This window comes from Cenococcum geophilum (assembly GCF_001692895.1).
Source record: "Cenococcum geophilum 1.58 unplaced genomic scaffold K441scaffold_49, whole genome shotgun sequence".
NCBI classification, from domain to species: Eukaryota; Fungi; Ascomycota; class Dothideomycetes; order Gloniales; family Gloniaceae; genus Cenococcum; species Cenococcum geophilum.
In genome coordinates, this window is record NW_027137607.1 from 894,435 (window position 1) to 965,179 (window position 70,745).

The following is a 70,745-nucleotide window of genomic DNA, read 5'->3' on the forward strand; positions in this document are numbered from 1 at the left end:
AAGTATTTTTTATTAAACCTATTATTTTATCGCTTATTATATATTAAGATAGAGTATAACTTACTAGATTTACTACGTTAAGCTATATATATAAATTACGCTCTTATTTTTAGTTACCGCATTATTCGGGCCAGACTGCCGTAAAAATAAGTTATACTAGATATAGAGATAGTAAGTATAAGAGCTATAAGAATAGCTAGTGGGGTTAAGTAGGGTTATAGTATAGATTTATACCTATTAAGAGCGAATGGAAATGTATATATATAGCGTAAATAACATTCCATAGGCTAAATAATTAAAAGATAAAGCCATTCTAAGAATGCTATAGCTGTAGTATAAATAGACCTTATATATACTTCTAAGTTATAATAATAAATTAAGCAGCTCTAGGAAGCGATACTAAAATATAAAGTAGTAGAAGAGTTTATAAAGACGTAGGTTATATAATTATGTTTTTTAGGTATAGCTATAGTGAAAACTTATTTAGTAAATATAAAGCAAAAAATGTGTTATAATTACCTATATGCCATAAAAATAATTAAAAGCCCCTTTTATAGCCTATCCCAAATTAACCTAATTAGAAAGCTTAATAGGCGCTGCTCTATTATAGCTTAAGGCCGGTATATATTAAGGGTTTTACTACTCTTTATTATAGAAGGTTTTAAAGGCTATAAATTATACCGACTTAAAACCTAAATTAGTACTCTTTACTAACGTAATACCTTAATAATAATAAGGCGTAAGCCTAGGTATATAATTGCCATTACCTAAGTAATCTAGTTAGCTATTCCCTTAATTTTAGTTATAAAGTGCCTTTTATTATTCTTTAAAGATATTAGAGGACGTTAGTATTGTAAAGCAACACTATTCTTCTAACTTAAATTAATCGTTAGATAAACTAGCGTGGTCTAAATAGGCGTGTTTAAATAAGAGGATCCTTGCGTAAAACTATTATATAGTAGAGTATTATATAGCTAAGCGCCACTTATAGCTGGGCGTTCCCCTTTATTAATAGTTCTTTTAATCTACTAGCGGGTTTCTTAAGACTGCATAGTATATTAAAACTATTGCCCCGCGTTTAGGTAGTACGCCCTAGCCCAATTGGCCATAATCTAAATTGAGGCTTTAAGACGCTTTAAGAACGACGAGGAAAGGAAGGTTATAGCTATACTAAGTGGCCTAGATCGCAAGGAATTTTGGTAAGAAAATAATAGCACTTCTACTTAATTAAGGAGGGGGCGACGTCCTAATTACTAAATTCCGATTTAGCTAACTTAGCCCATTACGTAATATATACTCTATAATTAACTTTTATAAGCTTATTAGACTTCTAGCCCTAATACTAGTATAATAATATTCTTGCTTATCTATAATTATTCTCTTTAAATCTCTATTTTATAGAGGGGCCTAAGGGTAAGCACGAATATATAGTAGGGTAATTTACTACTCTATAAAGAGAAGCTTCTGGAAACTTCTAAATTTATAGCAAAATGTTTATTAACAGAACTACCTAAAAGTGAACAAAATACCTTAATTACGCTAGTAGGGATGGCGGCTAACCTATACTAGCTATACTATTATAGAGATAGCGGAATATATATATATATAGAGAGATATAGTAAGAGCGTAACTAAGATATTGGATAAATACGTTATTTTTACTATTAGATAGCGCCGAGTAATATAGCAAATTTAGCGTTTATGCACCCCGCTAAACATTACTTTAAAAGTTAAATAACTTTAGGGTAGGGAACTAGAACTTTACCCCTATCATAATACTATAATAAAGTAAACTAAATAACTACGTTATAGTATAAAGAGGGGAAGAAGGTGAAAAGGGGGTATTATATATAAATAGTAGGGCTGGCCACCAAGTTACTAGTAGTGGGCTAGCTAATAATAGAAAACAGTACGAGATAGTATAAAACAGTATGCGTTAGGTTAGTGCCGTAATAGTACTTCTCTCCCCTAGATAGTTTGGTCCCTAAACTAAATAAATAACTTAAAAATAGGCAGTATATAGGGTTGTCTATTTTTTACCGCAAAGATATTAGTTCTACTTACCGCTCTTAACTAAGCTAATAGCGATTTTCTATACCGGGCATAGAAAATCCTAATTAGTTAGTTTAGTAAGTAAGGTTAGTAGAACTCTACACTGCCACCTAAATTAATCCGCGTGGCGTTTTTTGGCAAGAATTTAGCTAATTAGATAACTTTAACCGCCGGTTAAAGTTCTATAATATCTTAACCACTATAAATTTTAATACAGTGGTCGGCCGTAACCTTAGCGTAATTTTTTCTTATCTTATACCCAGTCTAGGGGTTTTAGCTTCTTAGGGTGTTGCTTATAAAAGCGCTATACAGCTTATTTATAACCCTTTAGGTCTTCCTCTAACTGCTAGTATTACGGACGCTTTAAGTACAATATTACGACTACTTGGAGAAAGTCGAAAGAAGCTAGTTAGTTAATATAGGCACGGTCTAGGGTGGAGCCGATAGAGCTATATAACAAGGAATGGTAACTAAGGTTATATAATATAATCTATATAATCTATATAATCTATATAATCCGCGATAGAGTAGATAGAGTATACGTATATTATATATAAGAAGGATTTTATAGAAGTCTGGTTATATATTTAAGGACCCTTAGTCCCTACCTAGATAGTTCCTTCCTTATAGTAATTCTTAGAATACTATAACGGAACCTTATAGCAGGAACTACAATGGGCTCGTTATTAGGCTAGGTGTGTAGGAAATGCAAGTATAAAAGTTAACAACGTAATAACAACTAGTGGAGTAGTTGCCTAATAGATTAACTCCAATTATATTCTAAGAATTACTATAAGGAAGGAACTATCTAGGTAGGGACTAAGGGTCCTTAAATACTTAACCGTACTCCTATAAAATCCTTCTTATATATAATATACATATGCTCTATCTACTCTGTTATAGATTATATAAATCGTATAAATTATATAGATTATATTATATGACCTTAGTTACTATTCCTCGTTATATAGTTCTATTAGCTCTATCCTAAACCGTACCTAAATTAACTAACTAGCTTCTTTTAACTCTTCTCTAAGTAGTTATAATATTGTATTTAAAGCGTCCGTAACACTATCTCCCTCCTCTTTATTTTTATCCTTAAAGATTCCTAATATCTCTAAGTCGTTTACTAGAGGTATAATATCCGTCTAATTAATTTAGTTAATATTATTGCTTATTATACCTAAAGCAATTTCTTCTTCCTTAACTACTCGTCGTGCTCATACTATCGCTGCGATATTATCTCTTAGTGAGATTATACCATCTTTATATTCTCGTTATTTGAAAGAGGGGTTAGTTTATATTATATTAGCGAGTCCATCTTTATAACAACTATTCTCTTACTTAAAGTACACTAAAGCAAATATTCGTTCGTCCTGTAACGTTTACTCTATCTCTAATACTAAATATATATAATTTATTACTCTTAATAGTTATCTAGTTCCTTAATTAATTTATCTTAGGGTCTTATATTTAATCTACTACTGCGTAGCTAAATAATAAACTGTCTATTACCCTAGCGGAATTATACCGTTCTTATAACGCAGAACGGGAAGCTACTAATACTTAATAACAGGCCCTCAAGTTTCGTCTTACGGCGTCCACTCGGTTAATCCGTCTTAAGAAGGTTTATAAAAAGGTCCGTTCTAAGGAATAGAAACTTATAAAATAAGGTTTATAAAAACTTAGCAATAAAAGAACGGATTTTCTTTTAATAGAGAAGGAAATAGATCTAAGTAGCTCGGTAACTGCTCTTCTTAGGTCCCCCTTAGGTAACTTATTCTTTAGTAATCCTTCTTTATTAATACTACCTAACCTAATTTCTTCTAATACTCCTGTACCTTTCCTATAGCATTCTTTAAATTTTCTAGTGGTTCTTAGGTAGTCTTAGTATAGCCTATCTACTTAACCTTATACTACGTTTTATTATTAATGTCCTTATAACTAACAATCTTTAAAACTTACTATTTATCTTCTTCTTACCCTCTATATATATCTGCCTTATAAACTAATAGCTTAACATTCCCGTATACTAGTTCTAGCATTACGATATACTATATAGGGTAAATCTTTATCTTAGCTAGTAGGTTTAACTTAAATATAACCGGTAAAATCCTCTATATAATTTTAAAAGGTCCTAGTCTAACGTAGTCTAATTTCTTACTTAGTCGTCAACTTTTAAAATTTTTGTGTAGTAGCTATACTTTATCTCCCTCCTTAAGATCTGGTCCCTTAGATTTCTTAGCATTATAGTACTTTTTTATTCTCTTTTATACTCTCTTTACTAATTTTATAAGGTCTGCATAAAGATTCATTAATATCTTTATTCTTTCTTTAGCTGTGCTACTTATTTTCTTTACTTACCGTAGTAATAACGATATCCTTAGCTCGTATCTATAATTTGCCTTAAATAGTAATATGCCTATTCCCTCTTAAGGTATTATATTATATATAAACTATATAACTAATAATAGTAATACCTAATTATTCTATATATAATTAATATAATGCCTTAGATACTATTCTAGTGTCTAATTTAATCTTTTTGTTTAACTATCTGTCTGCGGATAATATACAGTAGAAGTTACTACTTAAACTCCTTACTCCGCTAAGAATACCTCCTAGAATGCTGCTATAAATCTTAGATCTCTATCTAATATAATCTTACTTAGTACTCTATGTCTTGCGAACACTTCTTTAACATAAATTCTAGTGATATCTTTTACTAAGATTTCTTCTATACACGCTATAAAGTATTCCTACTTTGTAAGCTTATCTACTATTACTAAGATTACGTTATAATCTTATCCGGTAATAGGATCTTTTAACTTTAGTAATTTAATAATAAAGTCCTATAATATAACCTCCCATAGTCTTTCTAGTATTTTAATAGGTTATAGCCCTCCATACGGCTTATGCCTTATTAATTTATTCCTTTAGCAATTTAGACACTCCTTTATAACTTTTCTTATAATATTCTAGATTCTATTAATAATATACTCCTCCTAGAGTCTTAACACTAAGCCCATGGCTCTATTATGTCCTTAAGTTATTCCCTTATAGAAATCTTCTATAAAATGCTCTGCTATACTTCTTAGGATATACTTTACTTTTTAATTTTTGAATATATCCGTTTATAGATCTTTTAGCTATACTTCTAGAATTCTTTATACCTAAAAGCTTTCCGGTATCTCATAGACTTTTTTTAGTTTATTATCTTTTTAAGTTGCTATAATTTTCGGATAATTGTATCTAATTAATCCGTCTATATCTTTTCGTAGTAAAGCCCCTAATAGCTTTTCGTTATTTAATAGTTTAGCCTTTTAACTTAGAGCGTCTGCTCGCGTATTATCTGTACCCTTAGTATACTAAATCTCAAAATAGTATTCTATAAGCATGTCTACCCATCTAACCTATCTTTAGTTAAGTTCTTTTATTATTAGGAATTCTATTAGGTTTTTATAATCCGTCTTAACTATAAATAGTTTCTCTATACCTTATAAGAATACTCTTTATTCCTTTAGTGCTGCAACTATACCTAATAACTCCTTATTATAGATGTTATAGTTTAGTTCTAGTAGTGTTATCTTCCAACTATAATATGCCACTAGGTGCTATTTATCTTAGTATCTCTATATAAAGTACGCCCCTAGTATATAGTCTAATATATCTATTTCTATAACCGTCTCTAGTCCTAGTTAGTAGATCTTAAGAACTAGCTCCTAGGTAAACAACTCTTTAACCTTTTTAAATAATTCTTACTATTTCTCTCCCTATACCTATAGTTCTTCTTTCTTTATTAATCACGTAAATAGTTTAATATCCTTTAACTATTATACTATAAACCTTCTACAGTAATTGCAAAACCCTAAAAATAATCTTAACTATATAACGTTCTCTAGTTCTTACTAATTTACTATAGCCTTAATCTTCTTTAGATCTATACTAAGTTGGCCTAGTTTAATAATAAATTTAATAAAATTGGTCTTTCTAGTAAAGAACTCGCATTTCTTAATTACTACTAGCATCTATTCTTCTTATAGTCTCTTTAAGACCCATTTAATATATTCTCCGTGTTCTTCCTTAGTTATTAAGTAGATAATAATATTATTAAGGTATACCATAACAAATTCATCTAAGTATTCTCCTAATATATTATTAATACGCTTCTAAAACGTTGCTAGTGTATTTATAAGCCCAAATTGCATAACTAATAGTTTATATAGTCCTTCCTTTAACCTAAAGGCTACCTTTTATTTGTTACCTTTCTTAATTCTAATCTAATAGTATGCCTATCTTAGATCTATCTTTGTAAAGATTTACGCATTACCTATCCTATCTTAAATTTCGCTAATTAAGGGTAAAGGATACCTATCCTTTCTGGTAATGCTGTTTAACTATCTATAGTTAATATACAGCCTTAGTTTACCGTTTTTCTTTAGTATAAATAGTACTGGATAACCCGCTAATAACTGTAATGGTCTAATATATCCCTTTTATAAGTTCTCCTAGATAAACTCTTTTAATACTTTACCTTTGTCTTTAGTAAGCTTATAAATTGGAAAGAACTTTAGACTTATTCCTGGTTCTAACTCTATCTTATAGTCCTATACTATATACTTTAATAGCTTTTTACTTTCTAGTAACTATAGTTTCTTAGTATACTTATGGTATCTCTTTAGTACATAACTTAAGCCTCGCTTAGTTTCTTCGTATATTACTCCAACTTAGTACTATACTAACTTAGCTTATTGTCGCATCTTATAGCGTTAAGTATCCCTAATATCGACTTAACCCGTAATCCAATTGATTCTTAGATTATATTCCTATAACTAAGGCATTCTTAATACTGCCTTATCCCGTCCCAATGGTAGGATATTAAAAGACATCTTAATTCGTCTTCCTTTAATGGTTATCTAAATAGGTCCTATTTTAAGATTAATAATCCCTCCTTTATAGGCTATTAGATCTCCTAAAATCGTAACTAATAGGTAAAGTTGCTCCTTCTGTCTATAAGGTAATTCTATTCTCTTAACTACTGCTAGTAAAATATAGTTTCGCGTTACTCTACTATCTATTAGCGCTTTAAACTGTTAATCTTACTATTTAACTCGTAAATTTAGGTGTTGTTCTTAAATTCCTTTAAGGGTCTAAGGTTCTACTACTAGCTCCCTTTAGTCCCATAGGCCTCTACTTTTCCTAACTATTAGCTGCTTAATCCTTATATACTTAGCTCACTCTTTAGCTAATGCCTAGTTCGCTTTTTATCTTTAATATACTATAAACACGTATTCTCTAGGTATTTCTACTACTATTATTTATCTAAGCATTCTTCCGTAAGGAATCTTCCTGGCTAAAGTATTAAATCTCCTTCCTCTTAATCTTCTGCTAGATGCCAGCTATGTATATACTTAGCATTCCTATACTATTGTTTATCTATTATCCAGTATATCCTTATAGGGTATTTCCAATTCTTTTCTTTTGGATTCTTATATATCTCGCATATATTATCTATATATACAATCTATAATAGCGTATAGTATACTAAGTGCTTTAGGTTAACTCTTAACTTATCTTTATCTTTAAGTTTAAACCTTTATTATGCTAATCTGAACGTTATAACCTTATTCGCAAGTACTAAGATACATCTCTCGCTTCTCTAGTCCTCTAATTATTCCTCTAGATCCTTTAACGTTATAATTAAGGCTCCTTTAATGTAAGTTATAGCCTTCTCTATAATTAGATGGTCCTAGATAACCTTTTTATCCAACTATATATAGAAATCTTCCTACTCGTCATTATATTATTGCCTATATTACTTTTAGTACAGCTATTAGAGTGTATACGGCTTGTCCGTAAGGAAGTATCTTCTTATTACTACGTTATAATAGCCTTTTATATATTATTCTTCAACCCTAATAAGAATCCCTAAATCCTCTTTATCTTCTAGTTTAGTAAGCTACTTAGCTCTTAGTGTGCCTGCCCTAGGCCTATTAGTAATTCTTTATACTAGTGCTCTGTCCCTTATACGTCCTAATATGCTAGATCTCTTATCTAGTTTCTGTTCTTACTATGCGATAATTCTTTACCTAAACTCTTTTATAGTTTCTTTTGGTTTGCGTCTTATAGATTAATCCTTAAAGTCTTCCTACTTTTTAATCTTGGTATTAACTTTTCGATCTTTAGGCCGAATACTATATTCCCTTAGTAAGTCTTCTAGGTCTATATATCTGTCTCCTAGTTTAATTGCTGTTTGCGCTATAGATTCTCTAATCTATAAAGAAGCCTCTTGCCTCTTGCTTATAGGTGTCCTAATTTATACCCCAAATTCTTAACCCTTTAGATTCTTTAATCCTAAGCTTGCTTTTATCTTAAGCTTTACTCCAGCCTTAGTCCGACTAGGCTTACTTAGTATTCTTATCTCGTCTTAAGAATCTTAAATCTTACTCATCTCGTCTTAAGAATCTTATGCCTTTAGGAAACTTCGTCCTAAGCTTATTCGTATATTACTAAACTAAGCTATTACTCTACTCTATTGGTTATCGTCTATTATAGGTCCTTAAGCTTACCTTATCTCGTCTTAAGAATCTTAATTGTCTCGCATCTCGTTATAAGAATCTTAAGCTTATAGCCTTTTGCCTTTATTAAGTGCCGAAGTGGCTCGCTATCCTACTTCTCTTGCGTCTTGCGAAGCGATAGACATCGTGTCTAATAGGGTTTTAATCCCTACTAATATTCCCTATTCTATAGTGGAATTATCCTTTATCTCTAGTATAATATCTCTAATGGCTGCGCGTTTCTAGTAAACCGCCTTTATTGCCTTATTATTACGGAATATTTCGCCTATATTAAATTTATCGTCCTTAATATCCGATCTACGAACTGGTTCGTTAGTTCCTTAATATTTTAATAATCTTAGCTTCTATAGCTAATAGCTTACGCCGTACTTAGCGTCCTTATAAATTTAGTATACGTTATTATAATAAAACGCAAAACTTTTAATTAAATATTTTTTTATTCCTTGTAGTATATTATCGTCCCTCTATACGTATATATTATCTACTAGCCTCGTCCCTTTTACTATATAGTAACTCTACCCACTTCTATAATCTCTAACGTAATAACCCTATTTTTCGCAATTTATATAAGCTCCCTCTTTAAACCATTTTTCTTGCTATAGAGTCCGCCTAAATGTCTTCTACTATTAAGATCCCTAATTTAGCCTCTGCTTTTTAAACCTCTAATTACTTAATCCTTATCCTCTAGGTTTCTATAGTTGTTTACTCTATCTCTTATAGGCTTCTTTAGTACTACTTAGGTCTATTAGCTCTGCGCTATACTATAGTTTTTAACTTAGCTTTAGTTATTACGTACTCTACGCCTTATATAACTATAGAACTCTATNNTANCCTCTCTTANCCTANTCCCTTTAGTAGATCCAATTATTAATCTTAATTACTTAATCTATTAGTTCCCTTAAGGTATCCGCATCTTCTATTAAGATAATTACGTCCTAGACTTTAGCCTTAAGTCCCTATTTATACTATATTATAAGCGCCCTATTATTCTACTTTACTTATATCGCTAATATCTAGAATTACGTTATATACTTAATTGCTAAGGTTTATTACGTAATATCTTAGAGTTTTCTTTTTACTATAGTTACTACCTCTAGGTCTCTAAATATTTATATAAGTCGCTCTATAAATCTATTCTAGCTTAAAAACATAAACCGCACTTCTTAGTTTATAGTTATTATTCTATTTACCTAGATTTCCATAAAGTAAAGCTTAAACTATTTAAGTACTCTTCCTATTAAGAACAATCCTATATACGCTATTTAATCTATAGGTATTACTAGCTTTACTCCCTCTTACGTAACCTTAAAGTATATTTATATAAGGAATCCTTTAAGCTTTAACTTCTCTCCTAAGAATCTTTTAATTAATAGTAACTTAACCTTTACTACGCCTATTTCATTAATCCTATTTTCTAACATTACATTATTTTCTATTAGCTAGTTAACTATTTCTTATAGTTATCTAACTATTATAGGTTACTATAAGTTAGTATCTGCTATACTAGTGTTATTACCTAACCTTAAAGTAGTTGCCGCCATTAATAATATTATAGTGGCTGCTTTTAGTGGCATATTGTTTAACTTTCTATATTAATACCGTAACTAGGTAGTAATTGTATAACGGAACCTTATAGTAGGAACTACAATAGGCTCGTTATTAGGCTAGGTGTATAGGAAATGCAAGTATAAAAGTTAATAACATAATAATAACTAGTGGAGTAGTTGCCTAATAGATTAACTCTAATTNTATTCTAAGAATTACTATAAGNAAGGAACTATCTAGGTAGGGACTAAGGGTCCTTAAATACNNAACCGTACTCCTATAAAATCCTTCTTATACGTAATATATATATACTCTATCTGCTTTATTACGGATTATATAGATTATATAGATTATATAGATTATATTATATAACCTTAGTTACTATTCCTTATTATATAGTTCTATCGGCTCTATCCTAGACCGTGCCTAAATTAACTAACTAGCTTCTTCCGACTCTTTTCTAAGTAGTCATAATATTGTATTTAAAGCGTCCGTAACAAATACAATTAGAGTTAATCTATTAGGCAACCACTCTACCAGTTATTATTACGTTGTTAACTTTAATTTGCATTACCTATACACCTAGCCTATTAATAAGCCTATTGTAGTACTTGCTATAAGGTTCCGTTATATAATTACTACCTAGTTACGGTATTAAATATAGAAAGTTAAATAATATACCACTAAAAGCAGCCACTATAACGCTATTAACGGCGGTAACTACTTTAAGGTTAGGTAATAATACTAGTATAGCAAACACTAACTTATAGCAACCTATAACGATTAGATAATTATAAAAGATAGTTAACTAGCTAATAGAAAATAATATAATATTAGAAAACAGGATTAACAAAATAGGCGCAGTAAAGGTTAAGTTACTATTAATTAAAAGATTCTTAGGGGAGAAATTAAAGCTTAAAGGATTCCTTACGTAAATATACTTTAAGGTTATATAAGAGGGAGTAAAGCTAGCTATACCTATAGATCGGATAGCATATACGGGACTATTCCTAATAAGAAGAGCACTTAAATAGTTTAAGCCTTACCTTACGGAGATATAGGCGAATAGAATAACGACCACTAATTAAGAGGTGCGATTTATATTTATAAGCTAGGAAGAGTTTATAAAGCAACTTATATAAATATTTAAAGACCTAAAGGCAGTAACTATAGCGGAAAAAAAACTCTAAGATATTATATAATAAACCTTAGTAATTAAGTATATAATATAGTTCTAGACGTTAGTAACGTAAATAGAGTAGAATAATAGGGCGCTTATAGTATAGTATAAATAGGGACTTAAGGCTAAAGTCTAGGACGTAATTATCCTAATAGAAGATATGGATACCCTAAGGGAACTAATAGATTAAGTAATTAAGATTAATAATTAAATCTACTAAAGGAAACAGGCTAAGAAAGGTTAGAATAGAGTTTTATAGTTATATAAGGCGCAAAGCACGCAACGACTAAAGCTAAGTTAAAAACTATAGTATAGCGCAGAGCTAATAGACCTAAGTAGTACTAAAGAATCTAGGAAATAGAATAAAAGATTATAAAAACCTAAAGAGTAAGGATTAAGTAATTAGAGACCTAAAGAGCAGAGGCTAAACTAGGGATTTTAGCAGCAGAAGACGTTTAGGCGAACTCTATAATAGGAAAAATAGTTTAAAGAAGGAGCTTATATAAATTGCGGAAAATAAGGTTATTACATTAGAGACTATAGAAGTGGTTAGAGTTACTATATAGTAAAAGGGATAAGACTAGTAGATAATATATACGTATAGAGGGATAATAATATACTATAAGGAATAAAAGAGTGTTTAATTAAAAGTTTTACGTTTTATTATAATAATATATACCAAATTTATAAGGATACTAAGTATGGCGTAAGCTATTAGCTATAAAAGCTATATTTAGCAGAATATAAAGGAACTAATAAACTAGTTTATAGATCGGATATTAAGGATAATAAATTTAATGTAGGTAAAATATTCCGTGATAATAAGGTAATATAAGCGGTTTACTAGGAATATATAGCCATTAAAGATATTATATAAGAGGTAAAGAATAATTCCACGATAAAATAGGGAATATTAGTAGGGATTAAGACCCCACTAAATATAATGTCTATCGCTTTGTAAGACGCAAGAGAAGTAAGATAGTAAGCTACTTTGGCACTTAATAAAGGCAAAAGGCTAAAAGCTTAAGACCCTTAAAATAAGATACAAGATAACCAAGGTTCTTAAAACGAGATAAGGTAAGCTTAAGGACCTATAATAGACGATAACCAATAGAGCAGAGTAATAGCTTAGTTTAGTAATATATAAATAAGCTTAGGACGAAGTTTCCTAAAGGTATAAAACCCCCAAGATAAGATAAGTAAGATTTAAGACTCTTAAGATAAAATAAGAACACTAAGTAAGCCTAGTTAGACTAAGGCTAGAGCTAAGCTTAAGCTAGAAGCGAGCTTAGGATTAAAGAATCTAAGGGACTAAGAATTTAGAGTATAAATAAGGACACCTATAAAACAAGAGATTAGAGAATCTGTAATATAAATAGTAGTTAGGCTAGGAGACAGATATATAGACCCAGAAGACTTACTAGGGGAACGCAGTGTTTAGCCTAAGGATTAAAATGCTAACACCAAGATTAAGAAGTAAGAAGACTTTAAGGATTAATCTATAAGACGCAAACTAAAAGAAACTATAGAAGAATTTAGGTAAAGAATTATCATATAGTAAGAATAGAAACTAGATAAGAGATTTAGCATATTAGGATATATAAGGGACAGAGTACTAGTATAAAGGATTACTAATAGGCCTAAGGCAGGCATATTAAGAGCTAAGTAGCTTACCGAACTAGAAAATAAAGAGGATTTAGGAATTTTTACTAGGTTCAAAAAACGATATATAAAGGGCTATTACAACGTAGTAATAAGAAGATACTTCCTTATAGATAAGCCGTATACACTCTAACAGCTATACTAAAAGTAGTATAGACAGCGACACAATAACGAGTAGGAGGATTTCTATATATAGTTAGATAAAAGAGTTATCTAAAACCACCTAATTATAGAAAAGGCTATAACTTATATTAAAGGAGCCTTAATTATAACATTAAAGAATTTAGAGGAATAATTAGAGGACTAAAGAAGTAAAAGGTATATCTTAGTACCTATAAATAAAGTTATAACGTTTAGATTAGCATAATAGAGGTTTAAACTTAAAAATAAGGACGAGTTAAGAGTTAACCTAGGGCACCTAGTATACTATACGCTATTATAGATTATATGCGTGGACGATATATATAAAATATATAAGAATCTAAAGGAAAAGAATTGGAAATACCCTATAAGGATATATTAGGCGCTAGATAAGCGATAGTATAGAAATGCTAAGTATATACATAGCTGGTATCTAATAGAAGTTTAAGAGTTAGGAGACTTAATACTTTAACTAGGAAGATTCCTTACAGAAAAATACCTAAATAGATAATAGTAGTGGGAATGCCTAGAGAATATATATCTATAGTATATTAAGGATAAAAAGCGAACTAGGTATTAGCTAAAGAGTAAGCCAAATATATAAGGATTAAGTAGCCAATAGTTAGGAAAAGTAGAGGCCTATAGAACTAGAGGGAGCTAGTAGTAAAGCCTTAGACCCTTAAAGGAATTTAAGGACGGCACCTAAATTTATAAGTAAAATAGTAAGATCGGCAGTTTAAAGCACTAATAGATAGTAGAGTAACGCGGAACTATATCTTACTAGCAGTAGTTAAAAAAAAATAGGATTACCTTATAGATAGAAGGAATAACCTTACCTATTAGTTACGATTTTAGGAGATCTAATAACCTATAGAGGAGGGATTATTAACCTTAAAATAGGACCTATTTAAATAACCATTAAAGGAAGACAAATTAAGATATCTTTTAATATCCTACTATTAGGACGGAATAAGGCAGTATTAGGGATGCCTTAGTTATAGAAATACAATCTAAAGATTAATTAGATTATAGGTTAGGTCAATATTAAAGATACTTAATACTATAAGATATAATAGTAAACTAAGTTAGTATAGTACTAAGTCGGAGTAATATATAAAGAGACTAAGCGAGGCTTAAGTTATATACTAAAAAGATACTATAAGTATAGTAAGAAACTATAGAGCCTAAAAAGTAAAAAGCTAGTAGATTATATAGCATAGGACTATAAAATAGAATTAGAACTAGGAATAAGTCTAAAGTTCTTCCTAACCTATAAGCTTACCAAAGAAGAAGGTAGAGCACTTAAGGAGTTTATCTAAAAAAATCTATAAAAGGGATATATTAGACCATTGCAATTATTAGCAGGTTATCCAGTACTATTCGTACTAAAGAAAAATAGGAAGCTTAGGTTATGCATTAACTACAAATAGTTAAATAGCATTACTTAAAAGGATAGGTATCCTTTACCCTTAATTAGCGAAATCTAAGATAGAATAGGTAATATATAAATCTTTATAAAGATAGATTTAAGATAGGCGTACCATTAGATTAGGATTAAGGAAGGCAATAAATAAAAAGCAGCCTTTAAGTTAAAGAAAGGACTATATAAACTATTAGTTATACAATTTAGGCTTATAAACGCACTAGCAATATTTTAGAAATATATTAATAATATATTAGGAGAACACTTAAACGAATTTATTATAGTATAACTTAACGACATTATTATCTACTTAATAACTAAGGAAGAATACGGGGAATACATTAAATAGGTTTTAAAGAGACTATAAGAAGAATAGATGCTAGTAGCAATTAAAAAATACAAGTTCTTTATAAGGAAGACTAATTTGGTTAAATTTATTATTAAACTAGGCCAACTTAGTATAGATCTAAAAAAGATTAAGGCTATAGTAAATTAGTAAGAACTAGAGAATATAACGTAGTTAAGATTGTTTTTAGGGTTTTACAATTACTGCAAAAAGTTTATAGCACAATAGTTAAAGGATATTAAGCTATTTACACAGTTAATAAAGAAAGAAGAACTATAGGCATAGGGAGAGGAATAGTAAGAATTATTTAAAAAGGTTAAGGAGTTGTTTACCTAGGAGCCAGTTTTTAAAATCTATTAACTAAGATTAGAGACGGTTGTAAAGACGGATATATTAGACTTTATACTAGGGGTATACTTTATATAGAAATACTAAGATAGGTAGCACCTAGTGGCATACTATAGTTAAAAGATAATACCACTAGAGTTAAACTATAACATTTACAACAATAAGTTATTAGGTATAGTTACAGTACTAAGGAAATAGAGAGCATTCTTATAAAGCATAAAGAAACTATTTATAGTTAAGACGGATTATAAGAACCTAATAGGATTTCTAATAATAAAGGAACTTAACTAAAGATAGGTTAGATGGGCAGAAATACTTATAGAATACTATTTTAAGATTTAGTATACTAAAGGCACGGATAATATATAAGCAGACGCTCTAAGTTAAAAAGCTAAACTATAGAATAACAAAAAGCTATTAGGGGCTTTACTATAAAAAGGCATAGATAGATTAATTAGGTACAATTATCTAAAAATTATAACAACTTAAGAGGACGGCAAATTAGGAAAAGTCTACAAGACACTAGAAAGCTTTTAGGTATAAAAAATTCTAGAAGTATAGTTAGAAGACCTATAAACGGATATATATAAAAATTAAGAAGTAAAGTATATCCTAAGAAGCATAGTAGAGTATTTCGTAGAAGATTTCTATAAGGAAATAACTTAAGGACATAATAGAGCCATGGGCTTAGTGTTAAGACTCTAGGAAGAGTATATTATTAATAAAATCTAGAATATCGTAAGAAGAGTAATAAAAGAGTATTTAGATTACTAAAGGAATAAACTAATAAGGCATAAGCTATATAGAGGGCTACAACCTATTAAAATACTAGAGAGACTATAGGAGGTTATATTATAGAACTTTATTATTAAGTTACTAAAGTTAAGAGACCCTATTACTAAATAAGATTATAATATAATCTTAGTAATAATAGATAAACTTATAAAGTGGGGATACTTTATAGCATATATAGAAGAGATATTAGCGGAAGATATCGCTAGAATTTATATTAAAGAAGTATTCGCAAGATATAGAGCACTAAGTAAAATTATATTAGATAGAGATCTAAGATTTATAGTAGCATTTTAGGAAGTGTTCTTAGCAGAGTAAGGAGTTAGAGTAGCAACTTCTACCGCATATTATCCGCAAATAGACGGTTAAATAGAAAGATTAAATTAGACACTAGAGTAGTATTTAAGGTATTATATTAATTATACACAGAATAATTAGGTATTACTATTATTAGTTATATAGTTTATATACAATATAATACCTTAAAAAGGAATAGGCATATTATTATTTAAGGCAAATTATAGGTATAAGCTAAGAATATCATTATTACTATAGTAAGCGAAGAAAATAAGTAGTATAGGAAAAAAAAGAATAAAGACGTTAATAAATCTTTATATAGACCTCGTGGAATTAGTAAAGGAAGTATAAGAAAAAATAAAAAAGTACTATAATACTAAGAGATCTAAGGGACCAGATCTTAAGGAGGGAGATAAAGTGTGGCTACTATATAAAATTTTTAAGAGTTAATAACTAAGTAAGAAGTTAGACTACGTTAGACTAGAACCTTTTAAGATTATATAAAGGATTTTACCGGTTATATTTAAGTTAAACCTATTAGCTAAAATAAAGATCTACCCTATACAGCATATTATAATACTAGAGCTAGCATACAGGAATATTAAGCCACTGGTTTACAAAGTAAACATATATAAAGGATAGGAAGAAGATAAATAATAAGTTATAAAGATCGTTAGTTATAAGGACATTAATAATAAAATATAGTATAAAGTTAAGTAGATAGGCTACACTAAGACTACCTAAAAGCCACTAAAGAATTTAAAGAATGCTATAAAAAAGGTATAGGAGTATTAAAAGAGATTAGGTTAGGCAGCATTAATAAAGAAAAATTATTAAAAAATAAGTTACCTAAGGGGGACCTAAGAAGAGCAGTTGCTAAACTACTTAGATCTATTTCCTTCTCTATTAGAAGAGAATCCATTTTTTTATTGCTAAGTTCCTATAAACCTTATTCTACTAGTTTCTATTTCTTAAAACGGACCTTCTTATAAACCTTCTTAAGACGGATTAACTAAGCGGACGCCGCAAGATAAGACTTAAGGGCCCGTTGCTAAGTATTAGCAGCCTCCCATTCCGTATTATAAAAACGGCATAACTCTACTAGAGCAATAGATAGCTTATTATTTAGCTATATAGCAGCAGATTAAATATAAAACCCTAAAATTAATTAATTAGGGAACCAGACGACTATTAAGAGTAATAGGTTGCGTATATTTAGCATTAGAGATAGAGCAAACGTTATAGGATAAATAAATATTTACTTTAGTACACTTTAAGCAAAAGGATGGTTATTATAAAGATGGACTCGCTAACGCAATATAGACTAACCCCTTTTTTAAATAATAAGAATATAGAGATAATATAATCTTACTAAAAGATAATATTGCAGCAATAGTGCGAATATAACGAACAGTTAAAGACGAAGAAATTACTTTAGGTATAATAAGTAAAGATATTAACTAAATTAATTAGATAGATATTACACCTCTAGTAAATAACTTAGAGATATTAGGAATCTTTAAGGATAAAGATAAAGAGGAGGGAGATAGTATTACGGACGCTTTAAGTATAATATTACGACTACTTAGAGAAGAGTTAAAAGAAGCTAGTTAGTTAATATAGGCACGGTCTAGGATAGAGCCGATAAAGCTATATAACGAGGAATAGTAACTAAGGTCATATAGTATAATCTATATAATCTGTGTAATCTATATAATCCGTAATAGAGTAGATAGAGTACACGTATATTATATATAAGAAGGATTTTATAGGAGTACGGTTGTGTATTTAAGGACCCTTAGTCCCTACCTAGATAGTTCCTTCCTTATAGTAATTCTTAGAATATAATTAGAGTTAATCTATTAGGCAACCACTCCACCAGTTATTATTACGTTGTTAACTTCTATACTTACATTTCCTACACACCTAGCCTATTAACAAGCCTATCGTAGTTCTTGCTATAAGGTTCCGTTATAGCGTTAAGGTATTATTAATTTAAATTAGTAAGGAATTCGGCCAGCTTAGAATGCGTCTTAGTAATATTAGGTCTTTTAAATACGGTAAGGTATGTAAGTGACCCTACTTATTGCTAGTAGGCTAGGGTTCTTTAAGGGTTCGTCTACTAGTTAGACGGAATCAGTTCTTTAGTAGGAAGTAGTGACTTAGGAAATCTTTCTAGTGGTTAAATATTAAATTAATTAGCTATCTTTTTAATATAGAAGTCTTAGTAAAGCCAGAGCTTCCTACTTGCTCAATTTTAACTAATTTAAATACCTAGGAACCACTATAGGTCTCCTAGTGCACGGATCTCGTATTAGTGCAGCAATTTTGCTTTAAATTCTTTAAGTCTTAAAAGGTCCTTCTTAGCAAATAGGACGGCAATATTATCTACATAGAAGAAGATAATAAGTCGTCTATTAGTAAATAGGTAGTTAGTGCCTAGTACTAGTTTTAATCCAAATTTAGCCAGTGTATTAGTAAGCTCTTTATACTAAAGTAATAGTGAGATTTTTAATCTATATAGCGCTATAAGTAGCTTTAGGATATATCCGTTTTAATTAAAACCTTCTAGGCAATAGCAGTAGATTGGTTTACTAAGCTTGGCGTTTATAAATACGTTTATAGCGTTATACTATTAAATTTCCAGGTTAAATGCGGCTGCTATAGCCATAAGAGTACGGAATATTTAAGCAGCTAGGGTTGCTGTATAGGTCTCTTCTTTAGTAATCTACAGGTCTTCGCGGACGTATAGTCTAGCTTTAAGCTTTTAAAGGTAACCGTTGCTGTTAAGCTTATATTTAAAGACCTATTTTAGTAAAAGGATCTGCTTGTTGCCTACTTCTGCTTTTAGTATAGTTTTAAATATCCCTTAGCGTTTTAGGTCATTATATTCTCTTTCTATAGCCTTTTAAAAGCTAGTAGTTAAAGAATACTTTCTTAGTTCTTTAAGATTCTTTAGTTTAGAAGGAAGATTATTACAATATAGAGATAAGGATCTAGTTCGGTCGATATCCTTTACTAGTCCTATAGCAAATCTAGTGTAGTAACTAAATAGGGTAGATAGATTGGCTAGTGCTACTGCATACGCTTAACGTCAAATTCGTTTTAATCCTTTTAGTAGAATAAGGTCGGTAGAAGGTTTGGCTAAGACTTTATTAGCTCGTAGAGCTATATTAGTTGCTCTATTAGATAGTTCTAAAGAGCTTAGCTAGTAGGAATTATTTTAATTATATTTAGGATGTCGTCTTAAAGTCCTTATAGTAAGGTGTTTAATTTTAGTAAATCTGGAGATACCGTTCTACTAGGTATTAGTAATTATTTAGTATCCTTTATACAAAGCTCTGCCGTATTATTTAATTTAGGTATAGTCGTTTATTCTATATTTGAGGTAGGTCTATATAGGATAGATTTATCCTTAAACTTATCCTTATAGAGAGGTTCTGGTAGACTAATCGTCTAGATAGTGTCCTCTAATGCTTCCCTTAGTAAGTAGTTAATATCTTAACCCTTGGGGTTATAAAATAAAGTCTTATTAAATATAACGTCTCTAATTTAAATAACCTTGCGGAGACTCGGAATCCAGATTTAATAGATATTAGTTAAATTATAGCTAGGTATCTAATTAATGCATAAGGAGCTAGCTTATCTTCCATTTTAATTTATTTATCTAGTATATAGGTCTTGCAACCGTATATATATATATAGGTAAGTAATGGCGGCTTGCCATAGGCGATCTCGTACGGAGTTTTCCACCCTAGTTGCTTATTTAGGGTTCGATTAAGTATATAGCTAGCAGTAAGGAAAGCTTCTGGTCCTAAAGATGGGGGTAAGGATACTTCTAGCTGTATAGCCCTTAATTATCCCATAAGGGTTCGTCTAGATTATTTAGCTCCGCCATTTTGTTCTTCTATATACGGGGCTCGGCATTTAAAAGTAATGCCTTTATCTGCGCACTATATATATAAGGTATCTCCTATTTATCTAAAAGCTCGTTTATTATCGCTCTAGAAGAAGATCACATCTTAGTAAAATTGTATTTTAATTAAACGGTGGGTCTTATAGATGGTAGGTAGGACGGTAGCTTTATCCTTATTCTTAGCGGTAAATATAAATTTTAATTTGGAATACGTGCAATAGAAGTACATTACGTATCTATCGCCGTTGTACCCTAGTTCTCCAAGGGTAATAATATTAAATGCTACCTGCTCGAATGGTTAAGTGGCTGGAAATTCGTGTTCTCGTCTTTAAAAGATCTGCTGTATATGCTTTGATATTGAGCAGACTTTGCATTTAATTTTAAGCGGTGCTTGTTTGTCGATTAGCTCTTCAAGCTCTACGCCATTGACGTGCTTAGAAAGCTGCTTAATAGCGTCAGGTCCTGCATAGCCAAGTATTTTATACCATTTTATAGCTATAGCTCCAACTAATTTACGGGCCATTCTGCTTGGTTAATATCTTCTTATTAAGAAGGTTAATTAAGTTATTAAATCTAGGGTAGGCTCTCTGTGTATTAGTGCTTAGTGGCCCCCTAGTTGTTTTGTATAGTATACTGTTTCGCCAGTTACTAGATAGTATAGCAAGTTTTGTCCTAAGTTAAAATAGATATTGTTATTAGTAACTCTTAATAGTGCTATAATATTTGTAAATATAGTAGGTACTAATGCTATATAGGATAGCTTCATTTTTAAGCTCCTAGTAAGTATATTAATAGTAATCGTTACTATTCCGTAAGCTTATATCTTTTTAAAATTTCCGCTAGTAATTAGGTAGGAGAAGGTAAAGTCTTCTTAGTTGTTATAGACGTGGGTATTTACACTAGGGTTAAGTATTTAGGTATTCTAGAGTTTAAATAAAGTTTAACTAGTACTAAATATAGCAGTATAGCTAGTTAGGGTTTTAGAATTAAAATTAATTATAGATTTTATATTCTTCTTTACTTCTTATTCTCTTTTTAAAATAAGGTTAATAATGCGTTTAATCTAAGGCGTAAATAAAATTGCTTCTTCTACTTTCTTTTAGATATTTAGGTTTAGTTTTTATCCTTAAGGGCGCTTCTACTTAACGATGTAGTAGCAGCTGCTAAATTAATATTTAAAGCCGTATATGTATTTCTTGTTCCATTTTAAATCTAAATTAGAATTGCTATTAGAATCTAAATTGGAATTGCCTAGGATTGTAAAAGCAGAGTTATTAGTAGGGGTAGTAGAGGATGCTGCATACTACATACGGTAGTGCTCCTTAAATTCCTTAATTAGATCGATAATAGATAGGGCAGCTTTATCCTTCTATTCTTTCCTAATGAGGTCTACTTCTAGTGCTTCTATAAAACTAGAAGAGATAGATTTAATAGCTTAAATAAAGTTATAGTGTGGCCTAAATCCTTATATATCTAGTAGCTTTAATTACTCCGCAAGCTTATAGATATTCCGCCAGTTATTTAACCATTTATCGATACTCTGCTTTTTATTATAGACTTTTAAAGCCGTATACTAATTAAGGACGTCTCGTTTTTAACCTAAGGTAGTAGGGGCTAGTGTAGTCTTAAGTGCTTAAAGCCGTTCGTGTACTGTGTTAAGGTCGTTAATAAGTAGAAGGTAGGCTATTAATATAGTGTAAATAATATAGTTACTAATATCGTTTATAGCCCGTTTTTGCTTCTCATATATACGAAAATCGTCTTTATATTTAGCATAGAGCTAGTTATAGGCGGTAAGCTGACTTGGGTCTAGCTTTGCTATTAATATAGCCGTGGGTAGTATATCCCTTAGTATAGGACGACTTGGTTATACTAGCTTTAGACGCTCGCCTTTTTTTAAATAGATTAATGTACTTCTATACCTCGTTAGTTTTAGCAGTGTCTTAAATAATAAAGAACCACTATGTCCAATTAGATAGCTAGTTGAGGATAAGGTTAACTTTTAATTCGCTCGTAGTCATTATTTTTAGGATTTAATAGGTTAGGCAGGGTCCAATTGGCGTCTTAGCGAAAACCTTATTTTAACGTTTCGAACTTTTAATTTAATTCATTAGTTCGTTCGTCGGTCGGGTATATACGTTAACTGGGGTTAATCGTCCGTTCGTTTCATAGGTGAAGAAGCTTAAGACACTGCAAAGGTAGTAGAAGTAGTGACTTCTTAAATAAGGTAGTAGATTGATTGGTTAGCAGGTAGTGCGATCCGGGCTTATAACTGTAAGCTTTGCAGTGCGAAGAATTAAATAAACGACTTAATTGTAAATGTAGCTCTAAAGGCTCTATATATATACGAAGAAGGTAAAAGTAATAGGGTAATAGATAGCTGAAATGGGAACGGTAATCTGCCACTAATATTAATCTGCAACCAATATATTGGGTGGCGTTAACGCCGTCTTGGAGCCTTCTAAGCGGTGATCTTATGTCTTAGCGCAGTGTTGGTAGTTGGTTACACTATACGTACGCCGTTTAAGATAGCGTCGTAGCAAGGCCGTCTGCTGTTATAGTTTGGTGATATTGTGGGGCGTTTCGGCTGTCTAAGATACATTTAATTGCGGACAACGTTGGGGTAATAGCGTCTGATATTTAATATGCAGCTGTTCTAGCACGCGATTAGGGCTATATAGGACTAGGCCAGTAGCAGCAAATCCTGCCTATATATTATTCTAATTTATTACTGCCTACCTAGCCTGCCTATACAGTGGCAGGAATTCGTGCTTATTAATATGGTTAACACTCCGGGCTATAATCTGTTCAACAAGCCCTCTGTACAATTACTTAAGGGCTAAGAAACAGCCTATATCTAGGGGCTGCAGCAGATGCGATAAATGCGCTAGTATGCAGAGGACGACGATTTGGTGATCCAGGCAGAACCAATTGAATTCTGGCGATATATAGCTGTTATAGCCATCTAGCACTAGCAGCCGATGCGTGCTAACTGTACGATTCTTTATATGCTTATAGAATAAAGATAGCCAGGTTAGACCAATCTCATTTATTGTCTAACCATTCTTACTAACACTAATTAACTAGTTGTGTGGAATAAGGTTATACTAGGCAGCCTAGTATATTACTACCTTAAAGATAATTAGTAGTGGAATTACACCCCCTAACGCGTTAATGCACTCAATAATTATAACCCATTCTCGATTACCTGGCTGTACTATCCTAGGCCAGCCAGCATGGTTAGTTCCAGTAACAACTTTTATAATTCCAATAACACCCATCTAAAAGCCGGTTTCGTTGAAATTCCAGATATTGTTATTAAGAATTCTATACTATATAACGGTGTCTTAAACGCGTTTAAACCAGGCTTAAATAAGCATAGGATCTTCGCATTTAGCACGCTAATAGTCATACTTGCGATTCCATTTTAATTATAGGTCCTTATGGCGTTTAATAAAGTTATATACCTATTGCTCGCCAACAGGTTATAATCCAGGGTGCTGGGTAGCTAGGAGGCTAGCCATCTACTGTACAGTCGCAATTCTTAGTGGTATACCGCGTTAACTTATTGATAAGATCCACTGCTTAAGACTCTCTTCTTGTGCAGGTATTAGGCGGCGATTTGGCGCAGTAGAACCGCGTTTTAGTGCAATGCCAGCAATACGTCGCCTAGCAGTCGTTCGGGGCATATTATACGTTATTGTGGCAGGTTAAAGGGCTTGAAACTGGCCTTTCTTGTAGGCACTAATAGCTAGATCAAGTCTGCCCTCTCGAAAAAGGGCTTCTTGCTATTGTGGGGTGGTCATTGAGGTTGTAGTTGTATAACGCGTCGCGTGTCTTTTCGCGATTTTAGTGGGGTGGCCACATGCTTGCAGTGGCCACTTGCTTGCCGAACACGTTAGTTAATACCTAGAATCAACTTTTTGACAAAAAAGGTTAGTGATATCCGCCTGCGGATATACGTATGTCCGCTAGTTGATTCTATGGTCTTAGCTTGCGGAGGTAAAGGATTATTATCCGCCCGACCGGATAGGATAATTTATCCTCCGCAGGTCTGCGGAGGCGTGACTCTTGGCCGGTCTGGCCAATTCAGCCCTACGACACTCCAAGCCCATGGCCAAGGAGTACAAGCACCAAGCGCAGCGTACCTAGCAGCGATCCTCCTTCATCACGACTTCGTTGATTATGCTACCTGCTTCCTAACCTATGGGATAAGACTAGCCTCTTTTCACTGCCGGATCAGTGATACACCAACGAGGCATGGCGGATGGAGAGCGGAGGCAGTTGTGGAACGCTGCAGCGGCGGCGACGACGACGCAGCCCTACCATGTGCGTATCCGTCATCCCGTGAGTAGTAGGGTATCATGCTGATATGTTTATTCTACTCAGCATTGCGTTCCGTTTACTCTCCCTTCTTTGGGAGTGATTAGACTCGACAAGGACTTCACAGTAACCCTCACATCCAACGCGGTCTTTACTCCGGAATGCACCACGTCCTTCACGTCCGAGGCCACCGGTGGCTATGGCCCTCAAAGCATTGCGGATATGCGTGATCCCTTTCACGCCTCGATAACGCCGCAGGTATACGCGACTGCTGCCGCGACTGTGATTTCGTGGATGTTGGTAATAATGCTACTCATCACCCCTCGTACATTCTTTGTCGGCGGAACAGGAGGACGTTCGGGACTTTTAGGAAGACGTGGCATGATAAGTGGAGCAACAGGTGGTGGATCGGTCATTGGTGTTGGGACAAGACCGTGGCTTCAAAAGGTTGCTGCTTTGACTGTGGCAATCTCCTTGACCTTGGCAACCGCCGACACCTTCAAAATCGCCGAGAAACAATATGAGGCCGGATATACCGATGCACTGGCTCTCCGGGATGAGGTGGTCGGAGGGTTAGAAATCAAAATATCTAGGGTCATCTCTGACATATTTCTCTGGCTTGCCCAAGTTCAGACCCTAATACGGCTCTTTCCTCGCCATAAGGAGAAAGTCATTATCAAGTGGACTGGATTTGCTCTGATCATGCTGGATATTGCATTCAGTTGCCTGAACAGTTTTATGGGGAATGGTGCTGGTCGACCTCGTCGCTTTGTGGACGCAATTCCGGCCCTCAGCTACCTCTTTCAACTCGCTCTAAGTATGCTTTATGCTGCTTGGGTCATGTACTATTCGATAACGAAGCGAAGATATGCCTTTTACCATTCGATGATGTGGAATATCTCTATAGTCGCTCTATTGTCTCTCGTTGCAATACTTACGCCGGTTGTATTTTTCATTACGGATATCTCTAATTATACAGTCGCTGGATGGGGCGATTACTTTCGATGGGTCGGTGCCGCAGCCGCTAGTGTCATTGTTTGGGAATGGGTTGAGCGTATTGAAGCGCTTGAAAGAGAAGAAAGAAAAGATGGAATCTTAGGGAGAGAGATTTTTGACGGAGATGAGATGCTTGACGCCACACCGTCTGAAGAGGTCAATTGGCCTCAAAACTATCGGGATCGCTTTGAAAATGGTCGGAGAGGTGGTGGCGGTGGAGGAGGAAGAGGGGGAGGAGGAGGGGGAGGAGGAGCCTATAGTTCAGGATTGAACGAACATGGACTGAGAAGTGTGGCCCAACGCTCAGCTCGGGCAAGGCCACAGCAAAATATTGCGGACCAAGCTGTCAACTCCTTTGGCAGGACAGATTCCCAAAGCATGGTTCAGAGAAGATCAGACTTCGGTCAGCATCCTAACTCAGCTTCAACAGCTTACGTTCCGATCCCTACACCTCCACTCCCTATTGCATCTCCAGTCAGTAGGACGGACACAACGAGCGCTGCCAGCACCGTATATGCGGTCCGCTATCATCCAATTAGCGAATCGCCTCCTATAGTGAGAAGCACATTGCCTACAGATGAGAGACAAGCGCTCAATACCTCCGGCCCACCAACTTCTCAAGTTCAAACCCATCAATCACTAGATAGGCCCTTTGAGACGGAAGGAGCCGATCAACTGCAAGATGACTTGGATGGCCCCTTACACCCTAGAAAAGGTAAATTGCGTTGGCAAGCTGTGTCCAATCCATTCAAGAGGAGGAGAGCATCGCCACCACCAGAAGTACGACGTGGGAGAGTGATCGAGCCCATCACCGTAGACGATGTTCCTCCAAATTTACCCTCTCACAACTACTCACGATGGGCATTAAAATCCAGGCTAGGAGCTTTTGCGGCAGAACAAGGCGAGAAGCTCCGTGAAAAAGCAAATGCACGACAGGTAGAGATGAATTTACCGGTAACCATTATTCCCGCTCAGCCACGCGGCCGCACTTGGTCACCGGAGATCTTGTTGCAAAACCCTCAAACCTCTGAACACCTCACAGCGGGTGACGCTGGTCAGGTCCGAAGGATCACAGCAGATGCGAGCTCTACTAATGATTTGGCTCCCGCGAACGAACAAGAGCATACTGCAAATGGTTCTGTGTCTCCTCTACGGGCCTCAAACGGATCTCCGCATGGATTTGGTCCTACAAATACTGATCCTCGCATTCGATTTGCCGCAGAGACATGGCGTGGGCTAGAAGATCAGCAACCCAGCGTTGTGAACGGTGGGGCGTTCGGTCCTCCTTTATCTCTAGTCACATCGCTGGGTAGGGAAGAGTGAGCTACTCCTATGAAACAATTTCAGGCAATGCCAACGACTCTTGCTGAACCTGGCACATCTTCATTAACTGGGAATGTCGTTCGCTGAGCAGCACTTAGCAGGGCTCTAGCATGTAATTTGGGCGACTAAGTCGCTGATTCGTGTCATGTATAGGGAAGAGGCGCACCAGGCCAAAGGCTTAAAAGCGTTACTGTTACTATTGAGTTTTACCATGGTATGGGCATGATTTTGGCGCATTTGATTCCTTTTGTCAGGTTGGCGAAGCAACGATACCCAGGGTTTGCTTTTGGTTGAACGGCCACGTGGAAAGGTCCTTCGCAAGCATTTTGCATTGATGTCGCAATTTTCATAGTTATTATGGGATTGCATAGCGCACAAAGTTTTCTACATCCCTCTAGGAATATAGCAAATTATGAGATAGAACTTAATATTGAGCTTCAATTTCTTGCCAAGTCGCCATCCGAGTCGTTTATCGAAGCTCGGACCACAACGCTTACAATAAGTTCCCTGCACCTGTTCCGCCGCATATCGCGTGGATGGCGAAACGACTGCCATGCCATCATCGAACCCTTTTCCGTGTCATAGCGGTTTCTCTAATTTAAACGTACTGTAACCGAGCAGTATCATCTTTCTCACACCTTGATTGACCTAAGCGTATTATCCTGAGTTGGTAGCAATGTCTCTGTTTGGAGATGACGACTTGCCCCCCCGGCCAAAACAATCAGCACTCTTTGACGACGACCCTAAACCAACAGGCAGGGCAGGCTCAAGCTTATTTGCTGATGATTTCAACGATGGCGCCGATTCGCCATGGGCTTTCCCAACCCCTAAGAAAGCCGCACGAGACACATTAGTCAAGACCCTCCTGCCTGCGACTGATGTTCCAGAGAGCTATATTGATGCGTATGACGCACTGTTAGCCTCGGGTGACCGCATGGGGGCTGGAATAAGTTTGACGGGCGTAAAAAAGCTGCTAGGTGAGAGCGGTCTTCATGCCGATACACAAGCCAAGATATTGGATATTGTGGTACATCCTGGGCAGGACTCAACAGCAGGGTTTAGCAGGAGCGAATTCAATGTTTTGTTGGCGCTCATTGGTCTGGCGCAAGAAGGCGAGGACGTAACACTGGATAGCGTTGACGACAGGAAACGAAGTGAGTTTGGGCGCTCGACGATGTTCATCGAACCGCAACAGTAGTAAATCTAACGGTCACTCCAGACCTTCCAGAAACGTCATTACCAATATCGAAACCCGCAAACCCTCCCAAACCAGTAAATGCAATACCTGCGCCTGCGCCTCCTACACCCCCCTCAGCGCAGAGCCAGCCCTCAGTTACCCCGAATAGGTCGCGTCCCATGCGCAAAGAATCTTTTGGGTTTCCGGAGACGGATCCCTGGGGTAGTCCAGCTCTTCACCGGGGCCATAATCATCAGATAGAAGATGTAACGACCACTCAAAATACTGCAACAACATTTTCTAATGGCACAATAACCACGCGGACGACGAATACCTTTACAACTACCTCCGAGAACACCGACTCAACACCGACTAATAATCATATTGGCGACCGTCCGACTGTAGGGAGTGCTGGAGGCTGGGGAGCTTACAACGGTTCTTCAGCCGACAGGTTCACAGGCTCTGGCTTAGGAGGCGAGGGATTTGGGCCACCTTCAGGCGGAGATGAGGGCAGCAGCAACAATCCGGGTGGTTTAGGTAGATCTTTAGGCGGAGGCAGGGTTGCAAGTAATGGTATTGAAGAAGTTGTGACTGTGACAGCAATCTCTGAAAAAGAGGGCATGTTCATGTTCCAGCATCGGAATTACGAGGTCACAAGCGCTCGCCGAAGCAGCAAGGTTATCCGCAGATACAGTGATTTTGTATGGCTATTAGACTGTCTACACAAGAGATATCCCTTCCGGCAGCTGCCCTTGCTCCCTCCGAAACGAGTCGCCAGTGAGTCCTCCAGTACCTCTTTGCGCTCAATGAATTGATGGTTTCTTAGTCAACGGCAACTATTTAGCTGCAGATGCCTCTTTTGTGGAGAAACGACGCCGAGGGCTTGCACGTTTCGCGAACTCACTCGTCCGTCATCCAGTGCTCTCCCAGGAACAGCTCGTAGTAATGTTCCTCACTGTACCAACGGTAGAAGTCTGCCTCGTGACATGTGAGCTTGGAATCATGTGCTGACTATAGATGTAGGAATTGGCTGTATGGCGTAAACAGGCTACCATTTCGGTGCAGGAGGAGTTTGTCGGCAAGACACTACCGTCCACTCTGGAGGATTCCCTTCCGCAAAACCTGCAAGATCTATTTGATCAAGTCCGTTCGGGTGTCCGTCGATCCGCAGAGGTCTATATCAATCTTTGCAATTTGCTTGAAAGGCTTACTAAACGGAATGAAGGGATTGCGGCGGATTATCTCCGTTTTTCCTTGGCGTTGCAATCACTGACTGAGGTATCTGCTGATACTTATGCGGTTGATACTAACGATGTCCCTCTGCTAAATGAAGGGTTGGCTTCTACTGCGAAGCACCTGTCCGCCAGTCAAAGCTTACTAGAAGATGAGGCTCGAGCATGGGACGAAGGCGTCCTCGAGGACTTTAAGAAGCAGAGAGATTGTCTCGTTAGCATGAGAGACCTGTTTGACCGACGAGATCGCTACGCAAAGGACAATATTCCACAACTGGAGAAGAGGATACAAGCAAATGAGAACAAGCTTACCACAATAAGGGCCAAGCTGGAGCAAAGGCCTGGAGAGGCGGAAAAGGTTGAGGAGGCAATTTTACGCGTAAGATGGAACCATATGACTGGAATCTTTTCACTTTTGAAAGCCCGCTAATCATTACAACAGGACAAGCAGTCTATTGTTAGCCAGCACGCTCGTGGAGTTTTTATTAAAGAATGCGTTCGCGATGAGCTTCTCTATTTTCAGCATTCACAGTATCAGGTCAGCAAAATGCATCAAGACTGGAGCCAGGAACGCGTCAAGTATGCTGAGCTGCAGGCGGATAATTGGAGAGCATTGAGCGAGGAGGTGGATGGGATGCCGTTGGGGGATTAAGTGCACCGAATCGTATTTCTGGGGGTCGTTTGTAAATTCTAGCTAGGGACAAATACCGGAAGGCGCCTTTCATCCGTTGTTTCAATTATTATTTCTTGTCGGCTCAGATTGTTAATGTGACAACACATCGGCGGGTTTGGTTTGTGGGTTGGGGCTGGCATGTCTCTAGTTTGGAGTGTCTCTTTGGAGTGGGAACGGTTTTGCTGGTTGGGAACCCGACCGCGGGTGCCTGCTTCACAATTGCTAGTGAATAACCTAGTTTCACATGCTTCATCGACTTCGTCCACTTCACATCTACAATATAACTCACACGACCATTTGTTTATCGCTATCATCGACAGCCCTCACCGTCATGGCACTCAAGCGCAAAAAGACGTCCCTAATAGAAGAAGCCGCCTTGGGGGAGACTACAAAAAAGGCGAAGAGGGCAACGTTGAAGGCGGAGGGCCCCGAAATGAAGCCGTTGAAAGCTATGAAGAACGGTAAGTCTTACCCCGGCCTTAATATCTTTAACCCGGTTTGTCCTGGACGGTCAGGACGGGGGTTGGGCTTGGCTCACCTGCATCTCGATTGCGCTCCACCCCTCGGATTATCTTATCGGCCATCTTTTGGCTGCCTTGAAATGCTGGACCTTAACCTTTCGCTGTCGCACATACTTTTACCTCCTAGCCCTCAAATCCTTCTCGTAGTTTCTCCTGAGACCAGGATTACTCCTACAATCTCGCTTCGTTCCTTATTTGACTAACTTGAGCCTTCACAATGCCTCCAGGATACACGACAGCGCAGAAGAACGCCATTTCCCAGTTCATGACCTTCACGTCTGCAGACAGGAATACAGCTGTGCGGGTGAGTTGACTGCCTTATTGTTTTTTTGTTCTCTCTCCTCTTGCTGGGCTTCCCTGTTCCAGTGTGTTGCCTACCAGAGCACCTCGCGTTGCTGCAAGTTCCCTTCGCTCGACTGAATTACCTTTCGCTGACCTAGGATTCGATTTTCTAGCATCTCAAGTCACACAACTGGAATCAAGAATCGGCAGTCAATGGGTATGTGACATGTTTTCAATTTGCGATTGCGATGTCACCTTAACCACCACCCCGCAATACTTTTTCCTACCGAGGCCAAAAATCCTTCTATGAGGAATAGGAATCCCTGGATAGTATCAGATATACTCCTGGAGTCCAAACGCGTTATAGGGATAAAGAGATTGCGTCTGGTCTTGTGCCTCCGGAACTTTGGTAATTCGAGTACCGCCCTCCCCTCTTTTATCGGCTAAATATCCGACAGAGAGGGGCGTTCTGTGAACATTCGGATGCTGGTCACATATTCAGTAAACACTCTTAGCTTCAGGGAAATATGACGCTCCTGGATAAATTTGGCCTTGTTCATGCGGCCGTTATAAACACCAGCGGTGAATGATGAAATAGTGGTCATGGGTGATTGGAGTCGCCGTTGCCGCAAATCAACCTTCGTCGCTGCTACAACAATTGGTCCGGATAGTTATTACTTTCCCAAGGCCCACAACTCTTTCTCTAGGAAATAACTTTGTTGAAGAACACAAACCTGTGTGGCCACCTAAAGCTACATTTGACTATTCTCCCACTTCAGCGCCACCTATTCATCATCTAACGAAATCCGCACTCTCCAAAAAGTTCGGAAAAGGTGATCTAGACAGGATAAAGCTAGCCAACATGGCCAGGCTGGCTCAGCGCCGACGAGATGCTGAATTACAAGCCGGCGATCCGCAAGCGAACCAAGCTGAGGGCCATCAGTCTCAGAACAATCAAACACTAGATAGCGATATATCGGGCCTTACGAACCGCCTCCAGACTTAGTACGTTCATGCGCTGAATATTTCAGTCCAGGCCCCTCAAACATACGATTTCCCGGTGCCCAGACACCAGCTACATCTCCCATATGGCCTTAAAGGCCGGGATCCACCTTCTTCCAACTCAATGTCGGGATATATATCACCATATCGTCCTACAATATATCAAGCACAATATTCTCGAAGTGGCATTCAAGGCCAACACGCGCATTCGTTCTACCCAGGGTTCATTTCAAATCAAGAAACTATATATAGTTATCGTGGCTATATATTTAGCTAGCCTACAAGTGTCTTTGTTCGTACTTGTGATACTCCGGCACTTTACTACGCGTCACCGAGCTTTACAACGTGTTAGAGTCCTGGATATCCACCAAGCAACCTCGCGTTAAGTTCTTCAGCGGATTCAGGTCCAGTTGATCCAAACCGATTATCCGACGGTAGAAAATATGCCAATCACTGAACAGGAATCTCGAGTCTATTACTACACCTATTTGAGGAACTCACAAGACTCGCATTCGCTCAGTCCAGAATGAGTCTACAACGGCCACGCCAAGATCGATTTCTGAAAGCTCTTCCTGTCATCATTTTATTCACAGTTCCTCTTATGTTCCTTTAACATATTCCAATTGGAACTTATTGCCAGAACCGTTACTGACAATTCTTCCACGTTCTAGATATTTTTCAGGCGGTAGTGGTGCGCCCGCAACATCCAATTCAAGCAAGTCGAGTCTGAGCAAGATCTTCGACAAGTATCGAGGTAAATCTACATAGCTTCTTAGCGTTATTGGAGACTTTCTGACCGACCTCCACTCCAATTGAAAGAAAGTATTTATTAAGCATTCTGTGCCCGCAGATGATCCCAGTTCGCCCGACTCTGTTCTCATGGAAGGTATGGCAAAGTACCTCGGAGATATTGGCGTTAGCATTGAAGACATCGGAATGCTCGCTGTCTCGGAAATAGTGCAGAGTCCAACTATGGGCGAGATGAGCCGCGAAGGATTCGTGGAAGGCTGGTCCGCGCTGAAGTAAGATTCGTCCGTACGATTCATTACTCGCACGGAACGCCATCATTAATAGAAGCTAAACTAGTGCCGATTCTATCGACAAGCAAAAGTCGTACATGAAAAACCTTGTTAAGGCTCTCCCCCTCCCTAGCTCAAAGGACACCTTTACCAAGATCTACAAATACACCTTCCAGATCGCGCGTTCGGGCAACCAGAAAGCCATCCTGCTTGAGATGGCTCTAGCATACTGGCAGCTGCTATTCAGCTCTCCGTCGTCACCAATTCGCTGGAAAACGGACGCAAACCCGTGGCTGGACTGGTGGAGCGAGTTCCTAGAATCCAAGTGGAGGAAGAGTGTTAACAAGGATATGTGGACTGAGACACTCAAGTTCGCGCAGCAGTGTCTGGAGGATGAGTCCTTGGGTTTCTGGAACGAGGAGGCCTCGTGGCCGAGTGTCGTGGATGAATTCGTTAAGTGGGTTGGAGAGAAGAGGGGAAAGGGTGGAGAGGTAGAGGAGATGGAGGTTGAGTGAGAGGGCGCTGCTTTATTGACTTCGATGCAACCCTTATGGGTTTGGGAGGATTTGCGCGTTCAAAACTCACAGACAGGCGTTTTATTTCGTAGCCACGAATTTCGTGCCAAGATAAATACGGAGTGCGATTATGGGGCATGGATTCATAGGCTTGACTTTTACGAGCGAAGAATGGTGCATGGCATACCCCGATGGCTTTAGGCTACACACCTATTACTTATGGAGGATACGAGCAGCAGTTTATTCCACCAGTATGTTGTTTGACATGCTTGGATTGTGCCATGCTGAGTTCTGGGGAATACAGTCAAAACTCTTTATAACGATGCGGGTCGTACGGCCGACCGTATCGTAATATCAATGGTATTGTTATACATAGAGTCACGTGTTAGATTAACAAGCAGGAAAAAGGAGGCCGATACGTGGCCGGGTATCCTAAAAGGGTGTAGGGCATCTACCTCACGGGCCAAGTAGGGTCCCTCCCATACAAAATCTCTACTGGTTATAACGATTTTGGTAGGGAAAACTTAACGATATTGTGAATAGTCAGTATATTGTAATATTACACCAAAAAACTTTGATTAAGGGGTGCAGATTGTAATATAGAGTATATCGTTGTAATCAAATATCGTACTAACGAGTTTTGACTGTATACTCAAATCAAGCTAGCCTACGACCAAAATCTTATGTCCGAAATTCAAGCGATGCTGTGCAACCCAGAATTCGCCTTTTCGGGTACGGAGGTTGCCGGTGGCAGCACGTGCATTCGCCTGCTCCAGGCAGCAGCCAAGCCGCTAGTCTGTAGCGCCTTGGCACTTAAGTATATAATCTCGCTCTGCCCCCGACCCAAATTTCCTTCCTCATACTTACCTTGTTGGGGTCACCGTGATCAAGAAGACGGTCGACCTATCAGACCAACCTGCATTGCACAGCGCGGCGTTGGGCTGGTATGAATCTCCTTCGGGGGCTTCACTGGCGCAATTTTTGTTGGTCCGCCGTTTCATGGCTCTCTTTTCGTTGACATTTCCGCCTTGCGCGGGAAGTTGAGGAAGGGATTTTTCGTTGATCGTAACCGACTATGTTCACTTGCAGAGTGACTTGGACCTTGAGGTCTGGGTTGGGCTTTGTCTTCGTATATTTGTAGGCAGGTGTAGATAGCTCGTGCTGTTAGTTGATGTTACTGTTCTCTGCTCGTCGTCGCTCACTCTTGATGTGGGTTGTCTGCGGTCGCTTTTGGCTTCCTATTGCAAGGTTTGAGTGAGTGCAGACTAATTACGTCTCTACAGTATGATTGATGCCCACGAAAGAACCAGAAGATTTGACACAGCTACGCTTATCACAGGTTCTTTCTGTCCCGTCACCAAATCCAATATCCTCCATCTCGCCAATAAGTCCTCTTGCCCCATCTTCTCACGATTCTGCCTATCGCTTCCCGGTATCTTCACCCCCACAACTTCGATCACTCTACCATCCACATACCCGGCCGTTAACCCGACGGAACGTTCGGAAAAGGGATCACTTGAAGATCAAGTACTAGAGTATCTGCCTACTGGCAGCTGTCAATCTTGTGCTCGGCATCTCACGAGGAATGGCCAAGCCTAGACTCTTATCACGATTACGGCTTCCTTGCCATTGAAATTCAAGTCTCGAGTCATCGAATGCTCTACACAAATCAGAACCGACTGCCTAGGTCTCCCAGGCTTCGCACGTCTCGAAAATTTGCTAGAGCTAGTTGTATCGGACGGCACAAAAACAGCTAGTGGGAGTTCTTTGATAGAGTTCCTCCCGCAGGAGTTCAACTGTTCAAGACGTGATAACACAGCATGCAATTGCTATCACGAATTTCTTCTTTAATCAGGTCATAGGCAGGCTGGTCCTTAATGGCCTTTCTCCACTCGTGTCCTCCTGCACCAAGCGTGAAGACAGTGAACCAGAAGAGAGGATTCTAGGACAGCCCACAAAGGCGCAAGATGCAGAGTTCCACGGCTGCACTTCTTTAGAGCCGTCGAAAGACTGAGAGGTCTTACAGATCCAAAAACAACATTAACATGGAAAGAATCCTTTCCATGACTTTATACAGAGGCATAATGTAATGATTACCGACATCTTTGCAAGATAATGGTTGTGGACATTTATATAAGCTGAAGCTAGCGATAACTTCCCGTTAAATTTGATGAATCACCAATTCTCACAAGGAAATGGCGATTAACCCCACAAGATACATTTTAAAACACCAACTATCGGGCCAGCAGATAGCATTTGACCAGAACATCAGCAAATTCCCTACTCATTGGCGTCAAGGTGCTGTCACTATCATCGCCGATATTACTTCCACAATATCCATTCTTGCGTCACGTTTTCGTGTTGACAGAATTCGCAGCGGAATTCATCAGGTTAGCAAGTTAGAGGCTTTTTCCGTTACATGTTGCCTCTAGGTCTAAGGCGGCGTAATCCCGAGAATCCGGTCACGAGAGCCATTCTCGATGGTATGGTAAAGCGCAAGAAGTGCCGTGGGGGGTTTGTGTGACCTTGGGAGACTTGAATAAAGGTTGGTGGTAAATATAACATGCAGGGTATCCTTACGCCCAGGTACGGTCCTTCCATATCCCAGAGCGCGGTATTGTGATTCCAGATTATCAAGATCGCGCAAGATGAGAAGCTTGAGATTTAAGAACAGCAGATAGGTGGTCTGGTGAGTACCCAGGAGCGAGAAAAGTCTGCAATATAACTCCATAAAATGTCATTTCAGGTATTTGAACAGAACATACTATACATTCTCTAGAATTGTGTTCTCAAGCCTTTCGTAATTACGGGACGGTGATGCCAAAATCCCTATTTTACCAAAATAATTACTGAGAAAGCTCATCACTCATATCACCCCCTTGCCCTTCCCTTGCCACGCATGATTCGTCTTCGCTGCTTGATCATGTGCGTGAAAAGAATATAGAAGCCTAGACTTAAATTAGCACCATACGACTTGTGAGAGCAAGACGCCTACCGGGTACGTAAATCGCCAGAATCGCCCAGAGAGCATATCCGAACAGTGGATTCCACCCCGAGGCTGGCTCGATGGCTTTGTAGATTAACCAGGTTTCGCTTGCGACACCGAGAGGATAAAGTACATAAAATGTGTTGTATCTGCAAGAAAATAGTAAGCACGGTGAGTGAATACAGGCTGGATATTCCCAAGGCAACAGAGAAATTTCCATCGCTCGAGCTTTTCCCAGTACTGCTGTGTTCAAATCTCCAATGGCTCTGTCCCGTAATATTCATCTTGCCCTTCTCTTCCTCGCCAAACAAGTAGAGATATAAACCCACCTCAACCACGAAAGCCATGATGGCACTCCTCCACCCAAGAAAAACACGAAGTACGAGTACCTCACGACCTCCGTGACTGACCAAGCAAACAGCATACTCGAGTAAGCTGGGCTGGTAGCTACGACTTGAGGGAAGTTATATCCGATCCCCCAGACGAGAAGGATGCGGCTAGCAACTTGCATTAAGGTCGTCATGACGGGCGCGCGAACGATGCCTGAAAAAGACAAGGGGTATCAGCCAGAGCTCTTGGGAAGCACCACTTCTAGAAAATCCAGCAAGCATATCTAACTCCGCGTATAACCTTCACAGAAGATTCCCAAGCTCCTCTTGTTTGCTCAACATACTACCCGAGCTCCTTACCATCATCAGCTCCAAGCCCCCCTTTCAGTGCCTTCCTTACTGCTATACCCATGCTAAGCAATTTCTGCAAAGAGACCCCTCGAACTCACCAAAAAGACTATGCAGCACCTCCGCCAACGCCACCGTCTGTGTCAACCGCGCAAACGCCTCCGATGTTTGATACACCTTTCCCGGCCCCGCCACCGGCGCGATTGTAATGACGCGTTCTAGCACGGTCAGCCATAGAATTGCAGAGACGAAGTTATAAGCAACGAGGTATGTATTATTAAGCGGCGAAGGTGCGGACGAAGCTCGCGGTAGTGACCGGGTTTGGCTTGCCATTGTGAATTTGCGACAGAAAGAAAATCTTAGGCCAGTTCAGTGTACAGAAGCGTGGGTTGGCTCGTAGGGAGCTCCTAGAGAACTGACAGGTGGGCTGTGGAGCTTGAATGTATCTCCGGAGCTTTCGTTTGTTGTTGGGATATTTCCGGCAGGGATCAGGGTCCGGCTTGGCGTTAACGCCGGAAACCCCGAGGGGTCAGTATCACACCAAGTAGCGGACGGTGGCATAGAGGATAAATGTGTTTAAATACTGCTATGTCATTCGGCATAATTACAGTCCATGGTTTCGCTAAAGATACGCCGGACCCTCATTATCCGTCATCTCGTCCCATAACTAAGATATTCATCTAGATATGCCACAAGTATGCGACGCTGTAACTCCTCAGGCTATGCAACAACAAACCAAACTAAAAGTAAAATGGAAGAGAGAAGAAACCTGAGTATTCACGAGAGGGCATTGCCAAATACCACGGGAACCGCCAGGTAAATGCGTACATAAAAGTGGGAGTAAGGAAACAGGCATCAGGGAGAAAATTCAATACTCCAGAGCATGCAAAACTTATAAGAAAATTTGGATCATCGCTCCTCGAGCTGCGCACTTCTTATCACACCCTTCCACTACGCAAGTTTTGAAAGGGGCGGAGCGCACTGCGCCTTTTTCCTTCTTTTTCTTAGGTTTGAGTGCTCGGTTCTCTGTGCAGTCACCACAATAGACCTACAAAGGTGTCAGCTCCTGTTTTGCCTCAATAAAGCGTCTGGAAAAACCTACGTGACCACATCCTTTGAGAATCCAAACTTGCTTCTTCAGATCGGTATCTCCGACGCACAACTCGTCCCCACAATTTGGACAGACGAGCACGTCATCCTCCGCTGGAGATCTTGTAAATCCTTCTGGCGCAGCCTGTGGTGCTTCATATGTGGGGGTTACTGTCCTTTGCCGTTGTTGTCCCAAATCGAAGCCCACGACTTCAAAATCCAAGTTTGGTGCATTGAATATGACGTTCGTTCTGTGGCGTCCAGCCCTTGGCTGTACTTCCACTCCCACTCCCACAGTATCTCGTCGCGCACCAGGCCCTCGTACTCTCTGTATTGCCCGTCGAAGGTGTGAGAGACCTGCTGCCTCTCTAAAAATGTCCTCCACCTCCCTCGCGAATCGAATAGCAGGTGAGGCCACGTTCACCCCTCCTCCCCCTCCTTCCCGTGGCCGCACACCATATATCTCAAAATCTTCATCTGTCAAGTCGATGTCAGAGTAGAGTCGCGGTTGGGAGGGTTGGCGCGGTGGATCTATAGTTCTTGCAGAGATAAATTCCACTTCCGGACTATCTGGTATATGTATCGGAGGCTGCGTGTCTTCTTCTATGTCTATTATCTCGCGGTTGTATCGAGGAGGGCGTGAGGCTCGGTTGGAAAAGGCCTGCACAGGTTCCTGAGGAGCGGAGGGTCCAGCATCGTCGGCCGTGAGATCGATAAAGGCCTGCGAACTACTTGATGTGGTTGTTATAGATGCTGGCCGCCTAGAATCCAAGCTATCTTCAACGAATCTTTGAGGCCTCAGCGGAGGGAGGTGTAGCCCTGACATTCGAGGGTGGCTTTGGCTGGAACGAGACTCGGCGGTTGAAGATCGATGGTACGGATTCCAGGTTGGAGACTGGTGATGGTCGCCTTCCATCTCAGCATGTGTCCTCTGGTAGAGAGAAATCATGTTAGTAAGAAAGTACTTGCAGAATGAGCGCAGTCGCTCTGGGCCCTGTGGGTCATGTTTGTGAGAAGGAACGTACCTTATGTCTATGCGAACAACCGAAGTACGAGTCGCCTTCCATGCTCTGATCAGACTTGAAAGAAGCCTATCGTTTGGAGGAAGGGAGGAGTGTTGGCAGTGAGGAGGTGGTCAAGTTGCAGGAGAGTTAAGTGTCGGTGCGTTGCTGTGTTGGTTGTTCGCTGGTCTCGGTGGTGGCAAGGATGGGGGGGAGTTGGTTCTCGGCGATTTGCGACTTCGGGAGGTCATTCGACTGAACGAAATCACGTAAGAGCACCACAGTAAAGTAGTGAACTGGTGACTGTTAATAGTTATTCAAGGCGCTGTAATTGAGTCTTCTAGCTAAAATTCACTACACCCAAGACCAACCCGCTGGTATCACGAGTCGCGCTGTCAAACAAGTTGGCCATGGCTTTAGAAGCATTCCTTGCTCGCCTTATATTACTGCAAAGGGGTAGTGTTGTTACACTTCTGAACGCCGCCCTATAACCAAAATCTGACTCTCATAACTTATGAGCCCAAGACATTGATGCCTCCTTCTGGAGTCAACACGACTAAAGAAGAAGCATTCGGTCCCCATTGCACATCCTTTGCTGGAACCGCCTTCCTAAACGGCTCAGACCAACTCTTCGAGGACTTCGAGTACTGTTGCACAGAAACACATCCTGGGCCTGCAATCGCCGCAAACTGCCCGGTGTAATCCCAGTGCACACTCTCCACCGGACTACCAATTTCGAGCACCTTGATGGTCGCCATCTTCCTCAGATCCCAGATAGCGACACTGGTTTGACCTCTAACAACTGACGCGAACCAAGTGCCATTCTCAGAGAATGAAATGCTCTGTGGCGGACCACCAGCATCGAAAGATGCCATAGTAGCTCCAGATTTGACATCAAATAGTCTGATTTGGCCATCTTTTCCTCCAACCGCAAAAAGGTGCCCGTCTGGGTGGAACTCACTGCAAGTGATCTCTGTTTCGGGTATTAGAGCAGAGCCTAGATGATAATAGCATGACGATACTTACCTGATTCCGTGTAAATATGTGAAGCAACCTTCATATTAGAGAGATCATAGAATATGAAGCTTTTGTCCACTCCCGTCGATGCCAGGATATGACCACTAGGATGCATAGCTAGTGATGTTGCCGCTCCAGCATGAGAGCCGAGTTGGCCAATTTCTGCGCCATTTTCAAAACACTTGACTGCTCCAGCAAAAGTAGCAACAACCTGCCGAGAGTCCCACCATGAAGTCGCGGTCACTGCACTACCACACTTCAATATGCGGACTGTTTCTTTTTGTGATATAGAATAGATGCCAGCAAAACCATCAACACCACCAAAAAGCGCCAGATTTCCTGATTCGTCGAGGGAGACTGAGTTGCTTCCAGGGTAGAGGGAGTCAGTGAATTGTGTAGATTCTATGGCTTGGATAGTTTCCGCAGTCGCCCAATTCTCTGGCACTGGCCTCTTGCGTCTTGTGCTTGAAAGCCTATTATATGTTAGGAAAGATCATAATCTGGGAATTCTAAAGGCGTATACTCTTTCTGAGTTTCATCCACTTTCACTGCGAGCGCCTCCGGTAGCTCTTGGCTATCCACATGCATAGCATCTCCATTACTAGTCGCACCTCCAGCGCTTATCGTGACGTTTGACAGCGCATCTCTAGCTTCGTCTCTTTCCCTCGTAAGCCTTGCAATAACCCTCGTCGCAGCGTCATTCTGGTATAGGGCAGTGCTAAGCTCCTGTCGCGTTTGTGCCAGCTGCTGCTTCAGCGTAAACGTTTCGAGAGCGATCGCGTCCCATTCTGTTTGAAACGCGTGGAGGAGCGAGGGAATAGATGTGAGAGTCGGAGGTCGTGGTCGAACAACTCGAGCCGACTTCAGCTCAATGAGGTCATCCGCAGACAGGTCCTCGCCAGTAACCGGGTCCGTATGATGCTCTGCAATGTGGGCTTCAATCAGACGCTTCTCAAAAACGTTACCTGGCGTTTGTCAGTAGCTTTCCAAATACAACTGCAAACTAAACTGGGTTTCGACATACCACTCTTGCGTGAAGCTACAGGGACTTGAGGCGCTTCGCCGGATACTAATGAACCTGTCAGAGCTACAAGCTTCCGTTTAACAGGTGATAGAATACTTACTCGCGCAAAGCATCTTGGCGGATTATAGGTTACAGAATGGCTGAGGTTTACACTTACCAAAACTTCGAAGAACCGGAGGAGGGGTTTTTCCGTGGTTCTCACGGTTGTTGAGTCGCACTTACCTCAGCAAGGTCAGAGCAACAGCTCCGTTAGTGCCCGCCAAGGCACTAAAACCTCGGCTAGTGTTGATATTTTGACTCCGAACTTTTTAACCAACTCATTAAGCACTCTATATATTTAATATTTATACTTCTAAGCCTTATATGGTCCCATATAATTATTTAAAAGCCCCCTAAAAACACTTGCTCGGCCTCTACTAATATATATAGTATAGATAATATATTAATAGCCATCTATAGAAGTTATCGGTATAGCGCCATACCTTATATTAAGATGGGCTTTGCTTTAATAAAAGTCTTTATATTCATCTTCTACGCTACTAGTAATATTAAGTATGCGTATATAGAGCTTAGTTTTAGAAGGCTTAGTAGAGCAATTAGTAGAGCTAGGCTTTAGTTTAACTTCGCGATATATATACCCGTCCTCTTATAGTTTCCTCACTACGTTAAAAGATGCCTTATGCCACTTCTTATTCCAGTGCCTTGTAATATAGGTTTTGTAATATAAAGAATATAGAAGGATTAACATGGCGTATATAGGAGTGTTATTAGTGAGCTTGTAGTATTTATTAAAGGTATACTAGCTAGTAATAATAGCAAAAAGAAGTTGTAGGTTTAAGTAATATTAATTCTATAACATTATAAATTAGCAAAACCTTAATTTTAACTAGAAATTGTACCTTTAATCGCTTATAGTGCTTAATAAGCATATCCATGGTATAGAGCGTTTAGTTAATTAATAAGAAGTTGCCTGTCCAGGGACTCTCTCTTCGGGTTTAGTGCAGTCCCTCGCTTATCCATATCGGGCATCGCTCCTCGCCCCATCAACCCGCTAAGCAAGTGACTCAGATACTCTTGTCATCATTGTGAGTCAACGTTGACTTAGGCAACTTTCAGGTACTTAAAGTCGAGTCTACTCCCCGACAATTGCCACGCCACACTATAGCTACAATCTCAAAATGCAACTCCGTACGGTCCTTTCGTGGAAGTCGAAGCAGATATTACTGCGGCGGCTCGCATCAATCGAGATAGTTCAAACCCAGTATCACGTACCCCACGCTTCAACCTTCTCTCCACGAATTAGAAGAAATCGCCCCAGCTACCCCAGACACCTCCAACTTCACCCATTCAAACCCGCCATGGACAGCATACGGGTACACTTTATGGCTCCTAGTAATTGTCAAGAGTCAAGAATTGCAAGACCCTCAAGTCTTTTAAATACCATTATTCTTATTTGAAGATCTAATGCGCTGCCACTCCAGCTGGGTTAACTATGGCAAGGTTAATCAGCAAATTCTTGAAGACGCTGCTGAAACGTGGGAGTCTTGCAAATTGGGTACTGCCTTGAAAAACTTATTCAATGGAACTAAGGAATGGTTTGTACGTCTAGACCAGATGAGTCTGAAAGATAGCCTACTGGTGCCTGGCGCAGTACGCAGCATTAAAGACTTAGTTACAAAATTAGCGTTGAGTATACGTGTCTATGGCCCACTTCATCGAGAGGCGTAAGAAGCTACAGAGCAGGGACGAGACATAACAATGACTGGCATATTAAACCCCTAGAATAGTAACATGGATGCTTCGTACGAATTTTAGGTCTTTGTTCTACTACCAGCTGCGATCACGCAGTGTAGGTAGCATTCACCATTTAATGTTTCGGGCGGAATGACTATACAGCAAATTACTAACTAAGTCTACGATAGTGCGATAGCAATTTTACAAGAAATCATTAAATATACTAATTAGTTACTTGATCAAGATATCTAAGCATTGCTCATCAAATACGGGTTCTCATTCAACGTCACATTACAAAAAGGCAACGAAGTCCAGCTCGTTGAACTAAATCCCTTCAGCGCACTAAGTGGCTGCAGAGCCTATCTATTCAACTAGATTATTGATGGCCACACTTTATATGGACTCGAAGATGAAGTCGTATTTCTTATAACACAATAAGGTAATAACGTATTCCACCAGCGAGTGGATCGCACCACCGAGCAGATTGCTATGCTAAGACTTTTACCTTAGACTATACAGTTGGAAGTGCGAGGGGTTAAATATAGGTATGCAGGTAGTTTTAGATTAAATCCACGTGAGTCGTTCGCTCGGCTATCCAGTATTCCAAGGTTACGTCTCTACTCTAATAGGCCTGAGAATCCCTATGGTTTAGCATAAGTGACCGAATTGCTTTCGATGCGGACGACCCTAATAATAAATAACTAGCAGCACACTATCGGACGCCAAGCGCGATTCCGATGTGAGGCTTCGCGCTCTACGAAGAGAAGTAAAAGTAAAGGTGCTTTCGGTAACCTGGCTTGGCAAAAGCAGAGCACGCAGAGCAGAACTAAATTGTATAAAGTATAGAAAGGATATAAGCCGAAGGGTTTCCTATTATTTTCTCTCCTTCGTACTCAACTCATGTTTTGACTTTCGACTCTTGGTTGGATCTAACGGCTGAACTATTTCACAAATCAATTTGTTACACACCTTCAATACTACTGAAGCCTAACCCCGTTCCAACGTGAGCCCAAGTCAAACCATACAGGCCTCCCTCTTGGACGTTACTCAGTTCGATATAACGCGGACGTAACATCGAAGTATCTTTTGGTTGGAGGAGTTCATAATACGAACATAAGCAACTTAATTCCCTAAATAGGAAAGATAAGTATTTGTGTGCATATTAGGCTGCCGTACCGCCAATTATAGTTCTACAGAGATGAGACCACTGCAAATATTTCAACGAGCTCTGAGATTGCTAAGAGTGAATGAGTTACAGAGATCATCGACATCGAATTATATTACATTACATTACATTACATACCGTCCTGCATTAACCCTCCTTCGCTCTAGTTTCTTCCCGAACACACTTCATTCTCACAATATGCCCAATCCCATAACTGCGACAACAGCCCCAGCAACACCGCCCACTACATCGCGCACAACATGTGCCCTCGCTCCACCAGTGTAGAGGACTGGTCCAGTAGCAGTCGCTGTAGAATTGCCTACGCTGTAAGATGTTGTTGCATTGGAGTAGACATATGGACTCGCCGAAGTACTGCCAGGGTTCAAGGGGTACCCAGATGAAGCAGCCTGCTTAGTGACCACTACTACGGTTGGAGCGGATAGCGGAGGTAGAGGCAACGTAGCATCATACTTAATAGTCTCGATGGCCGAAACTGTCGCATAATCATGGCCGTACGAAGCCGAGGGAACTTCTGAGTATCCGGCTGCCGAGGGATACGGAGACGCCACAGAATATTCACTCTGGAGGTGTTCATAGGCCGAGGACACGTACTCGCTATACTGCGATAGGTATGCTAGACTGTGAGACAGCGGTGCAGCTTCTGAATAGCCGGCGGAAGGCATCGGGTATGCGGGATAAGTGGCACCGATATGGATAGAGGGGCGTGATGTCGTGGTTGCGTATTCCAGGGCCGCGGTCGTGATGACGCTGGTAAATCGAGAGGTCGGGTAAATCGTCAAGATTCTGGTATCCGGGCCATCGCATACGGTCGTGACGACTTGAGTTGAGCCAACGCTGGTGTACACTTTAGTCCTGTAAGATGTTAGCACGGCCATTTACGGGAAAGCATGTTTGGACTTACGTATAGGCAACATGACTAGTTGGATACGCAGCTTTCGAACTGGAGTGAGGATACACCCCTGAACCGTTAGTGCTCAAAGCAGTTGAGGAGAATGCTGAAGGAAGTGTGGTGTTGAATAAACTAGATGTAGTGATATTTGCTGTTGGTGATATGGCGGTGGACGTCGCGTTGAACACGCTCGATGTCGTAGTGAAGGTCAAGCTGGTAGTGCTCGGCATGACCGACGAGCTCGTTGTCGTTTCTATCTTCTCAGGCATATCTGTGTCCATTCCAACACTGAAGATGACTTCAGACGTCGCATTCCCCGACGTAGACACAATTAATTCAAGCTCTGTGCTCGCAAGGGCGTCGAAAGCAATGGTGGATGGGCTCCCGGCTGTTGCACTCATCGTCTTGATATCGACATTCTCGCGGACGTTTCGCAGCACAGCATTCAGGCCCTCGCTGCCACTAACAATAGTCAGGGTAAAGTTCATATGCTCTCCAGCGGACGCTGAGTACGTGAAGTCGTGTGAGTGCTTCTCGGGCGTTACGTTCTCGGTAACCGTGACACCAGACGCGAGGATGGTGCTGCCGACAGGAGCGTCGATCTCAGTGGCTCCGCGTGCAATGACTAGGTGGATGAAGTTCTTCTGAGCTTTGGCAGACTCGATGACTCCAAAAGTACCACCGGTGCTCAGGATGGCCGCGACAACGTCTGGATTGGGATCCCGCTTCACCAGCGAACGCTTCCGAGCCACAGGGAAGGCGGGCGGGCTCAGAAAGCCATAGTTGACTCGAATACCCTGAATCTTAGCACGAGCGAGCTGAAAGATCTGATTAGCGGGGCTGAAGTCTTCACCGTCTGTCAAAACGATGATTCCGGAACGCTTCGCGAATAGCCCTGGCTGATCCTTCATAATCTCGTCGATGCCGAGCGAGATGCCAGCTCCGATGTCCGTCCCTCCAGAGGAGTCAATGGCGTCGAATGTGCCCGTAGCCCCCTCTGGATCACCCATAGGGTAAAGAACCCGAGCGCTGTCATCAAAATCAATGACGGCAACCTTGTCCGGGATAACGCCTGGACCAGCTTGGGCTGCCGTGGTGAGCCTCGCGTTCAAGCCCTTGGCAGCTTGAATGCGAAGGTTCGAAGGATCGGTCCACATGTTAGAACCTGAAGAATCGACCACAATCGAGATTTTCCGGTTGCGACAGTCTTTGGCAGGATTATCTCTGACAAGTGCGCATATTAACAGGCTCGCCTTCTCGGCTCCATGTTGGCGTGTCATCTCGTCGCGGAAGTTCTTCCACCTTTCTCTGGCGTCAGAGATCGCAGACAAAACGGCCCGATCAAAGTTTCCGGGTACTGCTTCTCGAGGCACACCGACAGGATCAGCGGTGATCGTACCGTCCAATGTTATGATACCATGGTCCTTGTTCAGATTCTCGTGGATAACGCGATTCCGGCAACCAAACGATCCGGTGCCTCCGTTAGGAAGCAGCTCGGCCTCATTGAAACAACCCGTGGTCAAATCGGGGGGGACTTGGCTGCTAATATTATTTGTAGCACGGAGGTCTAGGAAGGAAGCAAGGGTTCTCAGGTTAAGACCAGGCGGGTTGGTAACGGAGATAGGCCGGTTCGGATCAGCCTGGTCAGCCCAGTTGCTGTGGCTATAAAAGTCTTCAGTCCCGTGAAGAGCCCGACCAAGGCCCTCAAGAGCAACGCATTTGGCTCTGTCAATCACGTCATCCGTAGTCTCTCGGTGGTTAAAACCGCATTGCCCGAAGTTAATAAGATCGACCTCTTCAGAGATGAGTTTGTTGTCGCTATCGACCATGCGTCCTGCGCCGCGGATGCCTTGACCAAATCGAATTCTCAAGTGATTGACACACGCCTGAAGCCGTTCAGTTGCAGCTACACGCGACTGCGGATAGTCGGGAATGTTTAGAAAGTCAGCGTCGTCGCAGTGAGCCACAGCGCTCTCTGGTAATGGAGTGAGGCTGTCCGGCGAGCCAACGGCTCCGTTGAAGCCAGAGCTTCCCGCAAGATTGTCTAGCGATGTAGGCTCAAAGCAGATGCCATCAGACTTCTGCCCGTCCAAGCATCGAAACGCGAGTCGAGTGATCATCTCGTGCTCAGCGTGCTGGTGGAGAGGTCCATTGATGGTACCGAAAGGAGTGCAGGTTGAGAATGGTATGAGCCATGAGATGAGGGCCACGGAGACGACCTGGGCCTGAGGGAATAGAAGCCTCCTATCGCTGTCATTAGCCTCTAAGCGTTACAGGATGAGTGATGCAAACCCACATCTTGTTCAAAGAGCCCGCAGCAGAGAGGAAAAAATTCCAAATCTTGATGAAATGAACGTATGGTTTAGCTGCAGAGCAGCTCCCCGAAAACGAAGGTGGATTTGAACAAATAAAATACGTAGATGAATGGTTAAGCGAATGACAGTAAAAAGAACGACACTCCGGGCAACCTGAGAAAGAGAGACGTAGAGAAACTAATGCCTCTTAGGCAGACGTCAGGCAAATATATACCATTACTCCTGAACAAGAATACCAAGACACTCTCACAGCCGCACGCCACCATATTGGGAGAACCACGAGGGCCGAACCCCTAGAAACTTACGCGCCTATAACGGTCCAGTATTCGTCTAACATTGATCAGCCTCAGGTCAGCTTTGCTAAATAGAAGCGTTTGTGGGAGGGCCACAGCCGCCACGATGACCACGAAGAAGAGCCTAGATCCTCAGCCTTGTTATTGACAGACTAATTGGGCGTCTGTGTACTCTTGGTGTGAGGCTCAATTCACCATCAATATTGTTTTGAAGGGGCCGGCAGGTTCCTTTCCTGCTTATTTAGGCATATTCTTTCTCTAGGCTGCACAACCTAAAGAAAGCGCCAAGTTGTTAGGGGTTTCACTCTTTGCCGTCTTAGTCACGACACAAGATACCGCTGGCGGACTCATGCGCGAGCGGAATGCACCCTGCCGGCGCCAGTCGAACTTTGAGACTGCTTGGAATTTGCGATTGAAGTTGGAGAACGAGTCCCTCCATGATGAGTTGATGGTCTAAAAGAGGGGTGACTAATTGGGACAGAAGCGACTTGGCAAGCCACATATGATTACAATGCGAGGAGATTTGAGAGCGCGTACCGTATTTTATCGCTTAATGCACGGCCTCGCTTGGCGCATGATTTGGAATCAAAAGCGACGATTGATTTAAAGCTATAACGTAGGTGACAGAGCTGTACAGCGTAGAAATAAGCGGCCGATATTGGCACATGCGCAACCACCAAAAATCGATTTTTGAAGATATATTACTACCCTAATACTTTGTCATTTGCCCATTACGTCTTTTATAATCGTGTAGACGCTTTATATAGTACTTGTATATATTCTAAATTATCTTCTAGTCCATCTCCTCCTCAAACAATCGTCGATTTTTGGTGGTTACGCACGTGCCAATATCGGCCGCTTATTTCTACGCTGTACAGCAGAGTTATGACGGCGATAGGGTTATGACGGTCGGCTATTACCGCCTTCCTAGTTGGGCTTACGGTTTGGAACACCAAAATACCGCCCCCTTCAGCGGCCGTGACAGTGATATACACGACCAGCTTCCACCCCCCTTTGGCGAGCGTTCTAAAATTTTAAATTCGGTATATGAATCCAATCTTATAACATGCGGAACGTTGATCCCCCAACGTAAATTTTGACCCGAGTTTATAAGTAATAAGCCAATTAATTTTAGAGCTTTATTATATAGACTTTAATTAATATATATAGAGATAAGGTTTTCCAGGGGGAGACCCCCTAGGACCCCCCTATATAGAGCTTTTACTTAATTTAGAAGTAGTAGTAAGATTAAGGCGCCTTAGTTACTGCTAAATAAGGATCTACTATAGTGACCAAGGCGCCCTACTTAAGCTGGGCTTAAGGATTATATTAGTCACAAATCTAGTATATATTTGGACTGCAGAGCTTTAATATAAAGCCCTTTACGTAGGATCTGATATAGTAGATTATAATTCCAATTTAAAGCTTTATATACTAAATATTTTTAATACCTAATAACTAAATCGCCGTATAGCTGGAATTAAAGTAAGTCTACTACCCCAACTCGATTAAATACGCGTGTAAAAAGAGATATAACTATATACAGAGACGTCTAATATAATTAAGTAACCGCGTTATTGCCTACCTAGTTTAGACGTACAATAACGCAATAGCTTAGCAATAACGTAATAGCTTAGCGCCAAGTAATAGGAGGGGAGAGGAGGGGGAGGAGATTAGGGGTGGCTTAGCCACTGCAAGAAGGTTATAATATTAGTATAGTATTAAACTTTAAAAATTATATCCCGGGAGTTTAATTAACAACCCCTATATAAAATGTTAATAACGTTTAATTATAGAGCTTTAAACCAGTAGATCTTTTAGGAATGCCTATTATAAGTAGCTTTAAGTATAAAATCTAGAATATTTAGTAGTGGTATAAGTATGGGACGGGGGTATATATTTGCGTTCCTAAATATCGTTATATAACGCAATTTTTGGGTAATAAAAACCGCCGTTAATGTTGCTTAACTGATACCTACTAGAGGTTCCTCCGTCCTTCCTATCTCCTTATCCAATGCTATTTATATTACTATATTAACTAATAGATCCCTTAATAGAGACTAGAGAGGGGTATTAAAGCGCCTCTAGCTTTTATAAGGAAGAAGAAAAAAAAGAGAGAAAGGTATAGAGGAGGGAGTATTTATAAATAGGAGGAGGCCTATAAACGGGAGATTAGGCAGCTATAATATAGACATTAATATTGCTTAACTAACACCTACTAGACGCCCCTTCGTCCTTCCTATCTCCTCTCTTACTTATCTCCTTGTTAGATGCTATTTATATTACTATATTAACTAATAGATCCCTTAGTAGGGACTAGGGAAAAGTATTAGAGCATCTCTAGCTTTTATAAGGAAGAAGAAAAAAAGAGAGAAAGGTATAAAGAAGGGAGTATTTATAAATAGGAGGAGGCCTATAAACGGGAGATTAGGCAGCTATAATATAGATATTAACGTTGCTTAATTAATACCTACTAAACGCTCCTCCGTCCTTCCTATCTCCTCTCTTACCTATCTCCTTATTAGGTACTATCTATATCACCACGTTAACTAATAGATCCTTTAGTGGGGACTAGGGAGGGGTATTAAAGCACCTCTAGCTCTTATAAGGAAGAAGAAAAGAAAAGAGGAAGGTATAGAGGAGGGAGTATTTATAGATGGGAGGAGGCCTATAAGTATAGAAGATTAGGCAGCTATAATATAGCTAGTAACATTACTCGACTAATATATACTGGAGGCTCCTCCGTCCTTCTTATCCTCTCTTACCTATCTCGTTGTCCAATACTATCTATATTGCCATATTAACTAATAAATCCCTTAGTGGGAACTAGGGAGGGGTATTAGAGCACCTCTAGCTTTTATAAGAAAGAAGAAAGAAGAAGAAAGGAAGGTATGGAGGAGGGAGTATTTATAGACGGGAGGAGGCCCTATAAGTACGTGATTTGGTAAGCACTAATAGCATAAAATTCTCGTATAAAATGGGCTTAATTACTTACTAAAATACAGGGTGTCTCTGTTACTATAGTGGCTACTATAATAGTAGAGACGCCTTAAATATTTAATGTAACTAACTATTAAGGCTGTTAATAAGTAAAAGGTAGGCTACTAATATAGTGCGAACAATATAGTTATTAATATTATTTATAGCCTGTTTTTGCTTCTAGTATATATATAAATTGTCCTTATATTTGGCGTAAAGCTAGTTATAGGTAGTGAGCTAGTTTAGGTCTAGCTTTGCTATTAATATAGCCGTAGGTAGTATATCCCTTAGTATAGGCCGACTTAGTAGTTCTAGCTTTAGAAGATTGTCTTTCTTCTTAAATAGGTTAATATACTGCTATACCTTATTAGTTTTAGCTGTGTCTTAGATAATAAAGAACTATTAAATCTAATTAGATAGCTTATTAAGGATAAGGTTAATTTTTAATTTAGTAGAGGTCGTTATTTTTAAAATTTAATAGGTTAGGAAGGGTCTAGGTTAGGGTTTAGCTAGCGTCTTAGCAGAACCTTATTTAGATATTCCGAACTTTTAATTTAATTAATTAGTTTATTTATTAGTTAGATTGTGTTATAGGGAGTGTAATTAATAATCCCTACTAACAGCTTTAACTACGTCTAATTTTAATTTATAAATTAGTAGATCTATAGGTAATAGTTACTAGAAGTAGATCTAGGTATAGTATATATAAAATCTTAACTATAGTATAGAGAAGTTATGGCTGCTAATATGCGGTCCTAGTAGTATATATTCTTAGAGGTTACGTAACTTCTTATATAAGCGACATTTCCGCCCTTTAAAAAAAAAAATCTAAAGGTTAATTAACGCTATAGACAGCAGTAATATTAATCCGGCAATACTGCTAATTCTCTTTATATACTATTATATGGAACCCTACTTAAATTCGTTACTAATATCCTAAAGATATAATTATAGTTACCGGAGCTCTTGCTGCACCCAGCCCAAAAAGACCAAAACTAACCAAAAGAACCTTGAAAAACACCTAGAGAATCCCCCTAAGATGCATGCATCGCAGGGGAGGCACACGTTGACCAACGGTAGTTCGCACTCGCGCGCGACCGCTAGATCCACACCCAATAACGGCCCTCTATAATAAAGACGGGCGAATACTACACCATAAAGCGGAAATACCTCTATTAAGAAGGTATTTAATAAAATATAAAGCCTATTAGACGCGTCTAGTATCTAGAATTATAGGGGAGTAACTATTAGCTATAACAAGCTAATATAGCTAGTAGAATAGCTCCGCCAGTCCAGTAAGCCCTAGGCGCCCCTCCAGTAAACCCTTAATTAAATCCTCTAACAGCTAAGCAAAATTAAAAATAAATAAAAACCCCCCTTACTGGCGAACCGCACCTAGGCCGCCATAGCTACGCTTCTACAGCATAGGGAACCTACTTCCCTTAAGATAATAACTGGGTATATAATTATAATATAACCAAATATAGAAAAAGTAGAGGGGCTTAGGGGATAATTAGAAATAGAAGTCCTTATAAAGATTTATAAAGAGGTTTACAATGTAGTTATAGTCTAACACCTTAGAAGCGGAGATATTAGAGTTACCCTAAAGAACTAATAGGTAAAGGAATAAGCCGTAAAAGTAGGGGATAGGCTAGGAGAATATATTGGTATAAAAGTGCTCTGTAAAGATTACCTAGTTAAAGTCCTAGTGGTTCCTATAAGCCTTAGGGTAAAAAAGGGACGCTAGGCGGACAATATAGCAACTATATAGAAGATAGTAAAGTAAACGGAACGCCTTATACTAGGTCTTGAGATCACCTAAATCTAATAGCTTTAATAGGAAAATATAAACTAAGCAAACAATAAGAATAATAAGAGGATATAAGGGTCGCCAGAGACTCGCTAGGGAGACGCCGGTTAAACGTATAGCTCCCTTATTATTAGCACATATATACCAGGAATGCAAAAACTCCTTATTTAAAAAGGAATAATTATAAATGGCCTTATATATAACGCAAGGCTTTATAACCATAGACTATACCTAAAATAATACTACCGTTATATATAATAGGGACATACCTAATCCATATACGCAGTATAGGTATGCTGCGGCCACTATGCAGGCCCCCACAATATAAGACACTGCTTAAATTAAGAGTAAATAAAATGCGTAAACTGCTACTAAAGTATATATAAGGCGTAGGAGAGAGAAGACTATATTAAATATAGGAGATAAAAGGTAAGGGCTTAATAGCTGCGGGAACAACTATACGCTAGGTTAGATAAATAGAAACAATAGGTAATAAGCTAGGGAGATATAGGTGCCTTCCTAGCGTTCCCTACCTTTAATATTAGGGGGCTAGGCTAGCTATCCTAAGCCTTAACGGGCTAAAAGCGGCGCTATATAATATCACTAGACTAAATAGGGATATAAGGGTTACAGGGGATATAAGGGAGAGAACGCCCTGTAGGAAGACCCCTATAAACAGCTATAGTAAGCTTAAGACTAGGACAATTAAGAATTAGATTTAATGCGGTAAATATAACATTCATAGCCAACCTATAAAGGGCCTATAGTTAACTAGCAAGGGAAGAACTGGAGATAATAATAGACTTAGATATAAAAGCGCTAGTAGGAATATAAAACACAGAAATGGAAAGCTCTATATAAAATAAGTAGCAACTAGGGTATAGATATAAGAGACAGAAGTTCTAAATATCCTAAAGAAAGTAAAAACAGAAGAAGCGAGGAACGAAGAAGAGGCGAAGGACCCTCGTTAGGGATCTACCACCTATCCATTATATAGTATAACTGCGGCAACACAAACCACTATCTCGTAAGGCCCTTACTAGACAGTTTAGACCTAGAGAAATACTATATCCTTACCATATAAGAGCCGTACTATAATACCTACATATAATTAATATACTGCCCCTAAGGATTCCAGCTCCTATACGAACTAAAAGCAGCCACTTGCGTATACTTTATAATTAGTAAGGCTATTAGCCTATCCTTATAGTTATAGCAAGCAGTTAACCTAGATATTATAGTTATTATAATCTAGACATATAGGGGACTGGTATAAATTATTAATATATATAACCCTGGGGTTAAAGGGGTCCTATAAACAAAGAATATTATATTAGTAATAAGCTTACTAGAAACCGAAGGTATAGAGTCTATTCTACTAGAAGACATAAACCTCTACTATCCGCGGTAGGAGGGTATCTATATTGCTGCTAAATAATAGGTAGAGTGCCTACTAAGAGCTATAGACACCTAGGGCCTTAAGCTAGCTACCCCCCTAGGAGCAATTATATGGTAATAAGAAACCTCTAGAAGTATAATTAACCTTATATTTATAAACAAAGGCCTATACTAGAGACTTAAAAGGTGCAACCCTAAAGAAGAATAGGCACTCGCTTTAAACTATATCCCCATCCAGATACAACTAGATTTAGATATTAAGGCGCAACTAAGTAGTAAAAAATACGCAATAAGGAAGCTTAAGATAAATAGTTTCCTTAATACAGTTAAACAATAACTTTAAGACCTAGAAAAAATCCACCCAATACTAAACAAGCGAGGCTTATTAGCCACCCCTAAGGAAATCAACTAAAGACTAGAAAGGATCTAGGCAGCAATTAAAAATAAGCTAGAAGAGCACTGCCCGGTCTTAAAACCAGGCCCCTATATATAACACGCATAGTCCGCATAATACACAGTTCTTATTACTAGCTAATAATAAGCAAAAAGGAAATATATAAGTAGCTATAACCCTAAAGATAAGAGATGATATAAAGATATAAGAAACTAGTTAAAGAATACCCTAAAGAAAGAAGTAAGGAACAACTAGAGATAGTTTATAAATAAGCATACTTCTAACTTAAGCCTCCCCTATAATAAGGGCCTTTAGGCCATAGTAAAATAAGTAAAGAAAAAGGCAGGGCGCCTAGCAGAAGACTTATACCTACTACCCCTATAAAGAGCAGGGGAACTATAGGCTACTAATAATAATAATAAGAAGGTAAAGATCCTTATAAAAAGGTTCTTCCCCTAACCGGCTCTAGCAGACCTTAGCGACATTACGGGTAAAACACTAGTGACTCGCCTAAGGGTTAACAGCGATATAATAATAGAGGAAATAGCCAGAACTATTAGCCGCCTTTTAAATAATATAGCACTAGGACCAGATAGGATTCTAAATAAGGCCTTAAAAACCTATAGACTACTTATAGCACCCTAGCTTATAGATATAGCTAAAGCATACTTTACTATAGGCTACTACCCGCGACTTAAAAGATCTATAACGACGGTTATTTTATAGAAAGAAGGTAAAGCAGATTACTTAATCCTAGAAAGCTACCGCCCTATCGCCCTAAAAAACACCCTTAGCAAGATCTTAGAAAAGGTAATAGCGGACCATATAGTAGACACAGCTAAGGAACACGCCCTACTACTATAAAGCCAAATAGGGGCAAGAAAGAACCGCTTAACGCTATTAGCACTTACGCTACTCGCTACCACTATTAAATCTGCATAGGCGATGCGAAGGGACTTTGTAGTATTAATACTTAGCCTAGATATTAGTGGTACCTACAACAACGTACCCCATAAGCGCCTCCTATATATCCTTAGGGCAAAGGGCTTCCTAAAATAGATTATATAATTTATTTAAGGGTTTACAGGCCAGAAAGAAACATTACTAGTCTTTAGCGGATACTAGAGCCCCCCTATCGCAGTTATAATAGAAATACTACAAAGATCACCCCTCTCGCCTATACTCTTCCTTTTCTTTATAAGCAACCTACTAGACTTCTTTAAGAAAGGGGCAACCTAGGGGATAGGCTTTGTTAATAATACAAACCTAATTATATATAGGCCAACAGCCGTAAAGAACTGCAGAACACTAGAGAAAGCCTATAACACCTATATAGAATGGGCAAGACGATATAGAGTCTAATTCTTATCAGAGAAATACCAGCTAATCTATTTTATAAGAAAACGCAACTAATCTGCAAATCTCTAGCATATAATTTATATTTAAGGCTTTAGGGGTTAACTAGTCTAGGGCCTAAGGGTATTAGGAGTATAGGTAGATAGCAAGCTCCGGTGGAGCGCATATACGGTATAAGCAGCCCATAAGGGCCAAGTACAGTATATTATATTATCTAGGATCGTTAATTCTATATAGGGTCTATACTTTTAGAGGTCACGCCTACTATAACATATAGATCTAGTATCTGGGCCATTAGTAAAACCAAGAAGGGCCCCCCTAAATTACTCCTTAAACCACTCTAAAAGGTCCAGATAGTATGCCTCTAAAGTATAATAGGCGGGTATAAACAAACAGCTACAGCACTCCTTAAGAAGGAAGCTAATATCCCCCCCCTATAACTATATATTAAAGCCGCCGTAATATAAAGGGCGTAAAATAAACGTAACTCTAATATTATAAAGTATATTAAGACACGCCTAAATAAACTATAGAGGGACCCTAGGGCGCCTTACAGGAGAATAATCCAATAACCCTAAAGTAGGGAAGATATACTAGAGAAATAGGTAAAGAAAGTAGAAGAAGAATAGTATAGTATTAGGGCCTAGGCCTATATAGAGGAGAAAGGGAGACGCATAAGAGGCTAACAAAGACAATAGTAAGAAAGAGAAAGGAGCTAAAGTAGAGTATAAAAGAACGCTAGGAAACTATTAACCGCAATATAATACTAGTTAAACTAGCGCTAAAAAGGTATATAGGAGTTAAAGGTACAGAGGCTAACTTAGGTAAGAGTAACCTAAGCTATAGCATAGTTAACGCTATGGGGGGTAAATACTTAAGGGCTCTAAGAAGGCCTAATAAAGGTAGAAAATATAATAGTAACACTCCTAAGAACAGGAATAATAGGACTAAAAGATTAGCTCTACTAGGTAGGCGTCCTAGTAGGTAGCCTAAGATGTAAATATAGCTAGCTAAGACAGACACCAAAACATGTAATACTATTATGCCCTTTACGCACTAACTAAGAAGTAATACTCTTAGCAGCTAGCATAGAAAACTATAGTACACTACTCTTAATATAAAAAGGTCTTAAGGCGGTTACCTAATAGCTTATTAGCTAAAATGTACTAAACTAGTTCTAGGTTATAAGGGAAATGGTAATAGAAGGCAATAGGGCGGGTATTAGGCGCCCCCTAATGACTCTACAGTAGTAGAGTAAAGTTTACGATACTAGCGCGTCCATAAGTTTGTTGCGGCAGTAGTGGTTCCCAAAGAGGTTAAAAAGTAAGGTAGTAGAGCACCATAGGTGACTCGCAGGCGCCTCGCAGGCGCCCTATAGGCGAGTCCCAAAAGGCGGGGAGATAGATCACGGGGTTTTCTTAAATAGAGTTTTCTCCCCACATATATATAAGGAGTAGTCCGCATAGGCCCAACAGGGATCCAAATCGGACGTTAAGCAATAAATAATAATAATAATACTATTATATATATATCTAATAGCTCTAAAAGCGGTAAAAAGGTAAAATAGATAGGGGGGTTAAAATTTAGAAAATTGGATTTCGCGGTTAAGCTATTTAAAAGTTAGGAAACTAAGATAAATGCTATATTCTCCGCTTACCTCTAAGCTAGTATATAATTTTCTAATTAGGAAAAGTCGTTTACAAGTAGTTACTACTACCTCCGTATAAAATCTTCTTATTATACCTCTTTAGTCTTACTTATAGATAACTAAAATTATTCTATATTAAACCCACGTTTAAATATAAGCCCTAAAAGCTTTTTAACTCGTAAGATTGCTATATAGGTTAGCCCAGCTATCTTATCCTTTTCCTTAATATCTAGAACTACTAGGTTAAGTATTAAGCTCTAGCTTTTATATACGGTAAGAGTAAAAGCTAAAGTAACTAGAAATTAACGCCGTAAGTAAAAGCCTCTTATACCCTCCTATTTATAAAGCATAAAAAATATAGGGATAACTTTTTTACTATCCTGCCAAGTGAATAGGGTAGGTCTATTATACCTATCTACTATAATTAGTAGTAACTAAGGCTGATTCTTTTTAATATCCGCGTGTCCCTTTTATATAATATCTTTAACTATACCGGTAGTACCGTTTACTAAGCCTAGTTTAACCCAGATATTCTATATTAGTATTACTTTTACGCTAATATATAGGGCTAGATTATCTATAGTATCGCACTAATTAAAAGTAACTTTCCGCGTACCTATACTAGTGTTAACTAACTTAATAGCCACCACTGGCTATAAAAGGTCGTAAAGCTAAGTAGTGTTATACTTACTTATAGTAACGCGTATGCCATATAGCCGAATTGCGTTATTAAAGCCCGTAACCTTATTAGTGGATAGGCCCTACTTATACCTAGTTAAAAGAAGCTTCTAGGTTAAATTACTTATAGAATTACTATATAGCTCCGTAAGGGCGGTCCTAAATACAAAGCTCTTAGCGTTATTACTGCCCTGCCATATAACTTAATCTAGGACAGCTATTTAGTTAATCGCTTTATAGGCTCCCTTTTTATAGCAAGCAAGCTCTAACGGCCTAGCGGGTAAATTGCTATATAAGGCCGCCTAACCTATAGGGGGAAGCTAATAGAAATCGCCTACTAGTAAGATATTTAAGCCTCTAAAGTAGTTGTTATTACGCGTAGGGTAGATCTAATGGAGGCGGTAATTAATCTAGGCTAGATATACTTGCCTAATTATAGATTTCTTATTAAAAATAAGATAGTAAATATCCTTAAAAGCTTATTATAGAGGCGTAAGATTAGTAGTAGGTAATTTGTTAAACGGATGGTTTACTAGCAACCTTAATAGATTATATATAGTTCTGCCGTTAATATTAAAGGTAGCTACCCTAGTAGGGGCCGCTTAAGCTAATGGCGACGGCTTGCTATTAGCCCTTACTATATTATAGAGTGTAGTAAAAAGGACAGTAATAAGATACGATTTGCCGGTTCCTACCTCTTTATTAATATCAATCCGCAATAGGGGGGGGGGGGCTAAGGCCTACTTAGATCTGCCTATAGTAGTTAACTATAATATTATAGATATAACGCTAACCTGGTTATAAGGAGGACGGAGTTACTATTTAGGATAGGCGGCTCTACGGTAGAGGCTATAGCTATACTTCCTGCTAATAAGTCCTCTTATTAAGCTGCGGGTATATACCCTAATATATACTCTAGTTATAGTTATAATTAAGCTCCCTATAACTAAGCCTATTAGGATCCTTAATTTTAACTCTGTTAGTATTTTAAACGCGGGCATATAGGGCCTTAAAGGACTAGTATAGCTCTAAGTTGTCTACAAAATCGTTCTTAAACTTATTAATATTATTAATAGTTTTACAACCTTCCTCTAGTTTCTAATTATAGAAGTAGTTAGGTAGGTACTAATAAGAGTTAATATAAGCCTGATAGGAAGCTATATAATTAGGGGCCCCAAATCTATTAGTATAAGTAGCCACTTCCTTATACTCCCTTTATGGGTAATAAAGAATAAGCTTTATANNGNAGAACTTAGAATACTNCGGATAGNAACNATCNCCGTTATATNNNGGAAAGTATAATATAACTTAAGGCCTTGCTCTTAGCTAACGCTTATAAGTAGAGTAATTAAAATAGAGTAGAAAATCGAGGAAAGTAACGTCCTCTACCCTATCTAGGCGGCGCTTATATTTCTTATAGTTAGATAGTCCGCACCCTCTTAATTGCCCATTATTAAGCTTATACATAGCGCTTAATTATCCTCCTAATAGTAGTTTAAAGTTACTATATTCCTAGAGCCTTTATAAAGGGGAATATTAAAAAGCAGATAGTATACCTCCTACGCTAATTAATTGTGTTTAGTAATAAGCTTGTTTATAAACCTAGCCACGACTAAACTAAAGGTATAAAGGCTATTAGCGTACGGCTATACTAATTAGAGTAACTCCTAGTAGGAAGTTAACTTCTTCTCTTCCTTACTGCAATATTTGCCTATATAGTTAACTATTACTAATATGCTTATAGCGGGTAACGTATTAATATTTGCTATCTACGCTAATATTATAGCTGCATTATAACTATTAAGAAGCTTATTATTACGCTATAGATAAAACGTCTAGTAATATAGATTTTAATCCTTTAATATAGCGGCCTTATTGCGGAGAGAGCGTGGAAAATAAAAGCGGCACTCCTTTACTCTAGTGAAGCCTTTCTTTAATCTTAAGCAGTAAGATTCGGTGCAATTACGGTGCTATTAAAATCGATTAAAGCAGGCAGTAAGAAGCTTACTAGTATTAAGCTGTTCTTTATAGCTAAGAGTAGAAGGATATTAGAGATTAGGAGGCCTAGATTAATTAGGATTGACTATAAATATAAAAGTAGTCCAATACTTAGCAAAAGCCGCCCTTAACTTACTAGCTAACAGATCTGGCCTTAGGGCTATTAAACTCTATAAGAAGTTATATATATAGCTGCTACTTTATACCTACCACTTATATTAGGACTAAAAGTTTATACTATTAAATAGACCTATAAGTATATGCTTTCTAAACAGATTAAAGCGGTAATATAGCTAGTAAGTAGCAATATGTGGATTATTATTAAGATTTTAAGAAGCAATCCGGTAGCGCTAAGCCTTATTAGTAGCCTTATATTCGTTAAATAGAGGTATATAAGAATGTAGATTATGCTAATATAGATTAGTAGCGCTAAGTGTAAAGAATAGAGACCCGCTCTTAATATTCTTAGTATAAGCTATAAGCTTATTTCTCTTCTGCCTCTAATAAGGTCTAGTACCTATAAGGTTTTATATATACCGTATAATCTTATTTAGCAACTAGCTACCCCTATTGCCATTTATAAGATTACTAAGCTTATTTAAAGATAGACTATTCTTATTTAATTAGCTGTAAAGGAAGTAGGTAGCGCTAAGGGTTTACTCTCTTATAATCTAATTAAATATATAGTAGTGAAATAAGGGGTAGCGGCCAAATCGACCGTCCTAATACTTAAGTATATACTTAGCGTACGTAGCCAGGGTAACTATATGGCTTCGTAGCATGTTAAAATCGGCTTTACTATAAGAAAATAGAGTAGGAAAGGCGCTGCGCATAATGAAACTAGCTAATTGCTTAGAGAGAGGTGTCTATCGCATAGTAAGAACCTCTAGGCCCGCTTATAGGTCTTATTAGTGTTAAACCTTATAACCTAAAAGCTCTAATTTATTAAGGGTAGGCACTAGATTAGGAACTAAAGTATCTAGTATATTGTTATTAAATTCGCCGTCTAGTATATTACTGCTAAGCTCGGTAGGTAGAGGATTAATAGTATAAGGATGTTATATAGAAGCAGTAGGGTAAGCCATCAGGCTACTAGAATTAGACTTTAACTTATTAATATAAGGTAGCTAATCTAATATAGAGCTATTTTTGGGTAAGCTAGTAAGCCGGGTGCTATATATTTTAATATTATAATAATTAGGATAATTAACCTTTAGAAAGTAAAGCTACTATGCTATAGTAAAGCGCCTTATAGTATACCGCTTAGTAAACCACTAACTTAGGTATTTGCCACCCTCTACTACCGTAGGCCTTATAACCAATATATTAAGTTTAGTAGATAGCCGTAGTAGCTGCCTTTAAGTCTTTAGTGTTACGGACGCTTTAAGTACAATGTTACGACTACTTAGAGAAGAGTTGGAGGAAGCTAGTTAGTTAATATAGGCACGGTCTAAGATGGAACCCGTAGAACTATGTGACGAAGAGTGGTAAGCGAGTTATATGATATTATACGTAGTATACGCAATATACGCGGTATACGATATGTATAATACGTATAATACGTATATTATATATAAGGAGGATTTTATAGGAGTACGGTTATATATTTAAGGACCCTTAGTCCCTACCTAGATAGTTCCTTTCTTATAGTAATTCTTAGAATATAATTAGAGTTAATCTATTAGGTAACTACTCTACTAGTTATTATTACGTTATTGACTTACTTGTAATACCTATACACCTAGCCTATTAATAAGTCTACCGTAGTTCCTGCTATAAGGCTCCGTTATATAATTACTACTACAGTTACGGTTTTAATAAGTTAAATAATATGCCACTAAAAGCAGCCACTACGACGCTGTTAATGGCAGCAACCACCTTAAGGTTAAGTGGAGATATAAGTATATAAGATACTGACTTATAAATAGTTACAGTTAGGTAGTTATAGGAAATTGTTAATAGGTTAAACGAGAATAACTAAATACTTAAAGAAAGACTTAATGGGATAGGAGTAGTAAAGGTTAAGTTACCTTTAATTAAATAATTCTTAGGAGAGAGATTAAAGCTTAAAGGATTCCTAATGTAAATGCATTTTAAAGTTATATAAGAAGGGGCTAAGTTAGCCACGATAATAGATTAGATAGCCTATATAGGACTATTCCTAATAGGTTAGGTACTTAAATAGTTTAAACCCTACTTAACGGAAATACAGACTAACGGAATGACTACTACTAATTAAGAGGTACGATTTGTGTTTTTTAGCTAAATAGGATTTGCGGAATAATTAATATAGATATTTAGGGACCTAGAAGTAATAACTACTATAGAGAGAAAGCTTTAAGACCTAATATAGTAAACTTTAGTAATTAAGTATACGATATAATTTTAAACACTTGCTATATAGGTTAAATAGAACAATAAGGCGCTTATAGCATAGTATAAACAGGGACTTAAGGCTAAAGTTTAGGACGTAATTATTCTAATAGAAGATACGGACACCCTAAGGGAATTAATAGATTAAGCGATTAAGATTAATAATAGGATCTTCTAAAGGGAATAGGCTAAGANAGGCTAGGATAGAGTTNTATANTTATATAAGACGNAGAGNACGCAANAACTAAAGCTAAATTANAAATNATAGTATAGCGCAGAGCTAATAGACCTAAGTGGTACTAAAGAAACCTATAAAAGATAGGGAAAGCAATTATAGAAACCTAGAGGTTAAGGATTAAGTAATTATAGGACTAAGGAGTATAGGCCAAACTAAGGATCTTAATAGTAGAAGATGTTTAAGCGGACTCTATAGCAAAAGCAATGGTTTAAAGATAGAGCTTATATAAATTGCGGAAAATATAGTTATTTTACTAGAGACTATAGAAGTGGTTAGAGTTATTATATAGTAAAGGGAACTAGACTAATAGTATATAATATATACGTATAAAGGGATAATAGTATACTACAAGGAACAAAAGAATGTTTAATTAGAAGTTTTGTGTTTTGTTACAATAACGCATACTAAATTTATAAAGACGCTAAGTATAGTGCAAGCTATTAGCTATAAGAGCTAGAGTTAAAAGGACTTAAAGGAACTAAAGAGTTAGACAAAAAATAAGATCGACTCTATAAGCTAGATTAAGATGTCACAATAATATATAGATAATAATTAGTAATAATAATAATAGAGTTAGAGTACTTATTAATTAATAGTAATAAGGATAGTAAAGGAACTAACTAGGGGTATCTAAACCTTAATGACGTAATAGAAGCAGAGACTAAGACTGCTATAGAGTAAGGTTTAGTAACGGGTATTATAACACCGTTAGATACGGTATCTATCGCTTTATAAAACGGAAGGAGTAATATTTAGAGACGATTAAGCAAGCAGACAACTGCTAGTGCTAGCTTACTACTTAATAAAGGTAAAAGGCCAAAGGCTTAAGATTCTTAAGACGAGATAAAAGACGACTAAGATTCTTAAGAAGAGATAAGGTATGCTTAAGGGCCTATAATAGACGCAAACTAATAGAGTAGGGCAGCAGCTTAGTTTAAAAATATATAAATAAGCTTAGGATAAGTGTTCCTAACAGCACAAGATTCTTAAAATAAGATAAGTGAGATTTAAGACTCTTAAGATAAGATAAGAATACTAGTAAAGCCTAGTTGGACTAAGGCTAAAGCACAGCTTAAGAAAGAAGTAAGCTTAGGATTAAAGAATTTAAGGAGTTAAGAGTTTAGAGTACAAATAAGGACACCTATAAGTAAGAAGTAAGCAGCTTTACTATAGATTAAAGAATCTGCAATATAAATAATAGTTAGATTAGGAGACAAATATATAGACCTAAAGGACTTATTAGTTAAATAAGATATTTAGACTAAAGATTAAAAGTTTAATACCAAGATTAGGAAGTAAGAAGACTTTAAGGATCTACTTATAAGACGCGAAAAGAAAGAAACTATAAAGGAATTTAGAGTAAGAATTACCTTATAGCAAGAACAGAAACTAAATAAAAGATTTAGTATATTAGGATATATAAAGGATAGAGCACCTATATAAAGAATCACTAATAGACCTAAGATAGGCATACTAAGAGCTAAGTGGCTTACTACGTTAGGAAAACGGGAGAGTGGTAGGGGCTAGCCAGGGGCTGGCCCGGGGCTGGCCCGGGGTCATTTTAGCTAGATCCGCTGATCTGCTTATATACACTTCTTTACGCTAGCCCCGGGCCCTATTAGCAACATTAGCAATATTAGCAACATTAGCAATATTAGTAATATTAATAATTTTAATTTTAAAAATTATAATATATCTTTTTACTATAATAGTTATAATATTTTCTATAACTGCAATATTTATATGGGAATAATAATAGGGTTTAAATTTTTAAATTTGGTTATTAAGCAATTAATTAAAATAAGTGGGAAGCCTCTTGCAGAGGCTCCAAATCGTCAATTGGCGATATTCCTGACGATCCACCGGCCGTGTACTAATTTCCTAACTAGGCCTAGCACCCGCCTACCTATCTGCCTGCCTACCTACCTGCTTACCTACCTGCCTGCCTACCTACCTACCTGCCTGCCTACCTACCTGCCTGCCTGCCTACCTGCCTGCCTACCTGCCTGCCTATACCTATCTATGCCTACCTGTATATGCCTACCTATCTGTGCCTACCGTCTATATCTGTCTATGGTATCTAATTCGATTTAATTCGGTAGCGGGCTAATATCGAGGCTCTGGTTCGATTCGATCGATCGATTAAGTCGTTCATAGTATTGCTAACTAGTTATTCGAACAATCGTCGTCTAGTTCTGGCGACGGTTGTCTGGTCCTAATAACGGTCGTCCTAATGACGGTCGTCTGGTTCTAATGACGGTCGTCTAGTTCTGGCGACGGTCGTCTAGTTCTGGCGACGGTCGTCTAGTCCTAATAACGGTCGTCCTGATGACAGTCGTCTGGTTCTGACGACGGTCGTCTAGTTCTGGCGACGGTCGTCTAGTCCTAATAACGGTCGTCCTAATAACAGTCGTCTAGTTCTAACGACGGTCGTCTAGTTCTGGCGACGGTCGTCTGGTCCTAATAACGGTCGTCCTAATAACAGTCGTCTGGTTCTAACGACGGTCGTCTAGTTCTAGCGACGATCGTCTGGTCCTGATGACGGTCGTCTAGTTCTAGCAACGGTCGTCTGGTCCTAATAACGGTCGTCCTAATAACGGCCGTCTAGTTCTAGCGACGGTCGTCTAGTTCTGGCGACGGTCGTCTAGTTCTGGCGACGGTCGTCTAGTTCTAGCAACGGTCGTCTGGTCCTAATAACGGTCGTCCTAATAACAGTCATCTAGTTCTGGCGACGGTTGTCTAGTTCTAGCCACAGTCATCTACTAGCTGCCGTTATAGTGCCTCCCTAGGTAGAGAGGATAGAAGGAAGGGTAAAAAATAAGTGGTATTTAGGTATACAAGGGGTATATAAAGACACGTAGAGGCTGCCGGGAATATAGTAGGGACCCAATAGCACTATGGGCCGCTGTTAGGGCAATTGAGATAACTAGGAAAATTAAAGTCCTACTAGGAGCCTACTAGGAAGCCTACTAGGAGCCTACTAGGAGGCCTTTAGGATTTTAATACCCTAATAGCAATAAACGCAATAATAGTAATAATNTTTATTTTATAGCCATAAGCTAGCATAATGCTAGNGTANAGCTCTAGGGCCTAGCTAATATGGCAGAAAGCTGGCGTAGAGCTCTAGGGGGTTAGCTAATATGGCGGAAAGCTAGCGTAGAGCTCTAGGGGGTCAGCTAATATGGCGGAGAGCTAGCCCCGGGCCCTAAAAACACTTTTAGCGAAACTAAATTTCGTACGCCACCCCCCGTTTTCCTGACGTAAACTGGAATAAGAAGAGGATTTAGGGATTCCTACTAGGTTTAAAGAATAATATATAAAAGGCTGTTATAATGTATATCGGGAAAATATGGTACCCTTTTAATGGCCTTAATAGCTAGTAGTTGACGTAATTAGCGCGCAGTTAAGGTTATTTAGCAACTCGACCGACTAGCCTATATCGTGTTTTTTTGACACGCAGCCTACGCGTAGCCTGCGCGCAACCTACGCGCAACTTACTAGTAATCTGCGCATTTAGTAACTATAATTATATTTACCTCTTTTATACTAATAGCATATTTTAAATAAATAAAAGCTACTTTAAAGCTATTTATAAGGCTAGTAAAATAAATATTATTATTTTAGATAATTTAATATAATATAGCGATGGTTCTCTTCTACCTATCTACCTATTAACTTACCTACCTACCTACATTGCCTACCTGTCTATATTGCCTACCTATTTACATTACCTACCTATTTATATCTACTTACTTATTTATATCTACTTACCTATTTATATCTATTTACTTATCTATATCTACCTACCTATCTATATTGCCTACCCGTTTATATTACCTACCTATTTATATCTACTTGCCTATCTGCATTTACTTACCTATCTATATTTACCTACTTGTTTATATTTACTTACCTATCTATATTTGCTTACCTGTCTATATTTACCTACCTATTTATATTTGCTTGCCTATTTATATTTACTTACCTATCTATATTTACTTACCTGTCTATATCTACCTACCTATTAGTATCTCCCTATTTATGCCTACCTGTCTATACTACCTTGATTTAATTAATCGATTAAATCGTTTATAGTGTTCGCTGGCTAGTTATTATCGTCTAGCTCTAGCGACAGTCGTCTAGTTCTGGCGATGGTTGTCTAACTCTAAAGACGGTTGTCTAGTTCTGGCGACGGTCGTCTAGTTCTAGCGACGGTCGTCTAGCTTTGGCGATAGTTGTCTAGTTTTGGCGACAGTTGTCTAACTCTAGAGACGGTCGTCTGGTTCTGGCGACGGTCGTCTAGTTCTAGTAACGGTCGTCTAGTTCTGGCGACGGTCGTCTAGTTCTAGTAACAGTTGTCTGGCTCTGGCGATAGTCGTCTAGTTCTGGCGACGGTCGTCTGGTTTTGGCAACGGTCATCTAGTTCTGGCGACAGTCGTCTAGTTCTAGCGACGGTCGTCTAGTTCTAGCGACAGTTGTCTAGCTCTGGCGATAGTTGTCTAGCTTTAACGACGGTCGTCTGGTTCTGGCGACGGTCGTCTAGCTCTAGCGACGGTTGTCTGGTTCTAGTAACGGTCGTTTAGTTCTAGTAACGGTTGTCTAGTTCTGGCAACGGTCGTCTAATTCTAGCGATAGTTATCTAGTTCTAGCAACGGTCCTCTACTAGCTGCCGTTCTAGTGCCTCCCTAGGTAGGGAGAATATAAGGAAGGAAGAAAGGGTAAAAAATAAGGCGGCTATATAGGCAGAGATATGTATAGACGCTATTGGGAATATAGCGGGGACCCGATATAAAGCTTCGTGTAGAGCCTTTGTATATAGAGCTTTACGTAGAGCTTCGCGTAGAGCCTTATATAGAGCCTTTATATATAGAGCTTTATATAGAGCTTCGTGTAGAGCTTTATATAGAGCCTCCGTATATAGAGCTTCGCGTAGAGCCTTATGCAGAGCTTTGTATAGAGCCTTTATACGCAGAGCTTCGCGTAAAGCCTTGTGCAGAGCTTTGTGCAGAGCTTTATACAGAGCCTCTATACGTAGAGCCTCGCGTAGAGCCTTATGCAGAGCCTCTATACGTAAAGCTTTATATAGAGCTTTATATAGAGCTTTATGTAGAGCTTTGTGTAGAGCTTTATATAGAGCTTTATACAGAGCTTTATACAGAGCCTCTATACGCAGAGCTTCGTGCAAAGCCTTTATACGCAGAGCTTCGTGCAGAGCCTCTATATATAGAGCTTTATATAGAGCTTTGTGTAGAGCCTTATATAGAGCCTTATATAGAGCCTTTAAGTAATAAAACTATATAAGATTGTATAAGATTATATTAGATAATATATAATAGTTAAATATATAGTATATAACTTTACCTTAATTGCATATTAAGAAATATATAGTTACCTTTTAAAGTTGCTAAGTAGGTTAACTGCGTATTATTTAACTTTTAAATATGTTAAGTTAGTTAATTGCGTGTTAATTGCGTATTAAGTTAGTTAAATTATGTGTTAAGTTAGTTAATTACGTATTAAGTTGGTTAAATTGCGTGTTAAGTTGGTTAATTGCGTATTAAGTTAGTTAAATTACGTGTTAAGTTGGTTAATTACGTGTTAAGTTAGTTAAATTGCGTATTAAGTTAGTTAAATGCGTGTTAAGTTGGTTAATTGCGTGTTAAGTTAGTCAAATTACATGTCAATTACGCGAAACGCGAAAATCAAAGTTTATTTAAATCTTATCCTGCGAATATTTTCCCGATATAGTAATAAGAAGATACTTCCTTACGGATAGACCGTATATACTCTAGCAGCTATACTAAAAGTAGTATAGGTAACGACACAATGATAAGTAGGAAGATTTCTATATATAGTTAGACGAAAAAGTTATCTAAGACCACCTAATTATGGAAAAAGTAATAAATTATATTAAGGGAGCCTTAATTATAATATTAAAGGATTTAGAGAAATAATTAGAGGACTAGAGAAGCGAGAGACGCGTTTTAGTACCTGCAAATAAAGTTATAACATTTAGATTAGTGCGGTAAAGGTTTAAACTTAAGGATAAAGACGAGCTAAGAGTTAACCTAAAGCACCTAGTATACTATACGCTATTATAGATTANATATATANANNATATATANNANATGNATAANAATCNAAAGGAAAAGAATTGGAAATACCCTATAAGGATATACTAGATAATAGATAAACAATAGTATAGAAATGCTAAGTATATATACAGCTAGCATCTAGCAGAAGTCTAAGAGGAAGGAGATTTAATACTTTAACTAGGAAGATTCCTTATAGAAGAATACTTAGATAAATAACAATAGTGGGAATATTTAGAGAATACCTGCCTATAGTATATTAAAGATAAAAAGCGAACTAGGCATTAGCTAAAGAATAAGCTAAGTGTAATAGGATTAAACAGCTAATAGTTAGGAAAAGTAGAGGCCTATAGGACTAAAGGGAGCTAGTAATAGAGCCTTAGACCCTTAAAGGAATTTAAGGATAATACCTAAATCTAAAAATTAAATAGTAAGATTAGTAGTTTAAAGTATTAGTAGATAGTAGAGTAATAAGGAACTATATCTTATTAGTAGTAGTTAAAAGAATAGAGCTACTATATAGGTAAAAAGAGCACCTTTATCTACTAGTAATAATTTTAGGAGATCTAATAGCCTATAGAGGAGGCATTATTAATCTTAAAATAGGACTAATTTAGACAACTATTAAAGGGAGATAAGTTAAGATATCTTTTAATATATTACTATTAGGGAATAATAAGGTAGTATTAGGAATGCCTTAGTTATAAGAATATAATCTAAAGATCAATTAGGTTATAGGTTAGGTTAATATTAAAAATATATAACGATATAAGATGTAATAATAAACTAAGTTAGTATAGTACTAAGTTGGAGCGATATATAAAGAGACTAATTAAGGACTAAGTTATATACTAAAGAGATACCATAAATATAGCAAAAAGTTATAGTTACTAGAAAGTGAAAAGCTGTTAAAGTATATAGTATAGGACTATAAGATAGAGCTAGAACTAGGAATAAGTTTAAGGTTTTACCTAACCTATAAGTTAATAGAAAAAGAGTTATAAGCACTTAAGGAGTTTGTTTAGGAGAATCTTTAAAAGGGATATATTAGACTATCGCAATTATTAGCAGGATATCCAGTATTATTCGTACTAAAGAAGAATAGAAAACTTAGGCTATATATTAACTATAGATAGTTAAACAGTATTACTAAAAAGGATAGGTATCCTTTACCCTTAATTAGTGAAATCTAAGATAGGATTAGTAATGCGCAAATCTTTATAAAGATAGATCTAAGATAGGCGTACTATTAGATTAGGATTAAGGAAGGTAATAAGTAAAAGGCAGCCTTTAGGTTAAAGGAAGGATTATACAAACTATTAGTTATATAATTTGGGCTTATAAATATACTAGCAACGTTTTAAAAGCGTATTAACAATATATTAAGAGAATACTTAGATAAATTTGTTATAGTATACCTTAATAATATTATTATCTACTTAATAAGTAAAAAAGAATATGGAGAATATATTAAATAGGTTTTAAGGAGACTATAGGAAGAATAGATACTAGTAATAATTAAGAAATATAAGTTCTTTACTAAGAAGACGGATTTTATTAGATTTATTATTAAACTAGGCTAACTTAGTATAGATCTAAAGAAGATTAAGGCTATAGTGAATTGGTAAGAACTAGAAAATATAATATAGTTAAGGTTATTTCTAGGATTCTGTAACTACTGTAGAAGGTTTATAGCTTAATAGTTAAAGGATATTAAGCCACTTATAAGATTAATAAAGAAGGAAGAACTATAGGTATAGGGAGAGGAATAAAAGAAACTATTTAAAAAAAATTAAATAGTTATTTACCTAGGAGCCAGTTCTTAAAATCTATTAACTATAGTTAGAGATAGTAGTTAAAACGGATGCATTAGACTATACACTAGGAGCGTACTTTTTATAAAAATATAAAGATAGATAGCACCTAGTGGCATACTATAGTTAAAAGATAACACTACCGGAACTAAACTATAATATCTATAATAAGGAGTTATTAGGTATAGTTATAGTATTAAGGGAATAGAGATTCTTCTTATAAGGTATAAAGAAACTATTTATAGTTAAGATGGATTATAAGAACCTAATAGAGTTCCTAATAACAAAAGAACTTAATTATAGATAGGTTAGATAGGTAGAGATGCTTACAGAATACTATTTTAAGATTTAGTATACTAAGGGTATAAAGAATACACGAGCAGACGCTCTAAGTAGAAAAGCTAAACTATAAAA

The 70,745-nt window shown here is 38.2% G+C and overlaps 9 protein-coding genes across 9 annotated transcripts; 5 read left to right on the top strand and 4 right to left on the bottom strand.

Annotated features, from left to right (window-relative positions):
- Positions 1–24,394: 24,394 nt before the first annotated feature.
- Positions 24,395–27,356, top strand: K441DRAFT_643753 (PalH-domain-containing protein). The gene is made up of 2 exons (XM_067646733.1): positions 24,395–24,608; positions 24,669–27,356. Exons 1-2 carry the CDS (start codon positions 24,540–24,542, stop codon positions 26,919–26,921), a joined length of 2,322 nt encoding a protein of 773 aa, XP_067499687.1. The 5' UTR covers positions 24,395–24,539; the 3' UTR covers positions 26,922–27,356.
- Positions 27,357–27,597: 241 nt separating this feature from the next.
- K441DRAFT_580344 (sorting nexin mvp1) lies at positions 27,598–29,982 on the top strand (the record flags this gene model as incomplete). The annotated part of the gene is made up of 5 exons (XM_067644376.1): positions 27,598–28,075; positions 28,120–28,875; positions 28,925–29,064; positions 29,122–29,709; positions 29,773–29,982. 5 exons carry the CDS (start codon positions 27,598–27,600, stop codon positions 29,980–29,982), a joined length of 2,172 nt encoding a protein of 723 aa, XP_067499688.1.
- Positions 29,983–30,020: 38 nt separating this feature from the next.
- On the top strand, positions 30,021–31,123 carry K441DRAFT_249368 (uncharacterized protein). Its single transcript, XM_067640761.1, has 2 exons — positions 30,021–30,828; positions 30,980–31,123. Exon 1 carries the CDS (start codon positions 30,248–30,250, stop codon positions 30,725–30,727), a length of 480 nt encoding a protein of 159 aa, XP_067499689.1. The 5' UTR covers positions 30,021–30,247; the 3' UTR covers positions 30,728–30,828; positions 30,980–31,123.
- Positions 30,531–33,818, top strand: K441DRAFT_666624 (uncharacterized protein). Its single transcript, XM_067649689.1, has 5 exons — positions 30,531–30,828; positions 30,980–31,023; positions 32,480–32,562; positions 32,659–32,830; positions 32,895–33,818. Exons 1-5 carry the CDS (start codon positions 30,742–30,744, stop codon positions 33,340–33,342), a joined length of 834 nt encoding a protein of 277 aa, XP_067499690.1. The 5' UTR covers positions 30,531–30,741; the 3' UTR covers positions 33,343–33,818.
- A 2,223-nt stretch (positions 33,819–36,041) lies between these two features.
- Positions 36,042–37,434, bottom strand: K441DRAFT_666626 (PTPLA-domain-containing protein). The gene is made up of 4 exons (XM_067649690.1): positions 37,107–37,434; positions 36,658–36,871; positions 36,338–36,477; positions 36,042–36,290 (listed from the first exon to the last, which is right to left on the bottom strand). Exons 1-4 carry the CDS (start codon positions 37,336–37,338, stop codon positions 36,214–36,216), a joined length of 663 nt encoding a protein of 220 aa, XP_067499691.1. The 5' UTR covers positions 37,339–37,434; the 3' UTR covers positions 36,042–36,213.
- Positions 37,435–37,566: 132 nt separating this feature from the next.
- Positions 37,567–39,290, bottom strand: K441DRAFT_666628 (uncharacterized protein). The gene is made up of 3 exons (XM_067649691.1): positions 39,120–39,290; positions 38,108–39,025; positions 37,567–38,053 (listed from the first exon to the last, which is right to left on the bottom strand). The coding sequence occupies exons 1-3, from the start codon at positions 39,159–39,161 to the stop codon at positions 37,898–37,900; spliced, it is 1,116 nt and encodes a 371-aa protein (XP_067499692.1). The 5' UTR covers positions 39,162–39,290; the 3' UTR covers positions 37,567–37,897.
- A 103-nt stretch (positions 39,291–39,393) lies between these two features.
- Positions 39,394–41,328, bottom strand: K441DRAFT_707916 (ubiquitin-protein ligase E4). The gene is made up of 5 exons (XM_067653746.1): positions 41,237–41,328; positions 41,137–41,181; positions 40,636–41,077; positions 40,122–40,585; positions 39,394–40,068 (listed from the first exon to the last, which is right to left on the bottom strand). Exons 1-5 carry the CDS (start codon positions 41,247–41,249, stop codon positions 39,608–39,610), a joined length of 1,425 nt encoding a protein of 474 aa, XP_067499693.1. The 5' UTR covers positions 41,250–41,328; the 3' UTR covers positions 39,394–39,607.
- Positions 41,329–42,330: 1,002 nt separating this feature from the next.
- On the top strand, positions 42,331–43,142 carry K441DRAFT_666630 (uncharacterized protein). The gene has a single exon (XM_067649692.1). It carries the CDS (start codon positions 42,601–42,603, stop codon positions 42,862–42,864), a length of 264 nt encoding a protein of 87 aa, XP_067499694.1. The 5' UTR covers positions 42,331–42,600; the 3' UTR covers positions 42,865–43,142.
- Positions 43,143–45,110: 1,968 nt separating this feature from the next.
- Positions 45,111–47,506, bottom strand: K441DRAFT_643768 (uncharacterized protein; the record flags this gene model as incomplete). The annotated part of the gene is made up of 2 exons (XM_067646734.1): positions 47,242–47,506; positions 45,111–47,189 (listed from the first exon to the last, which is right to left on the bottom strand). Coding segments are annotated over exons 1-2 (2,079 nt in total), but the record flags the coding sequence as incomplete, so codon positions are not given.
- Between the last annotated feature and the right edge of the window lie 23,239 nt (positions 47,507–70,745).

Excerpts from the sequence above, each read along its gene's own strand:
- K441DRAFT_643753 (XM_067646733.1), top strand. The coding sequence starts at position 24,540 with ATGGCGGATGGAGAGCGGAGGCAGTTGTGGAACGCTGCAGCGGCGGCG. Across the intron at positions 24,609-24,668 it reads CGACGACGCAGCCCTACCAT|CATTGCGTTCCGTTTACTCT; the intron begins GTGCGTATCCGT and ends TATTCTACTCAG.
- K441DRAFT_666628 (XM_067649691.1), bottom strand. The coding sequence starts at position 39,161 with ATGGAAGGCGACTCGTACTTCGGTTGTTCGCATAGACATAAG. Across the intron at positions 39,026-39,119 it reads GTTGTTCGCATAGACATAAG|AGGACACATGCTGAGATGGA; the intron begins GTACGTTCCTTC and ends TCTCTCTACCAG. Across the intron at positions 38,054-38,107 it reads TTCTCAAAGGATGTGGTCAC|GTCTATTGTGGTGACTGCAC; the intron begins GTAGGTTTTTCC and ends ACACCTTTGTAG.
- K441DRAFT_249368 (XM_067640761.1), top strand. The coding sequence starts at position 30,248 with ATGCTTCATCGACTTCGTCCACTTCACATCTACAATATAACTCACACG.
- K441DRAFT_666624 (XM_067649689.1), top strand. The coding sequence starts at position 30,742 with ATGCCTCCAGGATACACGACAGCGCAGAAGAACGCCATTTCCCAGTTC. Across the intron at positions 31,024-32,479 it reads CAAGAATCGGCAGTCAATGG|ATATTTTTCAGGCGGTAGTG; the intron begins GTATGTGACATG and ends TCCACGTTCTAG. Across the intron at positions 32,831-32,894 it reads GAAGGCTGGTCCGCGCTGAA|TGCCGATTCTATCGACAAGC; the intron begins GTAAGATTCGTC and ends AAGCTAAACTAG.
- K441DRAFT_666626 (XM_067649690.1), bottom strand. The coding sequence starts at position 37,338 with ATGGCAAGCCAAACCCGGTCACTACCGCGAGCTTCGTCCGCACCTTCG. Across the intron at positions 36,872-37,106 it reads GGTGCTGCATAGTCTTTTTG|GCATCGTTCGCGCGCCCGTC; the intron begins GTGAGTTCGAGG and ends TGTCTTTTTCAG. Across the intron at positions 36,291-36,337 it reads TCTGGCGATTTACGTACCCG|GCTTCTATATTCTTTTCACG; the intron begins GTAGGCGTCTTG and ends ATTTAAGTCTAG.
- K441DRAFT_707916 (XM_067653746.1), bottom strand. Across the intron at positions 40,586-40,635 it reads GTGGATGAAACTCAGAAAGA|GCTTTCAAGCACAAGACGCA; the intron begins GTATACGCCTTT and ends AACATATAATAG. Across the intron at positions 40,069-40,121 it reads ACATATTTACACGGAATCAG|AGATCACTTGCAGTGAGTTC; the intron begins GTAAGTATCGTC and ends TACCCGAAACAG.
- K441DRAFT_666630 (XM_067649692.1), top strand. The coding sequence starts at position 42,601 with ATGCGCTGCCACTCCAGCTGGGTTAACTATGGCAAGGTTAATCAGCAA.